Below are 72,089 nucleotides of genomic sequence, written 5' to 3' on the forward strand. Positions count from 1 at the left end.
TACATGAAAGAGAGAGGAAAAGAAATTTTTTTACAATAAGCATCCGATGAGATAGTGAATGCAAATGCCTTATGCAAGGAACAGATACTCTTAGAATAAAAAGAATATACTATGATATCTACTATTATTTCCTTGTTTGTTTGGATTATGGTTTCTGTTGCGGCCTGGCCAAGGCCATTCACGGGTCAACCTGACCTACTGATGACCCGACCCAAACGGTCGGGCACGTACAGTTCACTCAGCGACCCGGACACGCGTCCTTGACGGCTCTCCACTGTAGCTGTGGGAGGAAGCTTCGAGGAAGGTGGGCCTGTCCTTGATGGCCCCACCTCTAACACGGTATAAATGGGGAAGGACCTCCCCCTCCCCCAAGGTACGTACATACACCATTCTACCCCTTTCTCGCCTGCACACTCTACTGACTTGTGCGTCGGAGTGTCTTTGCAGGTGACACCCCCCTTCACATCGAGAGCTCGGGATGTCGGTCCACTAACTTTTCCTTCGCCACCTGACCTCAGGTTACACCCCACCGAATCAACCGAGAACCACTCCTGAACCATCTGGTACCTGAGATACTGAACATTGGCGCCGTCTGTGGGGACGCCTGAATGGAAATCGTGCCAGGTCCAGGGGACCACGGCCGCGCGGCGGGCCTCGAGGGGGCAGCCTCCGTTACCTCCCCCCGCGAGCGGTTAAGATCCCTCCACGACGAACCGAGCCACAATCAAGAGCCCGTGAAAGACGCCCCTTCAGGGGAACGGGTACCGACAGTGCTAGGATAATGCAAGAACTGTGCCATAGGGTGTAGAACCTAGAACGCCAATTAGCAGGTCAGGAGCATCACCAAGAGACTTCCGACCCCGACTACTCCCAGTCCCCCGAAAGTTGAGGGAGAACCTCCCACCGAAGTAGTCGCTCTCAACATACTCCCGTCTCGAGATTGGAATCGGGAAGTAGCCGGGAGGACCAGGAACGCCCTAGGAGACGAAACGACACAATCATTTACGCCCGAGGTAAACGGGCATGCATCATGAGGTGAGACCGCGAAAACGAAGAAGAGAGGCCAAGGGGAACATGACAACCCGTCATCATGGGCGCCACCCCATTCCATCGTTCCATCCTCGAGGTCCGGTTGCCAAAGTACTTTGACAAACCAACGGACATAAGGTACGACAGGACCCAAGACCCGCAGGAGAACCTCACGGCCTTTGAGGCCATAATGAACCTGAAGGGAGTGGGAGACGAAGTAAGGTACCGCGCCTTCCCGGTTACCCTAGCAGGCCCTGCAATATGGTGGTTCAATAGCCTCCCGCAGGGATCCGTGGCCGGCTTCTCAGATATCAGTCGTGCCTTCTTAGCACAGTTCACCACCAGAATTGCGAAAGCCAAACACCCGATCAATCTGCTCGGCGTCACTCAGAAAACCGGCGAAACGACCAGGAAGTACTTAGATCGTTTCAATGACGAATGTTTAGAAATCGAAGGGTTAACAGACTCGGTCGCTAGTCTCTGCCTGACGAACGAACTCCTTAATGAGGACTTCATAAAGCACCTCACCACAAGACTGGTCTAGACGATGCATGAGATCCAAACGGTAGCCTGTGAATACATAAATGACGAGGAAGTCAGCCGAGTTGTTGCTGCCAACAAATAGCAACCCTCCTACCCTCAACCCAGGCAGCACAACAATAGAGAAAGAGAGAAGGAACACGCCAGAGACGGCGGCCCAAGCAAGGCATCCAGGTCGTTTCCTCGTGTGGGAAAATTCACCAATTACACTCCCCTCACCCTCCCCATCATGGAGGTTTACCAACAGATAGCTGAGAAGGGAATCTTGTCAAAGCCCCGCCCGCTGAAGAACCGAACTGGTGGGAACAAGAGCCTTTACTGTGATTACCACAAGGGCTACGGACACAAAATGCAGGACTGTTTCGACCTGAAAGACGCACTAGAACAAGCAATCAGGGACGGGAAACTAGCTGAATTCTCCCATCTCATCAGAGAACCGAGGAGACGAGGTCACGACCACGATGGAGAAGACAAGACCCGAACGGCGAAGTGGCGACAAGAGCCAAGGGACGAGGACCACGGTCTTACCATGGTGAATGTAGTAACTGCGAGAAACACGGCCCCAAGATCGAGATCCGCACACAGAAAAGACGCCAAAGTCCTGGCGATCTCCTCCTCTCCTTCACAAAGCTCCAAAAGGGCCCCATCCATTTCTTTCGGCCAGGAAGACCGATGGTTCGACGAGATCTTGGAAACCCCCCCCCCCATGGTCATCATGGCCAGGGTGGGAACCGGCCTCGTCAAATGGATCCTTATAGACACAAGGGCAGACTCGAACATTATGTTTCGCAACGTCTTCGATGCATTAGGACTACGGGATGCCGACCTGACGACTCACCAGCACGGTCTCTTAGGGTTAGGCGATCACTTCATCAAGCCAGACGGGATAATCTCCCTGTCGGTCTCCATTGGAGGAGAACAGGGACGGAGATCGGTTATGGCCGAGTTCGTAGTTCTGCGAGACTTCACGGCCTATAACATCATATTAGGGAGAAAGACCATCAAAAATGTCGGAGCAATAATCAACACAAAGCTGCTAGTGATGAAGTTTGTCACAGACAACGGAACTGTGGGGTCCATAAAAGGAGAGTTGGAAACGGCGGTCACTTGCGATAATGCTAGCCTCTCCTTGAGGAAAAAGTCCAAAGAAGCATCGGGGGTGTTCCTCGCCGACCTGGATGCCCGGGTAGATGACAACCCCATACCAGAACCAGAGGGGGACCTAGAGAAGTTCAGGGTCGGGGACACGGAGGAAAAGTTCACATTCGTGAATAGAAATCTCCCGCACGAATTGAAAGAACCTTTGGTAGAAATGATCAGGGCCAATGGCGACTTGTTCGCCTGGACGCCAACCGATATGTTGAGCATAGACCCTCATCTCATGTCACACCACCTGGCCGTCAAGCCTGAAGCCCGACCAGTGGCTCAGAGGAGAAGGAAGATATCACAAGAAAGAGCAGAGGAGGTGGCCAAGCAAACGGCCAGCCTCCTAAAAGCAGGTTTTATTCGAGAACTAGACTACTCGACCTGGTTGTCGAATGTAGTTCTGGTAAAAAAGCACAATGGGAGATGGAGAATGTGTGTAGACTACTCTGATCTTAACAAAGTATGCCCCAAGGACTGCTACCCCCTTCCCAACATTGACGCGCTTGTTGATGCAGCGGTAGGATACCGGTATCTTAGCTTTATGGACGCCTACTCCGGCTACAATCAGATACCGATACACTGGCCTGACGAGGACAAGACAGCATTCATAACACCGAAAGGAATCTACTGCTACAAGATTATGCTCTTTGGCTTGAAAAATGCAGGGGCCACATATCAGAGACTGATGAACAAGATATTCAGCGATCTCATAGGCAAGACGTTGGAAGTCTATGTAGACGACATCCTCGCGAAGACCACCTGACCAGATGATCTCCTGGGCGACTTGAGGAATGTGTTCACGTCCCTCCAACAAAACGGCATGAGGCTCAACCCGCTCAAATGTGCCTTTGCCATGGAGGCCGGGAAATTCCTGGGATTCATGATCACTCAAAGGAAAGTAGAAGCCAATCCCAAAAAATGCCAAGCAATACTACAAATAAAGAGCCCAGGCTGTATCAAAGACGTCCAGAGGTTGGCAGGAAGACTCACCGCGCTATCCCGCTTCCTCGGAGCGTTGGCAGAAAAAGCCCTTCCCTTTTTCAACCTAATGAGGAAAGGAATAGCGTTCGAATGGACCCCTGCGTGTGAAGAAGCGTTCAAACACTTCAAAGAGATCCTGGCAGCACCCCCCGTACTCGGGAGGCCCAAAGGCGGGGAACCACTTTACCTATACCTGGCCATAACGGAAGGGGCGCTCGCGGCAGTCTTAGTGCGAGAAGAAGGAAAGGCCCAACAGCCAATCTACTTCGTGAGTAGAGCGCTACAAAGAGCAGAAACGAGGTATAGCAAACTGGAAAAACTAGCACTGGCGCTCTTGACCTCTTCCCGCAGACTAAAGCAATACTTCCAAGGCCACCAGATCGTTGTGAGAACAGACCAAGGAATCCGCCAGGTACTCCAAAAACCCGACCTAGCGGGAAGAATGATGACTTGGGCCATTGAACTCTCCCAATACGACCTGCGATATGAGCCCCGGCATGCAATCAAGGCACAAGCAATGGCCGACTTTCTGGTAGAAGTAACGGGGGACCCCACCGAGGAAACGGGCACGCGGTGGAGACTCTACGTGGACGGAGCCTCCAACCAAAAGTCCGGAGGAGCCGGGGTGATCTTGGAAAGTCCTACCGGGGTCGTGTACGAGCAATCGATCAAATTTGAGTTCCCGGTATCAAACAACCAAGCGGAATACGAGGCCCTCTTAGGGGGCTTGGCCTTAGCTCGAGAAGTCGGAGTAACAATGCTTGAGGTGTGCAGCGACTCGCAGGTCGTCACTTCGCAGGTAAACGGGAGCTACCAGGCCAAAGACTCGTTGCTACAAAAGTACCTAGAAAAGGTTAAAGAATTGAGCAGCCAGTTCGATGAGGTCACGATCCAACATGTCCCGAGGGAAAGAAACACATGAGCGGATCTCCTATCCAAGTTAGCAAGCACAAAACCAGGAGTAGGCAACCGATCTCTCATCCAAGGCATGCTAAAGGAACCGGCAGTTACCCTCCACCTGACAAAGGAAAACCCCTCCTGGTTGGACCCAATCATCGATTTCCTCGAAAGCGGCAGACTCCCTGACGACGAGAAAGTAGCCAAAGCGTTGAGAAGGGAGGCAGCCAAGTACACAACCATACAGGGACAACTTTTCAAAAAGGGACTCAGCCAGCCCCTATTGAAGTGCCTACATCCCGAGCAAACGGACTACGTGCTCAAGGAGGTCCATGAAGGATGCTGCGGCCACCATATCGGGGGCAAAGCCCTAGCAAGAAAGCTCATCCGAGCCGGATATTACTGGCCATCAATGATGGAAGACTCCAAGGAATTTGTGAAAAAATGCACCAAGTGTCAAGAGAATGCCAATTTTCACAGAGCACCAACTTCCGAACTAAGCCTACTCATGACCTCCCGACCCTTCGCCCAATGGGAGTCGACCTCCTTGGACCCTTCCCGGTTGGCCCAGGGCAAGTCAAATACCTCATAGTCACCATCAACTACTACACCAAGTGGATAGAGGCCGAGGCACTAGCCAGCATATCCTCAGCCAATTGTAGGAAGTTCATGTGGAGGCAGGTGATAACTCGGTTCGGCATCCCAGAAGTCATCGTCTCAGACAACGGGACGCAATTCACTGACAAGAAGTTCATAGAATTCCTCAATGGCCTGGGTATAAAGCAGAAGTTCTCTTCAGTAGAACATCCCCAAACAAACGGACAGGTCGAATTCGCAAATAAGGTAATCTTACAAGGCCTCAAAAAATGGTTGGGTGACAAGAAAGGTGCATGGGCCGACGAACTCGCTTCAGTCCTTTGGTCTTACCGTACAACCGAGCAGTCCACCACGAGAGAAACCCCCTTCTGCCTGACATATGGAGTAGATGCAATGATACCCGTGGAAATCGGCGAGCCGAGCCCGCGACTACTTCTGAAGGGGGTAGAAGAAGCAGTGGAGAAAGACCTGGTAGATGAGGCAAGGGAGATGGCCCATCTGATAGAAGTAGCACTAAAGCAAAGGATAGCCCTGCGTTATAACGCCAAAGTGCTTAAGAGGGAATTCGAAAAGGATGACCTGGTCCTGCGATGCAATGACATAGGGCTTACGACCCAAGGGGAAGGAAAGCTCGCGGAAAATTGGGAAGGACCCTACAGGGTCAAAGAGGTGCTCGGTAAAGGCGCATACAAGTTGGAGAAGCTCGACGGCAGGGAGATACCGAAAACTTAGAACGTAGGTAACCTGAGAAGATTTTATTCCTAGCTCGAGCACGCCGGCTAGGCGGTTCGGCGAGTTTAGTGATTCACTGTCGTTTAAACACTTAACAAATTTATGTTTACTTAACTGCTAATTAATGTTTACTTAACAAATTTGTTCTTCCATTTTTGCTCAACTACACACCCTACAACAAATACGCCCCTCGTAAATGAACAATAAGTGGGACGACAGCACGGCACCCCGGGACTGATCACCCCGGAAGCCAACCAAGTTAAAAAGCCATAATAAACGGCCACGATAATAATAAAGGCACAACGTGGCCCCGCCAAAAATACCAATATAACGGTAAACGAATAAATGAGCAACGGGCATAGGAAAACAACATGCTACTGAATAAACTGAAAAATGTATCCACAAACCGACCAAACGGCTAATAAAGTACGACAAAAAGTTTCAAGAGTTCTACAATAGAGCCACGAAAAACACAAGGTACAAGAGATCACTTCCTAGGCATATCGACAATCTTGCCATCCTTAATCGTCTTAAAAATGCCGATTGCCGATGTGTCGAAGTCTGAAGCAACGATCTTCACCTAAGCCTTAAGAGCCTCTTCGGTCATGAAGATTGCACTCTTTCCTTGCTCTCTAACCTCCTTATGCTTCTTCCTGAGTCCCTCAGCCTCGTCCTGAGCAGTCTTAGCAGCCGTAATGACCGTATCCCATTCTTTTTCCAAGGCGACCACTCGACTTTGCACGGCACTCAGCTGGCTTTCCAGAGTCATCTTCCGCTCAGTCAAACGAGATACAGAGGCATCAGCAATCTTCAACTTTTCTTCAGCGGACGCAGCCTTCTCCTCGGCAGTCTTAAGTTTCTCCTTTGCCTCGGTCAGCTGACCCTAAAGTGTTTCAACTTGAGCCTTGAGTTTATTGTTGGCCGTGGCGGCAGTTTAAAGCTTCCGACGTAGCGACGCCATACCCGACAACTCGAACTCCGCCTTTCGAGCTATGGCTGCACCACGAAGAAGGGTGCGATACATCCATCGCGCCTGCCCCGAAAGGTCGGTACCATGGAAGTGTTCCTCCGTGCCAGGAAGTAATTGGGAATCTATAAACGTCCCGGCATCGAAGTTCTTCTCCATCACGGTAAGGACCCCTTCAGAACTAGAATGCGACCTTTGCCTCTTGGGGGTAGGCATGATCCTCAAGTCGTCATCCCCAACCTGTTGAACGGAAGACGAGTGCCCGATGCCAGCCGCCTCCTCGAGAACAGGGGAAACACGCGCCGCATCGGCAGCCTTATCCGACTGAACGACGTCGCGAGGTGAGGGCGCTGCCTGATCCCCCTCATCCCCAGGAGGAACTACCGATTGCTCGTCGGCCTTTTCCCCATCACTTTCCTCTAAGAAAGTTTTTTACAAACTTTCAAGGCCGGTCACTTCAGCAGACATTCCCACTACAACAGAAACAAACTAGTTAGTCAATAATCAGCATGACAAACCAAAGAAACCACCACGCAAAAAAGGCACGACAAAAGTAACTCATGAATATAATCCCTGGCGACCTCCCGGCTACCCATAAGGAGGTGGAGGTTTATGTGGTTTCTCCAAAAAATGGCCCACAATACGTCGGCAATTTTTCGATCCACAGCCGACATCCCCTTGTAAGTCACCTTTATAAAAGCGTTAGACTCCGCCCCAAAACTCCAATACGTCAGGATGAGGCGTTCTCCTTCCAATGACAACCAAAAGGGGTGGCGACCCTTAACCGGCTGTACCTTAAAATATTTGTCTTTGAACCCGTGATAAGAGTCCTTGAACAAGCCAAATATTCTCCGTTCTTGGGCAGAACGGAAGGACATGAACCCTTTCCTCGCTTTCCCCTCCTTGGAAGGGTTCGTAAGGTTAAAAAAGAAAAGGAAGACGTCGACGGATACCGGCAGCTCCAAGTACTCGCATACCATCTCGAAACAGCAGATTGAAGCCCAACTGTTCGGATGCAGCTGCGATGGCGCCACGGAGATCCGACTAAGGAGCCCCATTTGGAAAGCAGAGAAGGGGATACGAACCCCCACTTGGGCAAACATGGCTTTGTAAAACCAAATCCAGTCGGCAACCCGAGGTGCATGGAAGTTAAGCTCATACAATCGCTCATGAGGGGCAGGAACAAAAACATTGTAGTTGGCCTCCTCGTCGGTACCCCCGCACAGGTACTCGGCCTGACGGAACTCTGTAAGCTCCTCCTCACCCATATGATTCGGGGAGTCCCTGAGGTCGGAGACCACCCAAGCATACGGGTCATAACCCCTGGCGGAGGTAGAAGCTCGAGAGACGACGCGAGGCATACCTACAGTGGGGGTACCACTCAATTAGTCTAAGAGGTCGGGAACTCGAAAAAACCCAGAAACTACACTTAACCTATTCTGCAACCCAAACTAAGCATGCCTAAAGCTAAACCCTTACAAAAACCTACCCTAAGATGGTAGCCCCCTAATACACCTACTCGACACTAAACAAGATCAAGCAAACAGCATGCATGTGACAAGAAGCAATGGCAAAAGCAAAACAAACGCAGAGCCAAAAACGAAAATACAAGCGTTTACCTGGGTTAGTTCTAAAGTATTAAGAAAGGAAGAAGAGAAGCAAATACACAGGATAGCAAGAACAGCCCTCTGGGAGATTTGAGAATGAAGAGAATGAAGATGATCGAACAATAGAAATAAGAACGAATACAGAACGGTTTTAAAACCGCTACTCAAAGAAGCGCGAAAAGACTAAGGGCAAATCAGTCTTTGCGCGCGGGATTTTTCAACCAATTATGAGCATTTAATGATCTGCGCGAGGAACGAGGCGACGGATGATCGTCCCAGCAACGAACGGGCACGCACACGAAAGGCACGTCCCCTCCACGGACGGCCGACTTGGCGACAACGCATGAGAAAAGATGTAACACGCCATCAATAGCACACGCGACTATTGCTGGCGTGTTGAGGGCACTGTTGCGGCCTGACCCAGGCCATTCGCGGGTCAATCCGACCCACTGATGACCCGACCCGAACGGTCGGGCACGTACAGCTCACTCAGCGACCCGGACACGCGTCCTTGACGGCTCTCCACTGCAGCTGTGGGAGGAAGCTTCGAGGAAGGTGGGCCTGTCCTTGATGGGCCCACCTCTGACACGGTATAAATGGGGAAGGACCTCCCCCTCCCCCAAGGTACATACATACACCATTCTACCCCTTTCTCGCCTGCACTCTACTGACTTGGGCGTCGGAGTGTCTTTGCAGGTGATACCCCCCTTCACATCGAGAGCTCGGGACGTCGGTCCACCAACTTTTCCTTCGCCACCTGACCTCAGGCTACACCCCACCAGATCAACCGAGAACCACTCCCGAACCGTTCGGTACCCGAGATACCGAACAGTTTCTCTATTATGATAACTGGAGTGAGGATTCCTCTCCTGTAAAGCATCACACCGAATTCGGTCAGAGTAATATATATCTGTATATTTTCAGTCCCTATTTTCTCTTCTTTTCTAGTTCTCTATCTAAACCTGACATTCTCATGAGATACTATATGTGTACATAAAAACAAATATTTACAAATAAGATTTAGAGTTTAGGGTTTAGGATTTTATGAGCATTCTAAAATTAAAATCATTTAAAATTAAATCCTTTATATATGCAACAATTTAAGGTTTAAACCAGAACATGATTAACTTGCACAAAGTAAAGTAACTTCAAGTAAAATGCTTTTTTGGATCATAAATTTAGAACTAGAAAATAGCTGAAAATCAGTAAACAAATCAGGAACTTGTGAATAACGGGTCTTCAATAAAAATCCAAACAAGCAAAGCATTGTAGAAATGCGAAGGTAAAACTTGCATGGATAAAAAGTTTAAAGAATTTTGCTATCGTGTAGATTCCAAATTCCATTTACAGGTATAGAGGACATGTGTCCACTGTCTAACAATGTACACTGCGACATATGTGGGATGTCAGAGTTTTGAAAAGTATGTGTATAGGAGAATAGAGTCTGAATCTCTATAGAGCATGCACAAGTTGGTTAGGATCATTAGTGGAATCAGTAGGTTTGTTTAATGTTTAGGATTAGTTTATTAAATAAGAAGTATTATGTTAATCTTTTAAAAAATATTAAAATATTTTATTATTGGTAACAATTAGTGTTTTTAGTATAATAATAATACACACTTGATGAAAAAAAACTGTGTTAACAAATTTTAAAATAATATAACTTGTCATATATTTTAATCCAAAAAAAGTTAAATTTATTGATAATAATAATAATAATAATAATAATAATAATAATAATAATAATAATAATAATAATAATAATGAGTATTAATGATGTAAGCAAAAATAAATAATCAATATAAAATTAGTTAAACTATTAAATTTGTATTTTTGTGTGTGGATATTATTGTAGGGTTTAGAGTTCGAAAAAGATTAGATATAAACTATACAGAATAAGATAATTTATTTTTCATTATCATTCAAAACGCTATCTAATTTCAAAAAGGTAAGTTTCCAAAGTCAAAACATAAAATTATTCTCTAACAGCAAATTCTTTTTAGACGAAAAATTTATAAAAATAATAGATAATTTTTTGTTAAATGTTAGAATAACATTTTTTTATAATAGATAATTGAACTAATTTTTAGTATTCATATAGTATACTAGTCTATTTAGAATGTTGATAACTTTACGTGCATAAGAAAACAAATATTACTAAATCAATTATTATAAATTTATATATATTAATCTTTCATATATTTTTTATATTATATATTATATATAAATAATTAATTTAGTGACATATTTTTTATATACATGTATTGATAATTTATTTTGGTTATTTATTTATTTAGTGTTGGTCTCTTATCTGATTGTCCTTTTCGATTAGTATAGACTATAGAGTCCAATATCCATTATCGACAATACACGCTTATTATATTGTTGCGGTGTGGATTTAAATATAGTCCCCTAATAACATTACGAAAATATATATTTTTTAAAATTATATTTCACTTTATTTTGATAGTATATATTATGTATGACACAAAAAATTTATAAAATTAAATTATTTTTATAAAAAAGTCATAAATTGACAAAAATTTCAAATAAAAAAATCATAAAATATCTATAAATAAAAAATTAAATAACAAGAATTTTAATTTATTATTTTTATATAAAAAAGTCTAATTTTTTATAAATAATTAATTTTTACATTCGTTATCAAAAATTTTTAAAAATTTAATGTATATATTTTTATATTTAATTAAGTGTTAAGTCTGTTACATAAATAGAAATAATTAATTTTTATACTTGCTATTTTAAAATAATATTTTTTTCTCTATGTATATAAAAATATAATTAGATATTGACATAAAAAAATTATACTGATAGTTATAAAATTAACTCAAAATTAATTTTTTTTAAACAATTGAATCTTGATTCTAACTTTTAATTATAATATTAGTATTCTCTCCAAATTATATGTAATAAATATTTAAAAGAAGAGAAATAAAAATATAGATTAGAAAGATAAGCGATGAAAATTTAAAACCAAATAAAAAACTAAAAAAATATGTATATGATAACAATGACAATAATAATAATATTAATTTTTTTATTTGAATTATATTATTTTGTTAATTTTATTTTTTTTAGAACAGAAATGTAGAAAAAATAAAAAATGAGAGAAAAGAGAGAGAAAGATAAAGATGAGGAATGAGAGTGAGAGTGAGAATTTGTTAATTTTGGAAGAAAAAATTTTATTTTAATTATTGTAATAAAAAAATATCGGATAACATATTTTGATTTGTCAAATTACTAATATAAAATATAAATTATATATAGAGTGAAAATGGTAGAGAGAAATAAAAATATTGAGAGATATAGATGAGAGAATTTAGGAAGGGAGTTTATTAATTTTGGAGAAAAATATTTTTTCTCAATTTTAATAAAAGAGTGTCATGTGACACATTTAATTATTAAATTAGATAGTAATATATGATACATAATATATTTATATTTCAATGTCAATTTTATTTTTAATGCAATTAAAGAATGTCATATTACATATTTTGATTATCAAATTAGTAATTAGTCATTGATATTGATAATGATATATAAAATAGATAGAGTGGTTGAAGAAACGAGAGAGATAGAGAAAGGAAGAGGGAGGAGAGGAGAACTCTTTAAGTTTTGAGAAAAAGATTTAATTTCAATTACAATAAAAGAATAACATGTGACACATTTTGGTTGTAAAATTAGAAATATATAATAGAATAATAAATAATAGATAATAGATTATATACTATATAATAAAGTGCATTATTTCCGTAAGTTTTACTTAAGATAACTATATCAAAAAGAAAAATGAAAAACAGGATTGTTCATTTCCCCAAAAGAACACAGTTAATTTGATTTTCGGCTAAAAAGAGCTTGCTATTAGAGAATAATTTTGTGTTTTGAGATTTACCTCTTCGGAATTAGATAGTATTTTAAATGATGATAAAAAATAAGAGGTAATGACCAAATCAGTACTTGAAAGATTCAAAAGCTGATATTTTGGTATTTCACTTTTGTTATTGACAAAATGATCTTTAAAAGATTTTAAAATTTGACAAGCGTACCCACGAGTTTATCGGAGCACATTTCCGACAAGCACAATGCTGAATGGCCACTGCATTTTGATGACTTGTCAAATCACCCCCAAAGTTCTCTCCCCAATGCACACTCCCTCCCGTTCCCTCTCCCTCCCTGTTGCAGCCCCGATCCCCAACACACACTTCTCCCCCATTGCAGTTCTCGCTGCATCACAAGTCCCTCCCCAACATACACTTTCCTTTCCTCCCTCAACACCACCATTCACAGCAACAACAACCTCTACCATTCTCTCTCTCCCCAACGCACACTACCCCTCCCTCCCTTAACCCCATCACTTGCAGTAACAATAGCCTTAATATCAACGGCAACAATAATCTCCACCACTCCTCCTTTCCCACGCACACTTTCCTCTCCCTCCCTCAACACCACCATTCACAGCAACAACAACCTCAACATCAAGAGAGTTGCCCCAAATCATGAATTGTCCCAAATTTTTAGGTTAAATTATCATTCAAAAAGGTTAATCACAATAAAACTCAGAGAAAATAAACAAATTCATATACAATAATCAAAATAAAATAAAATAAAATAAAATAAAATTTAATACAGACACCACCAAAGCAAAAATAGAAGAAGAACACCACACACAGAGAGGACACGACACGATGGAGTCAAGATGGAACTCAGACAGAGGAGGCATGGCAACGACTGGGGGCTAGCAGTAAGCACATATAAGTAGTGAAGGCGACAGCGGTGAAGGTGAAGGGGAGAGAGAGTTGAGAGTGTGAGACACTGTGTTGGGAAAGGGATTAGAATTCAAAGGGGTAAGGAAAGGAGATTAGGGTTCAGAAAGCGGGATTTCGGATTGAGGAGGGAAAAAGTGTATTGGAGATGGAGGATTAGGATTAGGGAGGGAGAGGGAAAGATTAGGGTTGGAGAGGGGGGAGAATGCATTCATGAAGGGGAAGGGAGGAGTGCGTTGGGAAGGGGAAAGGAGAAGGAGAAGAATTAGGGTAGGGAAGGGTATTTGCCATGTCATCAAAATGCAGTGGCCATGTCAGCACTGTGCTTGCCGGAAATGTGCTCTGATGAACTCGTGGGTACGCTTGTCAAATTTTAAAATCTTTTAAGGACCATTTTGTCAATAACAATAGTGAAGTACCAAAATGTCAGCGTTTGCATCTTTCGAGTACTGATTTGGTCATTATCTCTAAAAAATAAATTATCTTATCTGGCATAATTTATATCTAAGTTTTTTTTTTAGCTCTAAGTCTCGTACTAATATAAAAAAATTACAAATTTAATAGTTTAACTAATTTTATATTAATTATTTATTTTTGCTTACATCATTGACACTCATTATTATTATTATCAATAAATTTAACATTTTTTTTAAATTATTCATTATATCAGTTAGTTTAATTCATTAATTTATAATATACATGATAAAATAGATCATTTGTTATTTATACGTTTATTTTTCTAAAATTTAAATCTGAATAATTATATTTTCAGTTTTTATTATGAACAAAATATTATTAATAATGAATAATAATTAACCACTCATACTTTTAATCAAAGTGTTTGGATGCTTTTTATATTTATTAATATTAATTATTGGTTATTTTTTCATAAATAAATTATATTATAATTTTATGTTAGTTCATAATTGATTAATGATTAATGTTCATGAAGCTATGTTACTCTAAATTTTATATTTTATAAATATTTTACTAAAATATAATTTTTTTAACATAAAAATGTATTATTTTTAATAATATCATAATTTTATATTTTTAATTATTCTAAATGAATATTTTATCAAATACTAATTAAAGCCATTCTTCCATTTGCTTTTACTAATCTATTTTTTAACTATTATATAAAATTAAAATCGTATTAATAAATTTAATATTAAAGTTAATTTGGCTTTTTATTATTTAGAGTGCTTTTCAATCAATAATTTTATACTCTTTACCTTTTTTTTCAGTTTCATTTTGAATTTTTATTTTGTACTCAAAGGTAGTGAAATTCCATTGATACATAAATAAAGTTACAAAAGGGTCCATAGGGTAGAATAAGTAAAATAATGTGATACCCACATTGCAACATCCAAATGAAATAATTTAGGATCTAAAATGTTTATCTTTTTCTTTCTTGCCGTCTATTATATTATCTATTCTATCTATTCTATTATATAAAAATTGAATTTTTACCTTTAATGATAGAATCAACGTAGTATGCTTCTGTTTTATTTTATTTAACTCATTGTAGTCAATTCATTATGATGAATTAATTATATCGACTAATTGATTTGAATTGATCGATATTTAAGTATCACACAATTTAAAATTATATATATTAATTATTTGATTTAATTTTTATGATATATAAATTTAAGGAATAAATTAAAATAAGATAATTTATTACTTATTTAAATTGAATACAACAAATATAAATTAATTTAGTTAAAAATTTACTATTTTTTAATCTTCTATACATAAAAATGACAAAACAAAATTATAAAAATAATCTTTTTATCACTTTTGCTATTTTAATTTTATTTTCTTTGCTTTTTTATGTATAATTTTATTTTATATTAACTGTGTTTATTTAATAATAAAATATACTCATATTAATTCTATCATATAATAATATATTTTTCTCCTATATTAATCAAAGAATTTCAATAGTTATCAACTACATCTAATAGAATAACTGAGAAGTGAGAACTACGAGAAGTTAAACCCAAGTTCAAAATGCTGAAATAAAGAAAAGAAAACAGTGGATATATGATTAGAGAAAAATGTATAATAATGACAAAATATACTAAAAGTGAATTTTTTCTCTAACTAATAAAAGTGAGGTGTTAATTTCTCATGAATTCATTTTTTCTCTAAAATAAAATCACTATTTTCTTTTCTAAATTTATTTTAGAAAAATATATTTATTATAATTATATTACAATTAATATTTAACGAATAATGCATGATTATACTAATTTAGAAAAATATTTTTATTATAATTATATAAAATTAATATTTAATACATTATCAACTAATAAAAGTGAGGTGTCAATTCCTTATGAATTCATTTTTCCCTTCAAAATGAAAGTACTATTCTCTCTTAGCTTCTAAATTTATTTTAGAAAAATATCTTTATTATAATTATATTACAATTAGCATTTAATGAATAATGCATAATTATAATAATTTAGAAAAATAAAATAAAGTCTAGTAATTTATCTTCTGACTGCACACGTGTATAGAATAACTTTTAAGAAGGAGTCATGTATAGTAAATACGGTCGATGATTGTAAAACTGTATATTAACATTGATATAATATTATTTCAGGTATATGTTTTGCAGGCATCAAAGAAAAGTGTTGAGTTATTTTTTAGTATATTTAAATTATTTATTGTTTATTAGATAATTTTGTGCATTAGAATTCTCTAATAATTTATTATTTATTTTGAGCTAATTTTGATATGTTCTTACTTGACAGTAAAACAACATATAAAAATTTGTTGGTGGATCTAAGTATTATTAAGTTATTTATGGTCAAATTGAGTATATATGTTTGATTTATTGAAGAAAATAAATTACTAAAACTAATTAATAACTATTTTAGAATTAATATATTTAATACTAGCTTAAAAAAAACAAAAAGTACATAAGATGTTATATTTTTATCAATTAAATTATTATAATTTAAATTAATCTTAACAAAATAATTTAAAATTATAATTTCAATCTTATCATGTGTATGGCACGGGTTAATACACTTGTTGTTACCAATAATAAAATATTTTAATATTTTTTAAAAGATTAACATAATACTTTTTATTTAATAAACTAATCCTAAACATTAAACAAACCTACTAACTCCACTAATGATCCTAGCCAACCTCTGCATGCTCTATAGAGATTCAGACACTACTTTCTTACACACATATTTTTCGAAACTCGTGTCATACTGAGTACTGACATCCCACATGTGTTGCAATGTACATTGTTAGACAACTGACACATGTCTTCTATACCTGTAGATGGAATGTGGAAGCTACATGATAGCAAAATCCAAGTTTAAAACAAAGGTTTATAAAGGAAGGAAGCTTGAACATTCAAAGCACTTTCCCATAAAATAAATAATGTTACAGTATTAAAAAATAAAGCAAATAAAATACACAAAAAGAGAGAACTAAGCAACAAGTATAAGTTTAAAACTTTTGAAAGGTATTGAAAACAATGCTCAACTTGAATGTTGAAAAACAATAAAAAATTTTAGATTCAGAATATGATTGAAAAATAAATGAAGGAAAATATTCAGTATACAATAAACTAAATTGGTTTGAGTTGTTTTTTACAACAGGTAAAAGTATTAATCCAAGCAGCATCAACCAGTAAAAAAACGAAAAAAGGAAAAGAAAAAGAAAGCATGGGTTTTAAAAAAAGTGATTACTACATAAAAATTTCTATTCACAAAAATTCATGCCCCTAATTTGCATGCTATTTTGAGTCATTTTACCATGAAAAAGATGAAGTGCTGTCAGTAACTGAGCAGAAACAAAATAAGTCAAAAATTAAAATCTAAAAATTTCAGAATCAAAGGAACCCTAAGATTGAAAAGAAAAAAACTTAAAATTTCCCAGAAGAAATAGTACCCTTGAAAGAAAAGCCACGTTCAACAAACAAAGCCTTAGCAGAATAGATTATCAAACAAAAAAAAAGTTCAAACAAACTTTCAGATCGGAAAAGATCTTCAATTCAACTAACAGATCATAAAAAAATTTTTTTACCACACCTAAACGGAGAAAATTATAATTCCAATCTGGCAAATAAGAATAACACTCCATGCATATATTCGTCATGTAGTTCTTCTACCTAAGCAACCGAATAATAGTTTTTTTTAAATTATTGATTCGAAAGAAAGAATCACAAGTGGTTTAAAATTATGTTAACTTCAAAGATCATCATCATAAAAAGAACAAACTTGTTTTATCGAAATCCAGACAAAGCATCTCATCAGCAGCTAAGTGAGTCCACAATCGACAAATCCAAATACTATTCTATAAGAGAAATAAGATAATAATTCACAGTAAAAATATATCGAATCTTCTAGATAATGGTTGAAATCTTGAAATCAGAACCCATAGAAAACAACATGAAGATAAAGAAGATTAAAGCAAATATTCACAAAAGTGAGGAAGATTAGAACTAGCTACAAGGCAGGAATCGCGAACCAGAACCGAAACTGAAGTCATTGCAAAAGCAAGTTCAAAAAAAGTTACCAAATAATAACTCAAGGATGGATATAAAGAAGAGAAAAGAGGTGACAAGAAACGATAGATGACTCATGATGACAAGAACCAGAAGACAAGAATGACAAAAAGAGAAGGATGACATTCCTATAAGCCTCTGATAGTGCCACAATTTGTACAAATAGGCGCGCTTCTATTTATACAACTGTGATCCTATCATAGAACACTTGCTCCATATTACACAGATTAAACCTAAGCTCTGATACCACTCTGTCACAGCCCAAAATGAGCCAATGACTGGCGCTCAAGAAAAGAGTTCCCTAGCAAGCCTAACAGTTTCGAATATAAGATAAATAAAAATGTTACAAATAATTTTTGATAAATTTACACTTTCTAGAATGAATAATTACATAATTGAACAAAAATAAATAAATAAATAAATATAGATGGATCCTGCCTGTGACATATAGAGCAGATGACGTCTAAGAACTCAACAAGGAATAGAACCCATTGCAGATCATTACTCCTGAATAGAAAAGCTCACATAATCAAATACTTATTCCTGAAAAATATTTTTTAAAAAAGGGATAAGTTTTGCTACTCATTGACTAGACAATACATCTATAATTCACATGAGACCATCTAAACATTATTATGAAAATAATTTTAGTTAGAAAATAATAATTTATATGAATAAGTGAATCAATAAGGGAGCTCTCATATAGAAATCAAATTAAATAGTCCACACTTGGGCGGCTCCACCTCTAAGAGTAGCCTTTTTCTCTAGTGTTTCTGTACGGAATAACAGATCCAACGTGTGGCCTACATGTTAGGCTAGCAACGCCCCTGCTAGTTGAGGTCTGAGGCAGATGCATCTAGGTTAACGTCATAACTGCCGTTAACTACAGTTTTCTAATACGAGCCTCCCAAACCAATTCAAAACATATAGTTTCAAATACAATAAATGTTTAATCTCTCAAATATATAAGGTATCGAATCAAATCAATCAGATAATACTTTCTTATCAGAAATCTTTTCAAATCATATTTTCTCAATCATAAAAACATATTTCATAATTTCAAAGTGAGTGCCAACAAATACTTTAATATTTCAAAAGTAAATCCTCGAATAAAATCAATATTCTAAAATTATATAAAGCTTTATCAAACATATATATAGTCTCATGTAAAATTTCTAAAGTATGAATTTCATAAAAATAATTATTCAGCTATAATAAATCAATTATTCTAATCAAATCAAAGTTCTTCAATAATAGTTTTATAAATATAATTAAAAACTCATAATAGCATAAACCAAAAGCTTAACGGTTATAAATGTAAAGCGTACTCACAACTTGACCTCAAGGGACTGAAGAGACCAAACACGAAGTACCAAACTAAAGGGTACGAAAGAGCCCAAAATTTGGATGGTGGAAGCGGCAGCCCCAATAGGCAAGCAAAACAGCAAACAGGGGCACAGCAGAACAGAAGCGACGACAGCTAAAGGCAGAGCAACGACGACAACATCAACAACTGTGGTAAAACAGTAGCAAAAACGGAAACAAAACAAAACAACCACTAACCAGGTTAGAACGGTGGTGAAACTGAACTGACAGAAGTGTGAAACGCTTCCTACGATGTTTTCAAAGGGCAAGGATAATAGTGGAACCAGTGGAGGAAGAATGGAGGATAGAGCATGGCCGGATAGGACAGCAGCTTTCCGACGAGTTCTCCTCCGGCAGCGACGAGCTCCTTCAGTGATGACGGAAACCACCGCGACAGCCCCAACAGCGACGGCAGCGTCACTGCTCTCTCTATCTCTCTCTGCTCGATCTCTCTTTCCTCTGGTGTGCAACGGCGGCTTGGCGAGTTCGGCGGTGATGCGGCAGAGTGTGGTGGCGGCGAAGCAATAGCAAGGCGGCAACGGCTAGGCGACGGAGACTTGGCAAGCGCAGCGACGAGGCCCACCAGCGCCGCTGCATCTTCTCCCTTCTCTCTCTCTCGGATATCACTCTCTCAAATCTCCCTCTCTTCTTATGTCAACAGCGGCGGCGACGGTGACAGTAACGCCCACTGCGCCGTCTCCCTCTTTTCTTTTCCCTTCACCGGTCTCCCTTCTCCTCTGCTCTCCCCCCTTCCTTCTTCCCTTCTTCCTTTCTTTTTTTTTCATTCCCAGCTGCTGCTGTTAGGTGTGTGTTGCTGAAAAAGAAATGGGGCTAGGGTTTCTTTGAGGTAAAAGGATGATTGGATGTTAATTAGGGTTAGAGTTTAGTAGGGATGGCAATACCACCCGAACCCGCGAGTACCCACCCTGCCCCTACCCGCCCGGGGCGGGTTTTTAGCGGGGCGGGTTCTTGGGAGGGGTGGGATGGGGTCAGGTTTAGGTAATACCCGCCCCTACCCGCCCCGCTATATATATAATATATATTATTTTAATATATAATATGTATAATATATGTAAAATAATTAGTAAATGATTAATAATATTGTATCATATTTAAATTTTTACTTTAATTTATGTTATGTATGTGATAATGGTTATATAAATTTGAAATTTAATTTTATTTATTGGATTTTAATAATTATAGGGGCGGGGCGGGTACCTGCAGGGGCAGGTTAGGGTTCAGCGTTTTACTACCCGCGAGTAGAAGCGAGGCAGGTTCTATGCGGGTTGGTATATGGCGGGACGGGGTCGGGTAGAGCAAAAATCCGTCCCTACCCGCTCCGTTGCCACCCCTAAAGTTTAGTAAAAGAAATAAGAGTAGTGTAGGAATTTTGATAAAAGTAGAGGGTTGGATAGTAATAAAAGAATTCAAATGTAAAATATTTTTAAAACAAATCAGAACGTTACCCCCATCTAGTTTGTTTTCTGTTTCAAGCTTTCAGCTTCAAAATCAAACCGATGCAACTTGCATCTCTATTATTCTCTAGTGCCTTTAATTTCATGATGGGTTGACTACTTGACTCTAGCGTCTTGAAGCATTATTATTTCGAAAAAATAAGATGTATAAGCTGATTTTATTTAATTGAATCAATTTAAGTGATCAAAAGTTATGTAATAATATATCGAAGACTACAAATCCAACAGACTGGTCAGAAAATGCAACCAACCACTTCAGATTTTCTTTCGAAGAAAAAGATAGAATAGCTTCAAAATTAATATATGCGAGATTTCGTAGACTTTTCGCTAACAAGTAGCAGTAAGCTAGAGGATCCCAGTCTCCACGGGTCAAAGTCACATACATATTTATTTATTGAGCAATTGATAAAAATCAATGATGAAGAAAAAAGCTAATATAAAAAGTTTTCAATGTATATGTATTGTATATTTAATTAAAAAATATTAACGATAATCTTAACAACCTGTATGTTAACAAAACTTTAACTAAGAATGTTACTCATTTAAACTTTATGTTGACCTAATTGGATGGAATTAACACTATGCAAATCTTCCACAGTCCCACTTTAGGGTAATGTTTTTTTATTTTGAAGCAGGGGACAGGGGCCAACTTGCACGAAACTTAATATAAAGTAGCATTAGAGGAATATTGCCCATAAATACTAAATAGCCCAAGACTAATTAACGAAACGCAGAGAGGCACCTTTAAGCCACAATAATAATGGTTCTTCAATTTGGGTTTCATGTCATGTTAATAGTATCCGCTATACATACACTGGCATCTGCACAATACGAATACAAAAATAGTCGTACAGCGCAACCTGGCTGCAATTCCACATGTGGACGTGTTAGTATCCCTTTCCCATTTGGAATGAACGAACCCAAATGCTATGCAGACCAGTGGTTCCAAATAGAGTGCAGGAACCACACACCTTACCTGAAATCTATAGGAGTGGAGGTGTCGTCAATTGATGTATCAGAAGGCACGATTGTAATCAAGAATCCAATTCACCGTTGGAAATGCAAACACAACAACGCTACTACTACTCAGAAGCAAGTGGTTGACCTGAGAGGAAGCCCCTTCGTGTATTCCCAGGAAAACAACGTGTTTGTATCAGTTGGATGCAATGGAATCTCTTTCTTGGTTTCCAATGGGACGCAAGTTAGCAGCTGCGTTTCGATTTGCAACGGCGACAAGGACGACGTCGACAGGATCATTCATATCGGCAATTGCAACGGCGAATACTGCTGCGTGACCTCCTTGCCTTCGTATCTCTCGGAATTCAACGTGACAACGGAGAGTTTCGGGATCAACAATAGTAATCATCGTCATGCGAGTGCGAGTAGTGATGATGAGTGCAGCTATGCGGCGATTATGATAAAACAGTATAGTTCCGGTTACTATATCGGTTACAGTTGGGCTGAAGATCTGACTCTTTTGGAAACCGTTCCGGCGTTGTTAGAATGGGAGATTCGTAACTCATCAGTAAGGCTCCCTGGAACCTGCAAGAGCAGCAATGTTACACTTACATCATCTTCCAAGAACTCAGCTCGGAGATGTCACTGCGAACAAGGATTCATTGGCAATCCCTACATTCCAGGAGGCTGCACCCACTTCAACCCCAACGTCGGTATGATACTTCCTTTCTCAGCTATCATCAATATTTTGCTTCTAAAATAAATAAAACAATTTTTTAAAAATTACCTAATACATATATATTTTAAGAAGCAACTTATTTCTATGTTCTTTTAATTATTTATATGCTATTAATTTTCTTTTTAAGAAAAAGCATATTGTTCTGCAATAAAAAAGTTTCTTTTTGGGGGGTTGATGATTTTTTCAGGGCCTTTTTTTTTGTCAAATGTTTTTATTAAAAAACGAATATATATCCCATAACACAAACACCACACTCACACTAAATTTTTATTATTTTTGTTTTATAAAATTTAAATAACAAAAAATATTAAAAATAAAAATAAAAAATAAAGACACAAATCAAACTTACCCTAATTTTTTAGAAGGCTCGAGTACATGAAAATCTCTAAATTTCATTTTGTTCCATATTACTTTTTTTATAGTTCAAGTTTCGTTCAGTAGATGTATTTAATTTGCTTTACAGATAATAATCAGGATGGATACCACTACGGCAACCAAAAAAATAACAGCCGACCAAAATGGGCTATAGTAGGTACGTTTATTATAATTAATTACTTCATTAGAACTATTGTTGATTTAGCCTAAAAGAATATTATATTCCCTTAAAGTGCATAAAAAAATTAATATATTAACAAATCAGGCTTTAAAGTAGCGGTTAGTAGCAATTTTTTGGTTAATATTAGCATTCGCAGTAAGTTAAAAAATTCCTCTGTTCCTAAACAAACAATAATGTTTAAAATTTATTGAATTTTAAATAAATGTTCATTTGTAATTTTTGTTCTAGTAATAATTTTAGAAAAATATTAAGTGACTGACTTTTTTTTTCTTGTCTTGCATTTGAATGAATATTAGTGAACTTATCTTTTCTTACATTGAAAGTATTGGTTCCTAATATTTTGATTATTTTCCATAATTTTATTAAATGAAAGAGAAAATAAATAAGAAAAGAAAACAAGTATAAAAAATATAAAAATGTTTCCAAACATTTTACTTAACAATAAAAAAGTTATATTTATCTTTAAAAAAAATAAAAAATTAATTTTTAGTTATTTAACACTAGTCAATTTTAGAGTTTAGATTTATAATTTAAAATTTAGAGTTAAGAATTTATAATTTAGAATCTAAAATCTAAGATAAATAAAATAATTTTAAAAAAATTAACAAAAAATTAATTATCTAGCATTTTCATTAAAATTTAGTCAGCATTTAACTATTAAAAAAAGTGTGTAATTTCACACCATTAGATATAATCTCATACCATTAAAAATACTAATAATAATTAATTGATGACTACAAACTACAAAATATGCTGGCCTCCTAATACTACTAACTTCAAATTTAACCATTTAAATTTATTCTTTGGACTTTATTTATGAACCATTGGTGTCACTTGATATTCACAAACTTGCACTTACACATATATTAATTTTTCAAAAATACTATTGACACGTTAAAATCAGAAACTAAAATTAGCTATTATATATTTACGTATAAAACTATAAATATATATGTAGTTCAACTTATTTTTAATGTGTATTTTGTATTCTAATGTGTATTTTACTCTAATAACTTATTTTAATAATTGATTTTGGTGTACACATAACATAGTAATTAACTTTTTAATATATTATTAATATCTTATATATTAATGAAACAAATTTGTTAGGTGTTTTCTCGAGTGTTGGATCTATCATTTTACTCATCGGTTCATGGAGGGTATATAAAATTATAAAGAGAAGAATAGTAAAGAACCGCAAAGAAAAGAACTTTAAAAAGAATGGAGGTGTGCTGTTAGAACAAAGGATATCTTCTGGCGAAATTAATGTTGACAAAGTTAAACACTTTACCTTAAAGGAGTTAGAGAAGGCCACTGATAACTTCAACATGAACAGAGTCCTCGGTAAGGGAGGACAAGGCACCGTCTACAAAGGAATGCTTGTAGATGGAAACCTTGTTGCTGTCAAAAAGTTCAGGGTCCAAGGGAATGTGGAGGAATTTATCAACGAATTTGTCATCCTTTCACAAATTAACCATAGAAATGTGGTTAAGTTGTTAGGATGTTGTTTGGAGAAGGAAATTCCTTTGCTTGTTTATGAGTTCATTCCTAATGGCAATCTTTATGAATATTTGCATGGCCAAAATGAGGACTTGCCAATGACTTGGGATATGCGTTTGAGAATTGCATCTGAGATTGCAGGAGCTTTGTTTTACTTACATTCAGCTGCTTCTCAACCAATTTATCACAGAGACGTGAAGTCAACAAATATTTTGTTGGATGGAAAGTACAGAGCAAAAGTAGCTGACTTTGGAACTTCTAGAATGATCTCTATTGAAGATACTCATCTCACCACTGTAGTTCAAGGAACTTTTGGATATCTGGATCCTGAATACTTTCATACTAGTCAATTGACAGAAAAGAGTGATGTTTACAGTTTCGGAGTCGTTCTTCTTGAACTATTAACAGGACAAAAACCGTTATCCTCCTTAGGACCTAACGAAGCGAAAAGTTTGGCTTCCTATTTTGTTATTTCTGTTGAGGAAGATCGCTTGTTTGACATTATTGATGATAGGGTGACAAATGAAGGAGACAAAGAACACATCATTGCTGTTGCCAATCTTGCATATAGATGCTTAGAGCTCAATGGGAAAAGAAGGCCAACTATGAAAGAAGTCGCAAGAGAATTGGATGAGATCTGGAAATTGGAGAGGAAGTCTAATAATGCACAACAAAATCATCATGAAGAAATTGAGTATCCTGCAATTGAATATCACCATCCGTGGTTTGCAGATTCTGCTCCTGATATATGTCCAAGCAACATATCACTCACCTCAGAGTCAGATGTTATGCATATTCTTACCGAATAATCGGTAAATTTTCTTTAGCTGCTTGGTCATATTTATGTAAAATAAGTGATTATGGTTGGAGATATGAACTCCAAAACACTAATTGTATAATTGTGTAATTTTGGTGGAGGAACTCGGTCAGTCTTTTAATCTTCTTACTTAGGAACTTGTAAGCTTTGCATTAGATGAAAAAAAATTACAGTTGTATATTTATTTACTTATTCAGTTGTATGTGTTTCAAGTAAAATAAATTTCAGCATAATGCCTTTTGGCTGAATCAATCTGGAACTGGGATTGAGCTCATAGTTAGCAAAACCGGACCGGACCGGCCGGTTCGACCGGAAAACCGGTGAACTGAACTCTAAACTGGTATGGTCCGATGATCTGACCGGATAAGGTAGCGAACCGGTGCAAACCGGTCAAACCTGGAGTAAACCGATCAAAACCGGTCAAACTCAGTAAGACCGGTTCGACCGAACCGCTTGAGTTTCAAAATTTTTTTAAAATGTTGAAGTTGGGGTTCGAACCCCCCTCATCCAAAAAAAGCATAATACTCACTACCACTAGGCTATTAAGCTTGTTATCAACATTTATGCAAATTAATATATATATAAATATCTTTCAGTAAATAATTTACTTCTATTTAATTTATTTTAATTTTAGTTATAAACTCATTCATTTTTAAATTAATTATATTTTTATTTAACAATAATTATAAACTCACTTATTTTTTTATAATTATATAATATCTATTAATATTATTTTTTAATAAATACTTGTAGTATATAATAGTATAATAGATATAAACTAATTCATAAATTATGAAAATTCGAAAATAATAGTTATTTTAATATAAAAACAAAATAAAAATATTTATAATAGAGTAAAATTAACAAAATACTTATTGTTCTTGTTTTATATTATTTTAGAATAGCTAGATATTTTTAAAATGTTAGTGAAAATATGTATTTTAAATTTTAATTTTAAATTTATGACTATATTTTATTTTTTATTTACATAGGACCGGGTCAATCGGTTCAACCAGTGACCCACCGGTTGAATCAATGACCCAGTGACCCAGTAACCTGACCGGTTCGATCACCGGTTCGGTTCTGACACTATGATTGAGCTGTTAAATTAAAATAATATATTCTTCATTTATTTTATTAATAATTATAAACAATTGATGTTGGATTTGGTGTAACAGCCAAATTTTCTCAATAGCACCATTTATAGAAGTGGCCCACTCTCTGAAACTTGGACAATAAATTTAGAGGGCCCTGTATATAAATGAGATGATAATTCAAACTTCAAAGAGCGAGCGTGTTGATGAAATTAGCAACCCATAATCCAATAACAAATCATTCTCAAACCCATTCGCCGTAACACAACTTTTTGCAACATTGACCACTTCTCTAAAACCTCGAAGACCGGGTGTGGCACGTAACAAATTTAAAGATAAATTTTTGATTAATTAAGAACATCAAATATTTTTCAATCTTTTAAAACAAAAAAACATCTAAGTTTTTTCAAAAAACTTACTTATTTTTATATATTTTGTAATGTAAAAATTTATGTATAATTATCTTCATATGAAGTTGTTAGTTGAGAATCGTTAAATAAATTGATATATTTAATTAAATTATTATCTAACGATTTTCAATTAACAACTTCACATGAAGACAATTGAATGTGAGTATTCACCATGTTTTAAACAGAAAAATTTAAATAGTAAACTAGTTCTCCTCAAATCTGTACTTAATAGCTTGTCAATTTATTATTTGAGTTTGTATAAGATGCCAAAAGCGATTAAAAGAAACTAATTAATTTGCAGAGAAGATTTCTGTGTAATAAAAAGGATGAAAACAATGATATGCCTCTTGTAAAATGAAAAATGAAAAATGGTACATACTCCTCCGAAAAAGTGAGGTGGGTTGGGTATAGGCCATGCAATGATAAGGAATATAATGCTTTTGTTTAAGTGGTGATGACATTTTTTAAAAGAGAAATGTCCATTGTAGAAAAAGATTGTGTACGTTAATAATCTAAATTCTAAATGTTATCTATCATATTTTACCTACTAGAGAAGGTTCATGAAAAGACATATGTCAATTGCATATCAATGAGCAATGAGTAAGGGACAAGATGATTAGTGGTTTGTTTATGAAATTAGGGAATGGAAGGAGAAACCGCTTATGGGGGATATATGGTTACAATGTGGTTCTTTGAAAGATAGCTTTCTAAGACTCTTTTCGATTTCAAACAAAAAAAAATCCTTTATAGGGGATTGCGGACTAGTTAAACTAATAACTAGTAGAGAGGATAGAGTGGTGTGAAAATTTGAATAAAAAAAAGGGTATATTTTCTACTAACTCTTTTGCACAGATTTTACACGAAGAAACTCTTCTAAAAGACATAACAAGTTATAGTTACATTAGTGCCATTTGAAGAGGATTGTTTCTCCAAGAATTAAACTATTTGCATGGGTTGTTTTGGTGGACAGGATGAACACTAAAGAGAAATTGATGAGTAGCGTAGATTGAAAATTATTAGTAACAGTGATAATCTTTGTGTTTTGTGTAACAAAAATATTAAATGCATTCATCATTTATTCTTTGGTTATAAGTTTACCTGACAGGTTTGGTATGGATGGAGGACACTCTTTAAAAAAATATGGATTATTTTAAGAAATATCAGACAACACTTTGAGAATTTGACAAAAGAGTCTAATAAAAAAGAGAAATATAAGAAGTAGTTAATTGGGTAAAAAATAAAATAATTTTTAAGAACAAAGTGATAGGTGTTGACATCCTTATCAATAGAATCTTCTTAAATTATAAGGAATGATATATAGTGCTGACCCATTGGATGGTAATACCGAAAATGATAATGAATCAGAGTATTAGTCTTTTCTACTGTTTCTTAGTATAGTTTTTTTTATTCTTTTTGGCCGTTGTATCTGTGCTTATTGTTCTATCTTATTGTTTTGAACTTTTTTTGTTTAAAAAAAATTATTAAAATAAAATAAAATATACATTAAATACACATCTGTCTTAGAAAAAAAAGAGAAATATCATAATAATGTTATTACAAGTTGTATTTTATGTCATGATATTATTATTAATATTATTATATTTCGTACATAATTACATACTTCAATAAAATCTGCGGCAAATATAAACACCAGGACTAGACGACTGCGAATGGAAGGTAGCAAGGCGATGTAAAATATGAATGAAAAGAAAGGCGAAGTCTGGAGGGGGTGGTGACAGAGGAATTTGTCTTTGGAAGTCAGAGGAACTGTTTATCGAGATGTTGGGATTTGAAAAAAAAAAAAAGAGAGGTATTGAGTTGAGGTTGAAGATAAAAATAGAGATAATTTAAAAATTTTATAAAAAATTAAGAAAAAAATAGGGTTTAAATATTTTGTATAACGTTAGTTTTTTGGTTTAATGAATATTTTAATATTCATAAAGTTTATGGATATAAATAATTATTTTTTTAATATATATTTTTATAATTTTTTCTTATAGTTTGTTTATTAGTATTAGTAGTGATGATAAAGACAAAAAGAAAAATGATGAGTAGTGGTAAACTTTTTTCCAATTATTTTCATTTATTGTTGTAGTCTAACTAACTAGTATTCTATCTAAACAAGTGTATACTTGGTAGAAATTTCGCAGCTTTGGTATGCTAATATTATAGATTTTTGCTTTGTTTATTTTTCTTACATTATATTATACTTTCTTCGTGCTCAGATGTGTTGAGACTTTTACTCCTGCAATAAAGCACATAATTGGAAATATGAAATATCTAAGAGGATATTATTATAACAGTACAGTGTCTTGTACTATTGTCTTCATTTTTTAAGATAAGAAAAAAAACAGACAAACACCGTCTCGTATTCCATTCAACCCGTAATTAATTAAAACATTTAATTAATTTATATTTTAAATATATTTAATACATTAAAAATATAAAAAAATTAATTTTTATAATAATTTTTATAATATATTTAGGGAGATATTCCCATAAAGACGCTTAAAACGTCTTTTTGTAAAGACGTTTACGTATCGCATTATTATTTGTAGTATTAATGAACCGGTTATTTTTGAATTTTTTAACAAATTAGAATAAAATCGATTTTTTTATAACAATAACAATAAATCTATTTTTTTAGAAATTTAATTATATTTTTAATTTTTTAGGGATTTAAATGTTCGCAAAACAAAAAGTCAGGGATATATTTGTCTTTTTATCAAAAAATTTAAAGATATTCGATTTAGATTATATAATTCGATCAGATTAAATTGAGTCTAATAATTATAATGCCGACAATTGAATTTATTATTGTTACTATAATAAATCGATTTTGTTCTTATTTATTAAAAAATAAATTATTAATCAATTTAATAAAAATATCCAATAATAATATGACACATGTAAATCTTTTAATATTTTTAGTGTTTTTATTAGAGTAGTCTTCGTATATTTAATCTCTGTTTTGTCTGTTAAGGCACAAGTTAGCAAAGTCCTTAACTAAATGCGTTCTTATACGCAACTTCGATTTTAATTTGTTTCTCTATCATGTAATATGACATAAATGCTCAACCAGATGAAATTGAAATGCAAATCCGGTTTACATATGCAAATTTAAATTAGAAAGTTCAAAGTTAGTTATGCAATTGATACAACTAGTAGCAAGTTAGTTACAAGCTGAAAGTTAATTAGTTATTTATGCAATTTTTCTTGGAAGATAAGTAATTTTGATGTATATATAAGTAGCATAGCTTAACGTGTAAAGTTAGTGATTTACCACTATTCTTCAACTAAGAGAATCAACAAGAATGCTCTCAACTTTCTGGCTAGCAATGCAAGCAGCAACAATTAAGGTGGAGAGTGGACTCCAATCTCCACGGGTCAAAGTCTGCCTTGTCATGTTAAATACCCTCGATGTATATAGTCCAAGTCTCAAAGGCCAACAAACCAAGTAATAACTCACACAACGACCTTTAAGCCACAATAATGGTTCTAGAATTTGCCTTTCATGTCTTGTTAATACTGGGTTCTACACATATTCCGGCATCTGCACAGTACGAAGATACAAATACTAGTATAGCACATCCTAACTGCAATTCCACATGTGGAAATGTTGAAATCCCTTTTCCATTTGTAATGAATGAACCGTATTGCTATGCAGACCAGTGGTTCGAAATAGAATGCCGAAAGCATACACCTTACCTGAAATCTGTAGGGGTGGAGGTCTCATCAATTGATGTATCAGAAGGCACCATTGAAATCATGCATCCAATTCACCGTTGGAACTGCAAACTCCAACACAACGCCACGAATACTGAGCAAGAAGTGGTTAACCTGAGAGGAAGCCCCTTCGTGTATTCGCAGGAAAGCAACAAGTTTATGTCAGTTGGATGCAATAAAATCTCTTTCTTGGTGTCCAACGGCACGCAAGTTAACGGTTGCGTTTCAGTTTGCGACGACAACGAGGACGTCGTGGACGACACTGAGATCAGAAATTGCAACGGTCAATACTGCTGTGTGACCTCCTTGCCTTTGTATCTCTCGGAATTTAACGTCACTGTTAGTGTTGCAAGTGTGAGGAGTGTTGAAGTTAGTCCCACATCAAAGAAAGCATGGAAGAGTGAGGAGTTTATAAGATGAGAGACCCATTAACTTGACACCTTAAGGTTTTGAGTTGGATGTGGTGTCTTCTCATCTTATGTTCTCTCGCTTGATTCCTCCCCGAAGTCTCTCCGGTGATGACAGATCTTCGGGTTTTGAAGAAAGTTGGGGTGGTGCTTGAATGGGAGATTCATAACTCATCCATAACACTCCCTTGCTCAGGTTACTGTGTCAACACTAACATTACATCTGCAAAGAACAATCACTCAGGTCGGAGATGTTACTGCCGCGGATACTCCGATGGCAATCCCTACATTGAAGGAGGCTGCAGCCACGTCGACGGTATGCTTCCTTTTTCCCCGATAATCAATATTTTGCCAGTGATTAGAATTAGCAAGAGTAAACCATTAAAAAGGTATGGAAAAGTATAGGTACTCATGTTTAATTCACTAGGTGTTTTTCTATGACCCTCTTTCAAGCGTTTAATTTTTCTTGTAAATAAATTTACGGTGGCATGGAGATAGGTGGTTAAGAATGACTTATATTTGACCGTTTAATAGTCATATGATACTTATGGGATGGTCAATATATTTAATGAGTGTATGAAATTTTAGTCAAACTCAGAGAATTATTGTAGTGTGCCCGTGTGATTTACCTTGGGGCGTTTGAGAGATTTTTTTTTCTTTGGGTCAGGTGAATTTTTTTATTTTAAATTTTGAATTTAATTTTGATGTACGGTGTAAAGTGTTTTACACAGTTCTGTTATTACATTCATTTTTTGGATGATTATTTACACAGTTAATTTGATAGTTATTTTTACTAATATAATATTATGTGATTGGATGCACATGTAAAACGGTTTTACATTGACAGTATATAAAATTTTACACCGTCGTACAATTACATCTATTCTTTGAATGATCATTGTCGCCGTCAATAAAAACAATAATTACTTTTAATAATGTGGCACGTAATTAGATATACGTGTAAAATTGCTTGACACTTGCCGTACATATCAAAATTAAATTTTTTTTAGATAGTTGATGTTTTTATCAAAATAATGTGAAAACGTGTGTTATTAGTAACACTTGTACGAATCATTCAAATTTTACGAGTTAAAATTTTTTTTTATAATTTGTATAATTATTTTAATAATTTTTTTTAAAGATTTATATTTTAATTTATTAATTTTTATTGCTAATTATTTTATCTTTAGTCTAAAAAATTTTATACATTTATGACTTTTTTTTTAATAAAACCTACTATAAAATGAAGATTTTGCAAAAAAAAAAAAAATCATTTTGTATCGATTTAAGAAATTTAATTTTATTTAAATTAATATTAGTTAAAAACATTTATTTATAATTTATTAATTTGGATAATTTAATTATTTGTTATTTTAAATTTTTTAATTTACTTGTTGAGTCAATTTTATTCATAATTAACATTTTTATTATTAAACAACTTAGGACTCGTAGTCTTGATTTTTGTTTTTTTTTTAATTTATTTTAGCTGAAATTTATTGTTTCAAAAAATATTATGTCAATAGATACAATAAAATATTTTTATAAATATTTAAAAATAGACATATATACCATTACCATTTCAGTTGGTAACTGAAGACTTAGCGAAGTCACTGTGTCAACAGAGTCAATAGAGTTAGTCTTCTATCCATTTAGGCCATGTGTCATTCACAGGTTGGATCTTTCACTTTAGCCATCTTAATCATGAGTTCTCTTCATTCACCAGAAACGTCACCTAATTAAAAGGGTCCAACCAACTCCTATCAATTTTTATTGGACTGGACTCCAAAATTCATTTTATTAAAAGAACTACATCTCCAATTAACCATAGTAATTCAAATTAACTCCAATTATTTATACTAAACTTAGTTAACCCTAACTTTCACTGTTGCAATTGAGGCTCATCCCATAAACCCCAATGGCAACGCCTCCCAACCCTCTTTCTTCGTGTTTTCTTCTCCAGCATCAACTCCAGTCAGCGCCGTCCCCCATGCCATCCGCGAGCAACCGCAAGTCACCGTCGTCGGCATCAACCCCAGTCAGCGCCGCCTGCCGTTCTGTCTGCGAACAACCGCGAGACTCGGAAGGTCATCCAGTTGTGCGACTACTGCTGCAGGTCTCCGTCGCAGCTCCATTGAAGTTGCATCCCCCTCTCCACTGGACAACGCGACTGCACCTCCCGTGCTTTGCCTTCATGCACGCCATCTCGGATTACTCCGTGTCGCGCCGTGAAGTTGCCCGTAAATATACTGGGAGCAGGGACGGATCCAGAAATTTTATTATGGAGGGGCCAAATTTTATATAATTTTTTTTTATTTTATAAAAATAATTAGCATATAGTTATTAGAGTTTGTTTTTTAAAAGATTTATCAATATATATATACAATTATAATTTTTTCACAATTTTATTTTTAATATGATAATTACATAAAAAATATAACAATATCAATAGTGCATTATAAAATTATAAATACCAATAATTTATAACGTGTTTATTTAAAAATTATCACATATCTTATTAATTAAAATTATTTCTTTCAAAAATTTTAAAAAATTTAAAAATAAATTATAAATTATTAATTATTTGAAAAATACAGTACCCTTATAGAATACAAGATATAAGATATTTTTATAAAAATTTTTCTTTTAACAACGTAAATTTAAAAGAAAAATGAGTAATTTTTACAAGAAAATAATATCTAAAGTATATAATGTGATTGCCAAAATATAAATACGTAAGTCATTATTAATATAATAATATAAATGTTAAATATATTAATATAAAAAATAAATAATTTTTTAAAAATAAATATAGAGATTATTATATAAAAACTAATTTAAAAGGTACAAAAACTTGAGAGTATGGTATTAAATTAGTTAAGTAAAAAACATTAGTAAATTAAACAATTAAGACATAAATTCATCACATAATAAAAAATAATACATATAAAACTATTAAATTACATAATATTTTTTATTTTTTAAACATATATCTCATAAATAAATATAGGTTCTTAAAATTTTGGGGGGTCGAGGCCACTACTCGCCCCCTCTAGGTCCGTCCTGATTGGGAGTGTCTTTTTTAAATGTGTCTTGTGTGAGTCATGTCTTTTAATGGAGGTGTCTTTTTTGGATGTGTTTGTTGAATGTAACTTCTATGGAATTGTCTTCTAATATAGGTGTGTTTTGTTAATGAGTTTGTGTGTGAGTCATGTATTCTAATGAAGGTGTCTCCTGTTGGATGTCTCATAGATGTGTCTTTTAACGGATTGTGTCGGGATCTACTTCCAGTTGCGTCATGGCAGGTGTTTGGGACAGGTTGAGGTGGCATATACAGTCGAGCAGTCTGAATTTTGTTGTGGTTCGCGTCTGGGGAAGAATGTTTGGGTTTACGTTTGGGGGTGGAGGACTGCTCAATAGTTTCACCAAAATTATGGATAGTGAATATAAAATGATACAGGCGCGGTTATGAATCCTTTCACATTTAGAAGAAGGGTGCTCGGGTTTACGTTTAAAAGAAGGGAGAAGGGCTCGGTCAGGTAGTAATGATGGAGGCACGATTATGAATCTTGATTTTTAAATTTGGATTAATTATTGATTAATGAAATCTTAATTTAAAAAAATAAAATTAATATTTATTAATTGAAATTATTTAAAAAATTGACTGATTTAAATGGTCTATTTATATTTTTTTTTATGTATTTATATATATTTAATTATTTTAATATATATTTTGTATTCTAACCTATATTTTAGATTAATAATAAATTTTAGTAGTTATATTTTTTATTGATGTATTTAACTTCATCATTTACGTTTCAGATGGATACCACGAAGAAGATGGGTCAAAAAAAGTTATCATAGGTAGGTACTTATTAATATTAGAGCAATCATATATGATAAATAAAATTTATTATTTTTTTAATATTTGACCAACTTTAAATATTAATAATTTTAAAATTTTAACTGTATAAAAATAAGATATTAATTCAAAATATTAACTAATAATATTAATAAAAAAATACTAATCCTTACTATTTCTCCTAATATTATTGAAGATATTATAGAATCGAGATTCTCTAAAAATAAAAAAGTTGGTAATATAATAAAATAAATAATTAATAATTCTTAATTAAAATAATAAAATAATATTTTAAAAAATTATAAATTTAACTGTAATTAAATATTTATTTTATTATTTTATCAACTTTTTTTATTTTTAAAAATCTAAATTTCATATAATATATGCTACAACTACTTCTACTTTACAATTTATAAAAAGAATTGTTAATTTCAAAAATTAAACTCATAACTTTTTAGTTTTAGCGTGTAACATGTTAACAATCTTATCTTAACTAAGATCAAATTCTGCCCTTTGCTTAGTCTAAATATGGACGGTTGATTTTATTTGTTTTGGAAATAAAATTACCTTACCTTTGATTAAAAAAAAAATATAAAAAAATGAATTTGGGCCACATCAATAATTAATATACTAATAAGTTAGTCTTTAAAATTTAAAGGCTAACTTATTAGTATACTAATAAGTTAACATAGGCATTAGTGGTCACTGATATACTTTGTAACCAACAAATAGTTAACTCAAGAAAAAAAAAATCCACTAATTAAATATATATGTTCTAAGTAAATAACAATTTTTTATAATTTTGTAATTTTATTTGTATTATTTTTCTATAATAATTTTATTAGTTGAACGAGAGATGACCAAAAAAAAAAAAGAAGAGAAATTAAGTAAAAAAATTTAAAAATGTTTCCAAACTAACATGATCTTAGTTATATGTATAATTAAAATAAGACATATTATGTTGTAATAAAAAATACTCATATTTATTATTACAATCATGTTTTGTATAGTATCCACCAAATAATCATTGTATAAAAATATGCATTTGATATTTCTTAAAAAATTCTTATTTTCCACTATAAAAAAATTATTATTCTATTACAACAGGTTTAATTATTCTACTATGCTAAGTTTGATTATCTGTTGCTCGATTATTTAGTTGAAAAATTATATAAATGAGTATATATAAATTAAATATACATAATACATAATGATTAATTTTGTAACTATTTTTTTGTATATATAATATTTTTAATCATTAATATTAGATTTAACCATTTAAATATATTCTTTTGATTTTGTTTACCGCGGCTGTCACTTACCTATTCTTTTTATTCGCACCTGTACATATATTAATTTATAAATTAAATATACTACTAATAACCAAGGAATCCACAGGTAGTATCCATGTATATGTTCACTTGAGAAATGCTGGAGTCAGTATTTTTTATTAACATTATTTAATATTTTAGATTAATATTTGATTTTGTATTATTAAACTTTATAATTTAAAATTTAGTATTTAATATCTAAAATTAAAAAAAAAAACATTTTTGTTAGCTAAGTATTGAGTAAAAATTACTGGCGCATGCAACTTGTTTCTTTTTTTTCTTTTGTTGAGTCGGACAAAGTACGTAATATCTTATATACTAATGTGCCAAATTTGTTAGGTGTTTTCTCGAGTGTTGGATCTGTCATTTTACTACTCTGTGTTTCATGGCCGGTTTATGAAGTTGTAAGGAGAAGAATAGTAAAGAACCGCATGGGAAAAAACTACAGAAAGAACGGAGGTGTCCTGCTAGAATTAAAAAAGGATATCTTCGGGGAAGTTAATGTTGACAAAGTTAAACACTTTACCTTAATGGCAATCTTTATGAATATTTGCATGGCCAAAATGAGGACTTGCCAATGACTTGGGATATATGCGTTTGAGAATTGCATCTGAGATTGCAGGAGCTTTGTTTTACTTACATTCAGCTGCTTCTCAACCAATCTATCACAGAGACGTGAAGTCAACAAATATTTTGTTGGATGGAAAGTACAGAGCAAAAGTAGCTGACTTTGGAGCTTCTAGAATGATCTCTATCGAAGATACTCATATCACCACAGTAGTTCAAGGGACTTTCGGATATTTGGATCCTGAATACTTCCATACTAGCCAATTGACAGAAAAGAGTGATGTTTATAGTTTTGGAGTCGTTCTTCTTGAACTATTAACAGGACAAAAACCGTTATCCTTCTTAGGATCTAACGAAGCGAAAAGTTTGGCTTCCTATTTTGTTCTTTTCATGGAGAAAGATCGTATGTTTGACATAATCGATGATAGGGTGATAAAAGAAGGGGAGAAAGAGCACATAATTGCTGTTGCGAATCTTGCATATAGATGCTTAGAGCTCAATGGGAAAAGTAGGCCAACTATGAAAGAAGTCACAAGAGAATTGGATGAAATCTGGAAATTGGAGAGGAAGTCTAATAATGCACAACAAAATCATCATGAAGAAATTAAGCATCCCGCAATTGAATATCACCATCCATGGTTTGCAGATTCTGCTCCTGATATATGTCCAAGCAACATAACACACACCTCAGAGTCAGAGGTTATGCATATTCTTACCCAGTAATTGGTAAATTTTCTTAAGTTGCTGTTCATATTTATGTAACATAAGTTATTAGTTGGAGATATGAACTCAAGATAATTGTATTTCTGTGTATTTGATGGAAGAACCAACTCGGTCTTTTTGTAAATACGCTTAAGTGGGGCATTATTGAACGTATTAATGAATCGGTTATTTTTTAATTTCTTAATAACTTAGAATAAAACTGATTTTCTTTTATAACAATAACAATAAACCCAATTTTTTTAGGGATCTAATTGTATTTTTAAATTTTTAGGAATTTAAATGTCCACAAAATAAAAAGTTAGAGATAAATTTATCTTTTTATAAAAAAATTTAAAGATATTCGGTTTAGATTATTTAATTCGATTGGATTAAACCGAGTCTAATAATTAAAATACAGATATTTGTGTTTATTATTGTTGCTATAATATATCGATTTTATTCTGATTTATTAAAAAATAAATTATTAATCGATTTAATAAAGATGTCCAATAATAACATGACATGTATAAACATCTTTAAAAAAAAAATTTTAGTGTTTTTATTAAACTGGCTCCTAAAAAAAATTACAGTTGTATATTTATTCAGTTGTATTTGTATCTCTTTCATGTAAAATAAATTTCCGCATAATGCCTTTTGGCTGTATCAACCTGGAATTAAGTTGTTAAATAATATATTCTTCATTATAGTTGTTTTATAATTAATTAGCCATATTGACACAGGATTTGGTGTAATAGTCGATTTTTTTTTTTTTTTGGTAAAATATTTTTTATTGTTCACCGTAATTTTCAAATATATAAAAGTGGACCATATATGGATAAGATTAATAGCCAAATTTTCTCAATAGCACCATATATAGAAGTGGACCACTCAACATACTCGGCCCACTCTGAAACTTAGACACAATCAATAAATTTAGAGATTGTCAAAAAAAAAAAATTTGGAGGGCCCTATTATATATAAGTGAATATTTTTATAATAACATTTTCATATAAAAATAGCATTTTAAACTATTAGATGAATTGATATAATTAACTAAGTATATTTAATTAACTATATAAAAATTTATAATGATATTTAAATTTTTATATAAAAATGTCATCATCTAAGTATTCCTTTGTATATAAATGGAATGATAATTCAAACTTTGAAGGTTGAAGTGAGCGAGCGTGTTGAAAATAATAACCAATAATAATCCAACAACAAATCATTTCCAAACCCATTCGCCGTAACACAACTTTTTGCAACATTGACCAGTTTTCTAAAACCTCAAAGACCGGGTGTTGCACGAAACAAATATAAGAAAAATCGACGAAGATAAGATAGAAACTAAATGCACCTCTGCCTCAGAAAGCGAAAGAGAAGGAGAAATAAGTAAATAACACAATAATGTTGTTGCAAGTTGCATTTCATATCATGATATTAATATGTTTCATACATACTCCTGCGGAATCTGCAGCGCCAATCACAATTTCACCACACTGTAATTCAACGTGCGGATCCGTATCGACCCCTTACCCGTTTGGAATGAATGATCCCACATGCCATGCAGGGAAGGGTTTCGAAATACAATGCAACATAACTAACTGGAACGGCAACCTCAAAGCCTCAAAAAGAGCACGAGTCATAAGTGTAGCTTTGCGGTGATTGCGGAAGAAGCAGCTTGGATCTGCCTCATAACTACAAAATTCTATTACTTTAAAATTACTTTTTAACTAATTTCTCCAAACATATTATAATTTTTCAAATGAGAATACACCAATAAACCATTATTAAAACGATACATACTCAATGTCTGAATCATTCTCATTTATCATTTTTATTTTACTTTTCTTCATTCTCAAGTCCTTATTACAAAAGAAGAAAGGGTTAGGGAGTTTGAATTTCCATGCAAGAAACTTCGCCGCAATAGAGACGCAAAGTGAGAGAGTAATGAGACAGGCGTTGAAAAACTAAGGATTCCTAACAAATTTGTATCACAACTTCTTTCTATACGCGACAGGCATGCAAATTAAATACCATAGACTATAGTCTATATGTCTCGTAACGAAGTGACATAAATATCCACCAAACTATAGGAAAACGAAATGCGCATTCTCCCTCATCATCAAGAAGATCTGAGGAATATCACTCCAGGACGCATTCTTTTGCTACAACACATGCAATGTTTCTTCAACTTGCGTTTGATATCATACTAACATTTCTATGCTTCGTACATACTCTGGAATCTGCACAAATCACAATCTCACCGAAGTGTGATTCCATGTGTGGAGAAGTTGAGATCCCTTACCCGTTTGGAATGAATGATCCCGCGTGCTATGCGGGTAAGTGGTTTGAAATAGAATGCTTGACCAAATCCATGAACAACGTTCCCACTCTCACCCCTCACCTGAAAGCCACAAACCTGGAAGTGAGTTCCATCGATGCGTTGCGCAGCACGGTTACTATATGGAGCTCGACCTTCACTTTGAACTGCCATCGCGATTTCGTCATTTCTGAGCCAGACATACACCTGAGAGGGAGCCCCTTTGTGTACTCCCAAGAAAGAAACAAATTCGTGGCCATGGGCTGCAACCTTGTTACATATCTACTCTCAAACGCCGTCCAAGTTGGCGCGTGCGCATCGATTTGCGACAGCAACGACGATATTTTCTTCCACAGCATATCCGGCAATTATTGCAGTGGTAAATATTGCTGTGAGTCTTCGTTGCCTTTGTACCTCTCAGAATTCAACGTTACTTCTGAAAGGCTCGCAGGAAAGAATAGGAGCCAATCGGACTGCAGTTATGCGATGATTATAGAAGAAGCTGTTTGGGAGAAGGTGAGTGCTGAGCTGGCAGACTTAACCAATTTAAAATTCACCGCGGTGCTTGCGTGGGAGATTGTGGACTCAAGTTTGGAACTGCCTGATAACTGCCAAAACAGTTATATCACATCTTCGGAACGGAGTCACTCAGGTCGCACATGTAATTGCTACGACGGTTTCGTTGGCAATCCTTGCATTCCGGGAGGCTGTATTGAAGTTATTAAAGGGATATCTTCAAATTGTTAGTTAACTAAACTTTTTAATATAACCTAATTACATTATCAACAATTTTATAGTTAAATTGTTACATAATTAATATTTTTATATCTTTTATTTAAATCAATACTTTTCAATTCTCAATTTTCCACCAAAATATTATTATCTCCTAATATTCCAGATTATTCACTGCATATTATTAATAAAAATAAAAAACTATTTAGCATCTATATTTTCTAACATTTAACTTTATCATCGTTATTTGGTTTAGGTGAAAGTGAAACTATTCATCACCGCGGATCGGTATACTTAAGTTTAGGTACGTATGAACTCCTGTAAATCCATACTACACTTGTCATTTAATTTTTTTAACACTGTTGAATTTTTCTTTTATTTGGTGTAATTTTTCTTGCAAAATTTACTGTTAAATTATATTTTTATGTTTTACAGACCATATCTACAAATAAGTTTCATATTAATTAATTTTTTTACATACATACTATTTATATACTTATTTTTTGACCAATTTTACTATGATGAAGGTGGTTTTGTCCGGAGAGAATGAAAAAAAAAAGTATATAACCTATCTTAAAATTTTAATAAAAATAAAATAATATTTTTTAAATAAATATCTAACTATTTATAAAAAAAATCTTTATTTTTTCATTATTTTCTCTCTCCACTGTACCGTGCACCTTACTCTCTCTCTCTCACACACACTTTATTTTAAATTTGTCTCTCTTTAATTTTTTTCTCACCCTTTCTTATGATAAATTTGGTATTGTAGTAAGTTGTAACTTCAGTTTTCATAAAGATGTTAATGTCTTGAACTTTCCAAAATTGTTCTTAAAAAATTATAATATTTTATTTGTAAAAATAAGGTGAAAGTTTTTTTAAAAGCAAAAGATACAAAAATGTTATTTGCTAAAAATATTTTAAAAAAAATAAAATGATTATAATAAATATAAATATATTTGTGTAATTTTTATATTTTCTATTTCAAAAATACTATACATATGAATACCAAAAATCATCTACTATATATAAATATATATGTTGTTTAATTATTTATTTTTAATGTATATTTTGAGATAGATATATACAACGATTATTTATAAAATAAAAAAGAGTCATGCTAGGGACTTTTTGGATCTAGAGCTCTAATAGACTAATACTATGTCATGATACTACTCATCCCAAAAGCTTCAGCTGATGGGAAAAGATAACACTAATAATTATATCTCTAATACTCCCTAAACCTCCATTGTACACATTGTATAAATATTTCATTAGCTCTTCATATTTTCTCAATAAAAAATATACTTGTATTTTTTTTTTCATATTTCTGGTGTACATTTTTTAATAGTATGAAAGATAAATTTTTATTTTTTTATTAATTACTTTTAATAATAAAGATAGAAAATGTCCGTTAGTATACATAACATTACTCCATTTGTAATAGACAATTTAAAGTAAAAGTAATGTTAAAAAGATAAAAAAAAATAACTAAAATTTGTCTTATTTAATATTTATTAATTATTATATCAATTAATAAATATTAAATAAAACAAATTTTGTGTTAATTTTAACTAAATTTTTTTGGTGAATTCTACCCAACCCCCTCTAAAATAACATGTAAGTTATCCTTCATGATGTGTCACATTTTAATTGGTCATTACTTAACTATAGTTGGGTTATTTTGTAATTTATTATTTGAGATGAGTAATTGTATAATTTCTTAAAATATTAAAATTTTATCCCATTAATTGAAGCACGTTCTCACGCAATCTCTTTCTACAGTGCATCATTTCTTAACGGGTCGTTGAATTCCTATGGCTCTTCTTCCCAGTATAGCCAACGCGGACTTCATTGCTATCTCTTGTCCTCTCACTCAATCCCCCCCCCTTTTTTTTTTTTTTTTTTGCCATGAATCACTCTTTACCAACATCAACATCATTAATGGTTAGTTCGGTTATTAAATTTTTTCATTAAAAAAATATATATTTATTTAATTACAAGATGGAATATATATTCATATTTAAAATATAATATAATAAAATAAATCTATTTAAAATACTTAAAAGTATAATTAAAATCATGAATATATAAATATAATAATAAAATTTGTACTCTAAACAAGTAAACATATTTTTTATCATACATAAATTATTTAAAAAATAAATATATTATTAAAATTAATAATACAAATTTAAAATAATAAAATCCAATTTTTTACTGTATTTGTTATAATATTTTTATTCTTTTAATTTACAATTTATTAGTACTTTATTATTTAATTAATGATTAAACAAATTATTTTTATAAAAAATTATGTTTTGTATTATCTTATAGAAGAGACCAATATATTAGTTTAAAAAATAAAGTAAAAATAAAATTTTAAATAAAAAATATTTAATATTAAAATTTTTAAATATAAAAATAATTTGTATAAATATTTAAAAGATAAATATAAAATATATGCATAAAATAAATATAACAGATAAAATAGAAGTACTTATGAGAAATAAATAATTATTTTTGTCTCCTTTATTTATTTTAAACATGTATTTTATATTTATATCCTGAATATCTATATAATTTGCTTTTATATTTAAAAATTTTAATATTAACTATTTTTTATTTAAAATATTATTTTTACATTAATTTTTAAATTGGTATATTGGTCTCTTCTTTAAGATTATACAAAAAATATTTCTCATGAAAATAATTTATTTAATCATTAATTAAATAATAAAATATTAATAAATTAAAAATTAAAAGAATAAAAATACTATAAAAATTACTTGTAAGAAAGTTGAATTTTATCATTTTAAATTTGTGTTATTAATTTTAACAATTTATATTTTTTTTAAATAATTTATGTATGATAAAAGATATGTTTACTTGTTTAGAGTACACATTTTATTATTATATTTGTATATTCCTGATTTTAATTATACTTTTAAGTACTCTTAATAGATTTATTTTATTATATTATATTATATTTTACATATGAATATATATTCCATATATTATTTTTAATGAAAAAAATTTAATAACCAAACTAACCATTAATTATATTGGTAAGGAATGATCCATGGTAAAAAAAAAAAAGAGATTGAGTGAGAGGACATGAGATAGCAATGAAGTCGGTGCTGACTATATTCGAAGTCGGTGCTGACTATACTGGGAAGAACGAAGAAGTTACAAGCCATGGAAATTCAACGACTCGTTAAGAAATGATGCACTGTAGAAAGAGATTGCGTGAGAACGTGCTTCAATTAATGGGATAGAATTTTAATATTTTAAGAAATTATACAATTACCCATCTCAAATAATAAATTACAAAATAATCCAACTATAGTTAAGTAATGACCAATTAAAATGTGACACATCATGAAGGGTAACTTACATGTTATTTTAGAAGGGGTTGGGTAGAATTCACCAATTTTTTTAGTTAGCAAATATTACCGTTAAAAGTAACATCTCTTTCTATTTTTGATGTGCCAAATGTGTAGCAACAATTTTGGCAAGCGTCGTAGGATCCATCATATTACTCCTTCGTTCGTGGTGGTTGCATAAAGTTGTAAGAAAAAGAGTAGCAAAGAAACGCAAAGAAAAAAACTTCAAACAAAATGGAGGATTGTTGCTACAACAGAGATTGTCCACGGGTGAAGTTAGTGTTGAAAAAGTTAAACACTTGAGCCTGAAGGATTTGGAGAAAGCCACAGACAGCTTTAATGTTAACAGAGTACTTGGAAAAGGAGGCCAAGGTACTGTCTACAAGGGCATGCTTGTTGATGGCCAAATTGTAGCAGTTAAAAAGTTCAAAGTTGAGGGAAATGTTGAAGAATTCATCAACGAATTCGTCATTCTTTCACAAATTAACCATAGAAATGTGGTTAAGTTGTTAGGGTGTTGTTTGGAGACAGAAATTCCTCTGCTTGTTTATGAATTCATTCCTAATGGTAATCTTTTCCAATATTTGCATGACCAAAATGAAGACTTACCAATGACATGGGAAATGCGTTTGAGAATTGCCACTGAAGTTGCAGAAGCTATATTTTACTTACACTCTGCTGCTTCTCAACCCATTTATCATAGAGATGTGAAATCAACAAATATTTTGTTGGATGGAAAGTACAGAGCAAAAGTAGCTGATTTTGGAGCATCTAAAATGATTTCTCTTGAAGATACTCACCTCACAACCGCAGTTCAAGGAACCTTTGGCTATTTAGATCCCGAATACTTTCATACAAGTCAATTAACAGAGAAAAGTGATGTGTATAGTTTCGGAGTAGTTCTTGTCGAGCTTCTAACCGGACAAAAACCAATATCATCATCGAGAACGGAAGAAGCCAAAAATTTGTCTCATTATTTTGTTTGTTCTATGGAGGAAAATCGTGTATTTGATATCATTGACGAAAGGGTGACAAAAGAGGGGGAAAAGGAGCATATAATTGCAGTTGCTAATCTTGCATATAGGTGCTTGGAGTTAAATGGGAAAAAAAGACCTAGTATGAAAGAAGTGGCAAGTGAACTATATAGGATCTTGAAATTGGAAATGAAGCCTAGCACACAACAAAACATTGAAGAAACAGAGTTTGCTGGAATTGAAGAATATCAATCTTGGGCTGCATCTTCTGTTTCTGATATAGGTTCAAATTCAACTCTAAGCAACACAATACCCACTTCAAAGTAAGAGATAATAATGCCTATTTTCTTCAAATAATTGGTTTGTTTTCTCAATTTGTTTTGTTGTATCTAAATTTAAATAGTTCTAGGGTGGAGACATGCATATATACTCCAATAGCCTTCTAACTTTTTGAGTGTCAGAAAAATCATTAATATTTGTATACAAAACCATGGCACATAACTATAATAAAGAGGAACAAGATTTGTTGAGTAACTTAACACAAAATAAGTTATCTATAATATATATTAGTTAAGGACTCGCTCAATATAGAATGCGCTTTTTTTTTATTGCATTTCATTGACTTGACCCAAATTTAAGCAAAGAAATGAATACTTTCATGTGGTAATTTAAAAATAGGGAAAAACACAGATAGGTTCTGACTTTTTAAACTTTTGACAAATACATCCTTGACAAAATTTAAATACAAAAAAGTCACCGACTTTAACAAACGGAGGACAATTTAGTCCTTCCGTCTATTTGCCTCTCATACACCAAACGGAACTGGCTGACGTGGCTGAAACGGTGTCCAGGTGTCCGTTACAGTGCCACGTTGGAAGGGAAATAAAGTTCGAAGGACAAATAAGTCCTTGACGTCATTTTACAAATAAAGTTCGAAGGACAAATAGGTCCTTGAGAATTTTTTTTTTCAAAATTAATAAACTCCTTTCCTAAATTCTCTTTTCTACCTCTCTCCATTTTTATATTTCTCTCTACTATTTTTACTCTATATATAATTATATTTTATATTAGTAATTTGACAAATCAAAATATGTCATTCGCTATTTTTTTACAATTAAAATATTTTAAATGTAAAAGTATACACATTAAATTATTTTAAATTTTAGATAACGAATGTTAAAATTAATTATTAATAAAAAATTAGACTTTTTTCATATAAAAATAATAACTAAAAATCTTATTATTTAATTTTTTATCTGCAGATATCTTGGTCTTCTTAGTCAGAAACTTTTGTCAACTTACGACTTTTTTGTAAAAGTAGTTTGATTTTATAAATCTTTTGCTAACTTAATACATGAATGATGCACAAATGAACTAATGCTAACTTGATGCATAAATGAACTGATGCTAACTAATGCCACTGGTACGATGAAAACTAAACTAATGCAATTTAACAAATTCTAATATAATACACAAATGCACTAAAACTGAACTAATGCAATTTAAGAAAAAAAGTAGAAATAGAACAAGCCCAAATTCTGTAATTTTAATACAAATAATTTAAATTGCAGAATACAACAAGTTAATTAGATTTTAAAATACAAGCAGTTCATTCAATCTATAACATAAATATTTTTTTTTACATTATAATATAGATCTAATTTGAATATTATTTGATTAGAGTCTATTAATGTTGTAAATGTAAATATTAAGAAAACTTTGCGCAGAGTTCCATTACCATTAATGGGTGGCTCCGCGATTTCTTATGGGCGCAAGCCTCCCATGTAATTCAGTCTTATGATTTTTTTCAGTTAAGATAGTGAATGAAATTACAACTATTTCAACTATTTAATCAATTACTTCTTGAAAATGCTAAAAGTATTATTCAATTTTTTTATATGATACCGGGATTGATATTAAGAATATCAGCCCAGGTGTTAATTACACGACCTTGACTATATTCTACAGATCGGTTGAAATTGAAACCATTTAAATTGAAAGCCATAGTGCTAATCTATTTTTGGATAGACGCCCATATAAAATAAATAATCAATTCGACCTATAAGAAATAATTTTTTTTTATAAAAAAACCAACTTTTAGCCTACATAAACTAAATTCCCATAATAAAAGCATAATAGAAGTATAATGAAAAAAAAATTCTCAAGGACCTATTTGTCCTTCAAACTTTATTTGTAAAATGACGTCAAGGACTTATTTGTCCTTCGAACTTTATTCCCCTTCCAGCGTGGCATCGTAACAGACACCTCAACACCGTTTCAGCCACGTCAGCCAGTTCTGTTTGGTGTATAAGAGGCAAATAGACGGAAGGACTAAATTGTCCTCCATTTGTTAAAGTCAGGGATTTTTTTGTATTTAAATTTTGTCAAAAATGTATTTGTCAAAAGTTTAAAAAGTCAGGAACCTATTTATCTTTTTCCCTTCAAAATATGACTTTGTTATACATTGACTAGTAGTAGCAGCATCATTGTGATAATAGTGTTGCGTGTCATTACCCAGTTCATTTATTTTTTTATACTCTAGCTAGCTATTCTATCTAAATATAAGTCTATTCGTAGTAGAAATTTCGCAGCTAGCCACCAGCACGAATTGAAGCTAAATTTTGCGCATAATTTTATGTATTAATTGAATTATTATTAATATTTGCAAATCTTCATTGTCAAGGGACCAACTTCCACGCAACTGCGATCCTCCCACTGCGTGGCTACTGTATATTTACCTAGCCGCTAATGGTTCTTGAATTTGCGTTTCATGTCATGTTAATACCGTGCTCTGTTAGCATTTGCACAATACCAAAATGCTTTCATAGCACAATTTGACGCAATTCTACATGTGGAGATGTTGAAATGAAATCTTTAATGTTTTGTTATTATAATTTGTTTCTTCTAAAAATAAATTTTTCTCTTGACCCAAAAAAAAAAAGGAAAAAGAAAAAGACCTAAATAGAAAATTCCTTGTTTGTATGATAAAAAGTTTGGGAAAATTATTCTCAACGACCGTTAAGAAGATTTAATTATTAAAAAAGATCTTTAATACCAAAATTAGTAAGAAGGACCAAATCTTTTTATAATATTTAAGTTTAAGAAGACGAACCAAATCTTTTTATAATAAGGAGATAAATCTTTTTATAAAAAACCCTCTTGTCATGAAGGGTGCCCTTAAAGCTTAGTCCACCCTACTGAAGAAGCAAATTCACCTTCCACTCCTCCATGATTTTATAGTCCTCTTTGGTGTAGCGTGGATAATGAAGAGGCATTTGAAACTCTGATCAAATAGTAGGATACTCTTGTTGGGTCAATCCTTCTTAGCAGTTTTGTCAATAGAGTAGTACCCCAAAACATGGCAAGCTGAGTGAACAAGCCATCTAAGAGCCATTTAAACAATGTAATCTTAGAGGCAGTAGTGCTCCAATTTTTGTTTCAGGTGAATCTTGCACATATTAAGCATGTTTATATACAGGTGCACTCTGTACAACAATAGCGTATACATGAAATAATTTCGGATAAAATTAATAAAAAAATATTAAGATATTTAAATATTTATTCATACTCTTGTTAATAATTGAATGATAGACATTTATTATTTGATTATTTTTTATTAATTAATTATTTATTTTTATTTATTTTTTTGTTTTTGTGATCTTTAGCTAACAGAAAAAAAAAAGATAAAAGATCATAAAAGTAAAAAATAAATAAATAATAAAAATTACTAAATTTTAGAAAAAATAAAAATTGTTAATATAAAAAATTATAAAAAATAAATAAATAAATGGTTAAGAATTAATATTTTAATAGTTAAATTTTTCTAACGATCTTTTAGAGTAATTTTTTTAAATTAATTAACTAATTAATCTCAAGTAAATATTCATATATATCTATATAGGCATATAGCATTGAAAATCAAATAGCATATATTAAAGATTATAAAAAATAATTAAAGATATAATTATCTCTTTATAAAAAAATTTGATTCTTTTTCTTAAATATTATAAAAAGATTTAGTCCTTCTTACTAATTTTGGTATTAAAAGTCATTTTTAATAATTAAATCTTCTTAACGGTCCTGTAGAATATTTCCCAAAAAATTTTGAAAATTACATAAAACAAATAAATAAACTATTTATCATATACACTATACAGCTAATCTGGGGTATATAAAATGAATATAATAATTAGAGTAAAGTATCGTTTTTGTCTCCAACGTTTGGGGTAAGTCTCAAAGTTGTCCCTAACATTTCAAAATTGACTCAATGTTGTCCTACCATTAGGGATCCGTTAACAGAATTGACGGCGAGACAAAATTGAGACGATTTTGAAACGTTAGGGGGGACTTAAATAGGACGAAAACGATACATAAAAATAAATTTTAATTTAATTTTATCTTTCAATAATATTAATTTTTTACTGTACATAGTATTCAATTATTTTTTAATTACATCTAAATAAATTACACTTAATCACATTACTTTTATTTTAAATAAATTAATTTTTTTATAATTTTAAAGAATTTTGATACATTAGAGACAAAAAGTATAATTTATATTTTATTGTATATATATTATTTTTCTCTTTTCTACAAATTTATATACTAGTCATTTTACAAACATTTCATGATAACTAAAAATGTTTAAGAGTAAAATTATAAAAAAAATTAATTTATTTAAAATGAAAGTAATATGATCAAGTGTAATTTACTTAGATGTAATTAAAAAATAATTGAATACTATGTATAGTTAAAAATTAATATTATTGAAGGATAAAATTAAAATTTATTTCTATGTATCATTTTTGTCCCCAGTACATTTTTGTCCTATTTAAGTCCCTAACGTTTTAAAATCGACTCAATTTTGTCCCGCTGTCAACTATGTTAACGGATTCCTAACGGCAGAATAACATTAAGTCAATTTTGAAATGTTAGGGACTTAAATAGGACGATTGAAACGTTAGGGATAATTTTAGGACTTACCCCAAACGTTAAGGACAAAAACGATACTTTACTCTAATAATTAACTTGTTATTTATCTTGGGTGGGTCATGGGTGGCCACTATATCTTAACAATAAAACTACTGTCACCTTTTTATGAATTATATATAATAGTGATGAGTATTTTAGAAAAGAAAATATATATTAAATTTCTTTTATATTCACATTATTATTATTGTTATTATTATAAAATAGACTAAATTTAACTCCAATAATTCAAAAACTAATTCAAGAGATAAAAAGTATTTCAAACTGATAAATTGTATAAAAATTATATTCTTAAACAATGGGTGACTGTAATAATAATAATAATTATGTGGACGTACAATTTTTTTCTACATGGAGAAAAATAGAAGAGCTTCAAAATTAATATGCGAGTCTCTTGGTAGATTTTTGGCTAGCAATGCAAGCAGCAGTAAGGTGCAGAGTGGACTCCAATCTCCACGGGTCAAAGTCACCCAAGTCTTCCTCCATTGCTAAAATTTGCATCCGTATTAAAAAAAAAAACGGATATTATTTGAAATTAGTGGATGTAGATTAACAGGTAATATATGTATAATAAAAAAAAAATTAGGCTAACTTCCACGAAACTCCTCCGGCTACTGCTTGGGTTAAAGAAAGAAAAATTGCTACGCATGCATATATATATATATATATATATATATAATATATGATTTTTTTTAATGTGTTTTTTATTTTATATAAATAGTTAAGTCATAAGTGTTGATGTATACATAGAATAATTATAGTTATAATATTAAATAGCCTCCATAAATAGTCCAAGATGAATGAAATTCAGCAACTGACAACCCACCTTTAAGCTACAATAACAATGGTTCTTGAACTTTTTTATGTCATGTTAATCCTGTGTTGTATACATAATCTGGCATTTGCACAGGACGAAAATACTCGTATAGCACCATTTGGCTGCAATTCCACATGTGGAAATGTTGAAATCCCTTTCCCATTTGGTATGAACGAACCCAATTATTGCTATGCAGACCACTGGTTCCAAATAGAGTGTAGGCACGATACACCTTACCTGAAATCTATAGGGCTGGAGGTCTCATCAATTGATGTATCAGAAGGCACGATTGAAATCATGCATCCAATTCACCGTTGGAACTGCAAACCCCAACACAACGCTACGAATACTGAGCAAGAAGTGGTTGACCTGAGAGGAAGCCCCTTCGTGTATTCGCAGGAAAACAACATGTTTGTGTCAGCTGGCTGCAATGAAATCTCTTTCTTGGTGTCCAACGGCACGCAAGTTAGCGGCTGCGTGTCAATTTGCGACGACAAGAAGGACGTTGAGGAGAACATTGAAATCCAAAATTGCAACGGCAAATACTGCTGTGTGACCTCCTTGCCTTTGTATCTCTCGGAATTTAACGTCACAACGGAGAGTTTCGGGAGTAACAACAACAATCGTGCTAGTGATGATGATGAGTGCAGTAGCTATGCGTTGATTGTGCATTACTTTCGTGTTCCTGACTACATGCGCTATGATAGCAGCTACGCCTATTACCGTTGGAATTCGATGACAGATCTTCGGAGTTTGAAGAAAGTTGCGGTGGTGCTTGAATGGGAGATTCATAACTCATCCATAACACTCCCTCGCTCAGGTCACTGCGTCAACACTAACATTACATCTGCAAAGAACAATCACTCAGGTCGGAGATGTTACTGCCTCGAAGACTCTTACGGCAATCCCTACATTGAAGGAGGCTGCAGCTACGCCAACGGTATTCTTTCTTTAATTTCTCACGCACTCACGTCTTCAAAGACGATAACGATTCTCGATTATTATTTTCTTTGAAGATATTTTCACGTGAGTAGCTATCTCAGTATTTTACTAGTGATTAGAATATAGGCAAGAGGAAATCATCAAAATTGTAAAAAAATTTGGATCAGAAGAAAAAAATCAAAGTTTTCTGTGATTCTCCTTTATCAAGCGTCCATAAGTCTAATTTTCGCTTAGTAAATAAACTTAACATCATAATTTACGTTTCAGATTATGGTGACAACGGCGAAGGAAACAAAAACCGGTCAAAATGGGCTATAATAGGTACGCATTGAAGATATTCATATAATATAGTAGGTACCTACTATAAACACTGAAGATAAACAATATATTATCAAGTCAGTGTTTATATATATATATATGAATGATATACAAAATACTATTTATACATAAAAAATTTAGATTTAATTTTTTTGTTAATTTTTAATTAGATCTTTATTTTTTTTCTTTTTGATTGAGTCCCTGTATCATATCAGATTTCGTAATTAAGTTTTTCAGTGACAAAAATATTAGAATTAACAGAATATTTTCTTAATTAAAACGAATATACCTAACATTTGACTAAATGTTCTATATAGTTTAACAAAATATTCTATTAATTTTAATATTTTTGTCATAGTAAAAACTTAGTTACAAAATCTGATATAATATAGAGATCTAATTAAAAAAATATATATAAAAATCTAATTAAAAATTTAGTAAAATTATAAGAACCCACAGAATAATTAAACAAAAAATTTATCACCAAATTTATCTTGATAGATCTATATTTATTTAATTTATTTTTAATATATATTTTATATAATTAATTAATTAATAACTAATTTTTAATATGCGCATAAAATAATTGTACTACGTCATATATAAAAAGGGTCAAAATTGGCTGCATTATATTAATATAAAAAGGGTCAAAATTGGCTGGATCAATAACTAATAGTCTAATATACTAAAAGAGGAGTGTTAGGAGCCAGTAATTTTGTTAAATTCTGACCAGTACTTAACCATCAAAGGAAAATTGAATGATCCTATACCATTAGATACAATTTCAAACCATTAAAAATATCATTGATGACTAATTGATGATTAAAAACCACAAAATCTACTGCCCTACATTTTCTCTTTCTGTTAATATAGCCATTAGTGGTCATTGTCCTTTGTAACCAAACATATAGTTAACTCAAGAAGGAAAAAAAAAATCAAATAATTAAATATGCATGCTTTTACCTCTTTTTTGTGATGGAGGAAAAGTCCAAAAGAGATTATTGATTATATATTGATTGTATTCTAGGTTTTTTTTAAAAGAATATACTATATCTTTGGCTCTAAATAAATAACAATTTTTTTTTTAGTTGAAGAAGCGAGGATTAAAAAAAAAAAGAGAATATGTTTGTAAAAAAAAAAAGAGAATATGTTTGTACAAAAAATAATTTAAAAATGTTTCCAAACTAACATTTTCTCAGTTTGTACGTATAACTAAAATTAGAAATTTTATGTTGTGATAAAAGATAGTCATATTGTTACCATTAATATAAGATTTAATCATTTAAATATAGAATAATACAACACATTTAATTTTTTTATTAAATAAATTTAATTAAATTAGTCTAATATCAACAAAAATCACTTATAGATAGTATTACTCCTAGGGATGGCAAAATTCCCCGAGACGCGGGGATTCCTGCGGGGACTGTCCCGAATGGGGATCCGATTGTGGAAAATTTTTCCCGCGGGGATAGGGATGAGGGACAAAATTCCCCCGAAGCAAGTGCGGGGACCCGAGCGGGGATCCCCGCCCCGTCCCCGCTATTCCCCGAATTTTATGAATTCCTTGAATTATCCTTAATAGTTTATTTCTCATATATGTTTTTTAGTCATTTCTCACACACATATATATAGAAACCCAAAACTCCTAATCTTTATTTACATAACCTCTCTTCAATTCAGAGATCCCTAAGGTTGTCCATACTCCATCCAACCTCTCTGCAGCCACCCCCTCGTCACCCTTCTCACCGCATCGTCACACCTCACCATGCCGTTACCCTTACCGCGTCGTAATTTCTATTTGCGGCGTTCCTTTTCGTAACTCTGCCGTCGTGTCCATTCTCCTCTTTGTTGTCGCGTCTTCCACCTCGTCCACTGCTTTTTTCTTTGGCTTGTCGTTACGTCTTCTCATTGCGTTATTTCGAAAGAAGTCACCATCGTGTTATTTAGACTTTTTGTATAAAATCTTGCAGTTTTTGTATAAGATAGATACTTGTAGCTCTATTCATATGGAAATTAATAATTAGTTAGAACTATTATGTAGATAGGGAATGGGGTCCCCGCTGGGAATGGGGCTCCGTGGGGAATGGGGATGGGGAGCAATTTTCCCCCACAGCGGGAAATGGGGCGGGGATGAGGAGTAAATCTGAGGGCGGAGATGGGGAGCAGGGAGGCATCCCCCGCCCCTGCCCTGCCCCATTGACATCCCTAATTACTCCAAATTTTATTATTTAATTTAGTTGAACTTGATTCATAAAAAGCCATTGATGTGTAATTTTAGTATTTTACTGTTAAATATATTCTTTTCATTTTGTTAACCGCTGCTATGCTCTCACTTAACTTGACCTGTTCTTTTTATTCACCCGGAACTTGCACTTATAGTAGTAATCAAGGAATCCACAGGTTGTATCCATGTATATGTTGACAAAATAATGATATTGGTGCATGTAAGACAAAGTAACATCTCATAGAATAATGTGCCAAATTTGATAGGTGTTTTCTCGAGTGTTGGATCTATCATTTTTCTCCTTGGCTCATGGCGGGTTTATAAAGTTGTAAGGAGAAGAATAGTACAGAACCGCATAGAAAAAAACTTCAAAAAGAATGGAGGTTTGCTGCTAGAAAAAAGGATGTCTTCTGGCGAAGTTAATGTTGACAAAGTTAAACACTTTACCTTAAAGGAGTTAGAGAAGGCCACTGATAACTTCAACATGAACAGAGTTCTCGGTAAGGGAGGACAAGGCACCGTCTACAAAGGAATGCTTGTAGATGGAAAAATTGTTGCAGTCAAAAAATTTAGAGTCCACGGAAATGTTGAAGAATTCATTAACGAATTCGTCATTCTTTCACAAATTAACCATAGAAATGTGGTTAAGTTGTTAGGATGTTGTTTGGAGAAAGAAATTCCTTTGCTTGTTTATGAGTTCATTCCTAATGGCAATCTTTATGAATATTTGCATGGCCAAAATGAGGACTTGCCAATGACATGGGATATGCGTTTGAGAATTGCATCTGAGATTGCAGGAGCTTTGTTTTACTTACACTCTGCTGCTTCTCAACCAATTTATCACAGAGATGTGAAGTCAACAAATATTTTGTTGGATGGAAAGTACAGAGCAAAAGTAGCTGACTTTGGAGCTTCAAGAATGATCTCCATCGAAGATACTCACCTCACCACAGTAGTTCAAGGGACTTTTGGATATCTGGATCCTGAATACTTTCATACTAGTCAATTGACAGAAAAGAGTGATGTTTACAGTTTTGGAGTAGTTCTTCTTGAACTTTTGACAGGACAAAAGCCATTATCCTCCTTAAGACCCAACGAAGCAAAAAGTTTGGCTTCGTATTTCGTTCTTTCTGTTGAGGAAGATCGCTTGTTTGACATTATTGATGATAGGGTGACAAAAGAAGGAGACAAAGAACACATAATTGCTGTTGCGAATCTTGCATATAGATGCTTAGAGCTCAATGGGAAAAGAAGGCCAACTATGAAAGAAGTCACAAGAGAATTGGATGAGATCTGGAAATTGGAGAGGAAGTTTAATAATGCACAGCAACATCGTCATGAAGAAATTGAGCATCCTGCAATTGAATATCACCATGCTTGGGTTGCAAATTCTGCTCCTGATATAAGTCCAAGCAACGTAACACTCACCTCAGAGTCAGAAGCTATGCATATTCTTACCGAATAATTTGTAAGTTTTAATATTTCTTATGATTTTAGGTCATATATATGTAACATAAGACATAATGATTGGATTGGAGATATGAACTCCAAAAGACTAATTGTAGTCATATCTGATTGGAGATATGGAACCTTTGCTTTAGATGAAAAAATGTAGTCATATCCGATTCAAGTAAAATAAATTTCATCTTAATACTTGTTGGCTGAATCAATCTGAAATTGAGTTGTTAACACGTATATACACCTTCCGGCGGCAGCATAGTCACAAAGGGGTGTGTGTATAAGCCTTTCAAAAAGGCAATATCAAATTATTAAAGCCTTTCACTGATTGCACTCTTGTCTCTACTTTTTCTTTTAAAAAAGAAATAATAAAAAAATGAGTTTAATTAGTAAATTATTGTTTTCAGCCAATATATATTAACCATTTTTAAAAAAAAATAATATTAAAAAATATATTATAAAAACATAAAAAATATATATTATTATCTTAACTTTAACATACTTCATAATCATTGTAGCCACGAAATCACATGCATGTTAAAATTCACCTTATAAATATCCTCCAATCCATAGTCCAAAACTAATGAAACTCATCATACCAACCTTTAAGCCACAACAATGGATCTTCAATTCGCGTTTGATCATCATGTCATGTTAATAACATGCACTATTCTACATACACTGGCATTTGCACAATACGAAATTGCTCCGATAGCACAAGCTGGTTGATATCTCTTTTCCATTTGGAATGAAGGAAATCAAATGCTATGCAGACCAGTGGTTCCAAATAGAATGCAGGCAAATCTATAGGGATGGAGTCGTCCGTAAGGCTTCCTAGCAACTGTAAGGGGCAGCAATGTTACATCATATTCCAAGAACTCATCCGGTCGGAGATGTTACTGCCACGACTACTCCTCTGGCAATCCCTACATTCCACAAGGCTGCAGGCTCAATGACGGTATGATAGTTCCTTTCTCAGCTAAGACTAAGAGCAAATTATTGTATTTTACATTAACTGTTGACTATTGGATTTATTTTAAAATCATTTTACCAAATGAAGAATTATAAAAGCCATCAGAATTTATTGGTTTTGACCATCAATTAATCATTAATATTTAAAAATATAAGATAAAATACATTAGATTACTAGATTAAAAAAATTAAACTAAAAAAATTGAATTAATAATTAAAAATCTGTTAGGTGTTTTCTCGAGTGTTGGATCAATAATTTTACTTCTCGGTTCATGGCGGGTATATAAAGTTGTAAAGAAAAGAATAGTAAAGAACCGCAAAGAAAAGAACTTCAAAAGGAATGGAGGTTTGTTGTTAGAACAAAGGATATCTTCCGGCGAAGTTAATGTTGACAAAGTTAAACACTTTACCTTAAAGGAGTTAGAGAAGGCCACTGATAACTTCAGCATGACCAGAGTACTTGGAAAGGGAGGACAAGGTACAGTCTATAAGGGTATGCTAGTAGCTGGAAAAATTGTTGCAGTCAAAAAGTTTAGGGTCCAAGGGAAGGTTGAAGAATTCACAATTGAATTTGTCATTCTTTCACAAATTAACCATAGAAACGTAGTCCGGAGGACGTAACAAGCTATAGCTTTACCAAGACTATCTGGAAAGGTTTAGTCCCTCCAAGGGTTGAGCTATTTATATGGTTTGCTTTAGTAGGCAGAGTGAATACTAAAGAAAGACTGTGTTGACTTGGAATTGTTAACCAGGGTGATAATGTGTGTGTTTTATGTAATAAGGATGTTGAAAATGTCTGCCACTTGTTTCTTGATTGTCAATTTACTTGGCAGGTGTGGTGCACTTGATTATCCGATTTTGGCATAAAATGGTCTGTTCCGCGTAGGCGCGTACTTTAAAGAAACACTTTGAAAGCTGGACAGGTGTCACAACTAGGAAGGAGGAAAGCAAGAAGTAGTTCATAAGCTTCTTTGCGGTTATTTGGAACGTCTAGTTGGAAAGGAATCGGAAATTGTTTCAGAATATAGGAAAATGTGCTGGTGACGTTATCAACATGACTATACTTAATTATAAGGAGTGGAGGTGCGAGGATCCCTTTTGTTGTTGATGGCAATGCCGGAGATGACATGGGGATGCGTATTTGTTGAGCTTTCTAGGTGGTAACAATAGGTATTATTTTATTGTTGTCTATAGTTTGTTTTTGCTTGTTTATGTACCAAATGCTCCACGTTTGTGTTGAGCTCTTCTTGTTTCAGAAAAAAACCATAGAAACGTAGTCAAGTTGTTAGGATGTTGTTTGGAGAAAGAAATTCCTTTGCTTGTTTATGAGTTCATTCCCAATGGCAATCTTTATGAATATTTGCATGACCAAAATGAGGACTTGCAATGACATGGGATATGCGTTTGAGAATTGCATCTGAGATTGCAGGAGATTTGTTTTACTTACATTCAGCTGCTTCTCAACCAATTTATCACAGAGATGTAAAGTCAACAAATATTTTGTTGGATGGGAAGTATAGAGCAAGAATAGCAGATTTTGGAGCTTCTAGAATGATCTCTATCGAAGATACTCATCTCACCACTGTAGTTCAAGGAACTTTTGGATATTTAGATCCTGAATATTTCCATACTAGCCAATTGACAGAAAATAGTGATGTTACAGTTTTGGAGTAGTTCTTCTTGAACTTTTGACAGGACAAAAGCCGTTATCCTACTCAAGATCTGACGAAGAGAAAAGTCTGGCTTCATATTTTGTTCTTTCCATGGAAGAAGATTGCTTGTTTGAAATCATCGATGATAGGGTGACAAAAGAAGCAGAGAAAGAACATATCATTGCAGTTGCGAATCTTGCATACAGATGCCTTGAGCTAAATGGGAAAAGAAGGCCAACTATGAAAGAAGTCACAAGAGAAATGGATGAGATCTGGAAATTGGAGAGGAAGTCTAATAATGCACTACAAAATCATCATGAAGAAATTGAGCATCCTGCAATTGAATATCACCATCCTTGGGTTGCAGATTCTGCTTCTGATATAGGTCCAAGCAACCTAACACTCACATCAGAGCCAGAGGTTATGGATATTCTTACCAAATAATTGGTATGTTTTCTTAATATTTTCGGTCATATATATGTAGAACAAGTCATAATGGTATTTTTGTGTAACTTTGGTCACTGATCATGATAGGTTTATATATATGTACTGTCAGTCATAGGCTCAGTCTTTTAATCTTCTTTCTTTGGTTGCTTTTTGGCTGAATCAACCTGAAATTGAGTTGTTAACATATATATACACCTTCCGGCAGCAGCAAAGTCACACGATATGTATATATTAAATAATTAAACATAGTGACAAATTAATTGTCTTCTTGTTAGATCAGATAAAATTGAATTTTACCTATACTAGAGTCTAGAGGTACTTGCATAAGTGATTACGACATTTTTTATTGATCAATCTTAACTTCTTTGGGGTTTTCTTCTTGTCCCTAGTTAGTGCTATAGGACAAAACAATCCACCCCATTAAACGAGTGATTAATGCAAGCTATTGGTTAATATAAATTTTAATATGTGCTTCTTCTCAAAGACATAATCACTTCTTTACCTTCCTCATCAAGGATCAAATTAAACCATTAATGAATACAATGGTTATGCTGCGATTTGTATTTCGTATTATCATTTTGATAACATGGATCATCATCATCATGCATCCACTATTTGCATGTGGAAAATTGGATTTGTAAGTTTTGCACAACCCAATCATGGCACAACCTGAATGCGATTCAATGTGTGGAGATGTTGAGATCCCTTACCCATTTGGAATGAATGATCTGAAATGCTATGCAGATGAATGGTTCCAAATAGAATGCAAGAGTGACCATAAACCTTACCTCAAGCTTATAAACCTTGAAGTGAAAGCCATTGATGTTAACATAAGCACGGTTGAGGTTAAGAATCCAATTTTCCATAGGAAGTGTCGCCTTGGAGGCAAAGATTCTTCTCCTTCTCATCCCAAAGTAACCATCACGGAGCCTGCAAGTATTTTGCCGTGTAAGGAATATAAGAGAATGTGATTGGTTGATGTGTTAGTTAATCTGTTAAGCACCCATGTGAGAGTTTGTTACGAGGTTAAAAAGTTATTTATTTGGTTAGCCTAGTCAGCAGCCGATATATAATTTGTGAGGAAGCAAATTATCAATTTATCAATTCACTCTTTTCCCTCAAACATTTTCTTCCTCGTCTTTTTCTTCTTCTCATGTTGAAGCAATCTTAAATGGCTTACCTAAGGAATACACTTAGTTTATTAAATCATTACTCTAAACTTGTATCCATTGGAGAACTTGAAGCCTTACTCATGGCACATGAAGAACTACTCAAAAAGTGCAAGAAACATGATAATTTTATTCAAGCTCATGTATCAAACATCTCATTAGTCATTACCACATTCATGGTGGTATCCGTGGTGGAAGTAGCTTTTATTGTGGCAGAGGAGGAGCCAGATTTGCTCAAGGAGGTAGAATGGTGCATCCTCAGATTTGCTCGTGTTGGTATGACTCTGGTTATGAAGCACACACTCTAAAAACAACCTCAGTTTCTCACCACCTTAGGGATAATCTCTCATATTCCAATGCCTTGACGCAGAATGAAGCTGATTTTGCCATGCCTTCAGTGCTTAGAGATCGGAATTGGTATCCAAATTCAGGAGCTACTCATCATATGTTTTCTGATGCGTTGAACTTTATAGACAAATCAAATAGGCGTTGAGCTTTCAGATGCCTATACTTTCCTTATATTAGGCCTCACAATGCTCATAAAATTGATGATAGGTCTGAATTGTGTGCTTTTCTTGGATATGGAATTCAGTACAAAAGGTGATAGATGTCTAACTGCAGCTTGGAAAACAATCATTAGCAGACATGTGTTCTTCGACAAGACCAAGAGTCTACTCCAAACTAGCTTTCCTTCCTCAAAAAAAATGTCTCAATCATGAATGAGCTGCCTCAGTTGCCTATCCTTCAAGTTCTTGTTCAAACCGTGATGCTTCAACGATGGCTGAGTCTGAGCAGCAATATGCTATCATGCATCTCTGTCAACCCTACTCACCCAATGATAACGCGATCAAATAATGAAATTTTAAAACCAAAACTGTTTCAAGCTCAGCTAACAACTAGTCTTGAACTAAAGAGTTATAAAGAAGCACTTACAATACCTCACTGGAAACAAGCCAAGAAATTGAGCATCCTACAATTTAATATCACCATCCTTAGGTTGCAGATTCTATTTCTGATATATGTCAAAGCAACATAACACACACCTCGGAGTCAGAGGTTATGCATATTCTTATCCAATAATTGGTAAGTTTTCTTAGGTTTTTGGGTCATATATATGTAATTTTGGTCACTTCTCATTACACGGTTGGAGTTATGAACTCCAAAAGACAAATTTTATATTTTATGTAATTTTGGTCACACTGCTCATTATAGGTTTGTATGTACTGTCAATCATAGGCAGAGTCCTTTAATCTTCTTACTTTGGAATATGGAACCTTTGCTTTAGATGAATGAAAATTTACAGCTGAATCTGATCCAAGTAAAATAAATTTCCGCATAATGTTTTTTGGCTGCATCAACCTGGAATTGAGTTAACATATATATACACCTTCAGGCGGCAGCATAGTCACAAAGGTATCTATATATTAAATAATTAAACATAGTGACAAGTTAATTGTCTTCATGTTAGATCAGATAAAATTGAATTCTACCTATACTTGAGGTACTTGCATAGATGATTACGACATTTCTTTATTAATCACTCTTAACTTCTTTGGGGTTTTCTTCTCGTCCCTAGTTACTGCTATGGAATAAAAGAAGCCGCCTCAGTAAACGAGTGATTAATGCAAGCTGTATTAGGCTTATATAAATTATAATATGTGCTTCTTCTCAAAGATATAATCACTCCTCTACCTTCCTCAACAAGGATCAAATTAAACCATTAATGACTACAATGGTTATGCTTCGATTTCTATTTCATATAATCATCATCATGCATCTATTATTGGCAAGTGGAAAATTGGATTTGCAATTTTTGCATGACCCAATCATGGCACAACCTGGGTGTGATTTAACGTGTGGAGATGTTGAGATCCCTTACCCATTTGGAATGAAGGATCCAAAATGCTATGCAGAGGAGTGGTTCCAAATAGAATGCAAGAGTAACCACACACCATACCTCAAGCTTATAAACCTTGAAGTGACAGCCATTGACGTTAACATTAGCACCGTTGAAGTCAAGAATCCAGTTTTCCATAGGAAGTGTCACGATGGAGGCAGAGATTCTTCTCTCTCTCGTCCCAAACCAACCATAGAAGATCCTGCAGGTATTTCTTTGAGAGGTAGCCCCTTTGTGTATTCCAACAAGCGCAACACATTCGTAGCTTTCGGTTGCAACATTCTTGGATTCTTGCACTCTAACCGTTCAGTAGTCGCCGGCTGCGTGTCAGTTTGCGGTCCAAAAGAGTTCACAAGACTCAAGAAATTGGTTGCCAGTGGAAAAAAGGTTAATCTTGGTTGCCATGGAAAGTTCTGTTGTGTTGCTTCAATACCAAGTCATCTATCAGAGTACGAGGTGACAATGGAAGATATAAGAAATGGAAGCATTGCTCCTGGGTGCGACGACTATGCGCTGATAGCAAAAAAATGGAGAGAGGAATTAACATGGATGGTGAATCAGAAAGAGAGTGAACTCAAGAAGAATGTGAGTCACTATGCACATGCTGTGCTGGAGTTTGAGATTCTGAATTGGATCAACATTGAAGCAACTAATGCAGAATGTCTTAAGACTAATGTGACGTCCTCAAAAATGGAGCACTCAGGTTGGAGATGCAAATGCAGAGTAGGATTCCATGGGAACCCATACATTGCTGGTGGCTGTGTAGGTCAGTACCTTTTTGCTGCAGACATCTAATTTTATCATAAAACTATATGTATGAACTATTCTGATTCGAATTAGATCATAGTATGTAGCTAGAAATGTTTTACAGAAGTATATTTACACTGACAATGTCATAATTCATAGAAACGAAGTTTGAGCACCTCATAAAAGTAATCCAAATTGTTTACCATTGAACCAATCCTAATTATGACTTTGATAGTTTGATATTAATATATTATCCATTTAACCATCTAGTGAATTTGAAGCAATTTAACCTTATATTAATTTCTTCTTTTATCACATCTATCTATTATTTATCAGAGAAAAGTATAACTAAATTTTTGATAAAAATTTTTAGTCCTCGACACTTTTCAATAGACAACTTATTTGTAATTAAATTTTGTGTGAGACTTAATTATCGTTACGATATAAAAAAAAAATTAGGACCCAATGTATTTTTTTCTCTTTCTTATTTTCTCTTTATTACTTAATTGAAATGAATGAATGAGATCTTTTAATAGAATATAAAAATATTTACCCATATGCATAAATTTCTGAATATTTTCACTCAATTTTTATGTGAAACGAAACATATCTATATTAGTCATACTAAGTGTATAAAAAAACAGTCACTAAATTAATTATCCATATATAATATATATTAAAATATAAAATACACAATAAAAATGAGTTAAAGAACATATAAATTGATACATAAATACATAATGACTGATTTTTTATGTGCACATAACATTTTTTACCTATATTGAAGAAATTTCTAGTGTGAGTAAGTCTAATAACTCAAATAAACACGCTTACCAAATGTGAATCCTATCTTACATATAAAATAGTAGATCAACTTTTAATATAGGTATGTATGTCTAGGCTTATATGGTTAAGACTTGTTCGAAGGAGAATTTATCTTGAACTGAAAATCCTTTTCATTGTGTACTATCTTTTGAGTTTACTGTAATGTTATGTCTTGAAAATACAAAAGGCTTTAATACCATCATTCAATGAGATGTTAGTGTATATTTAACTTGGGGTAAAGATAGTTGAACCAAACACTTTTGTTGATATAACAATATACGAGATTAGATATATACAAAAACTTTATATTAATATAGTCCATACAAACTAAATATTATTTACTTATTTATTATTATTATAATTTCAATCTTTTTTCCATTTTCACGTTTCAGTTATTCGAGACCGTTGGTACCATTCCGAAGGAACTCCCACAAAAGAGCTTATGGTTGGTAAGTATGCATAAGCTCTCACTTGTAGTAAAAACTCATATGCAGTTATTTTCATATAAAGTTAATATTTAAAAGCCATTAGATAATTTAACAAATTTGACTAAATTATTATCTAACAATTTTTAATTATCAATTTCACCAGAAAACAATTGCATGTGAGTCTTCACCCCCTCTTGTTTATTTTCAACTCACATGAAATCACATGTTTTGATTTATAGCTTGCCTAAATCACATTGTTCATCTAGTAAGTTAAAAGAAACATGTGTATTTGTTTTCAACTCTCACTTGTTTTGATTTATAGCTTGCCTAAAGTTAGAAAAATTAAATAACTCCATGCAAGGTGGGTGCATGATTACATTATTTTGAATTGGAAAAAGTAATCTCTTATTTATTTATTGTTGTGTGACAAATGTATAGGACTTTTGTCAAGCCTCGGATCCATTATTTTATTGCTGGGTCTAAGGTGGCTCTATGAAGTTGAAAGGAAAAGAATAGCGAAAAAAAGCAGAGAAAGTTTCTTCAAAAAGAATGGTGGTGTGTTGTTAGAAAAGGTATTGTCTTCTAGTGAAGGTAGTTTTGATAAATTTAAACTTTTCAGCTTAAAGGAATTAGAGAAGGCCACAAACCACTTTAATGTGAACCGGATACTTGGAAATGGAGGTGAAGGTACTGTTTACAAGGGCATGCTACTAGATGGTAAAATTGTGGCTGTCAAGAAGTTTAAGGTCCAAGGAAAGATAGAACAATTCATCAATGAATTTGCTATTCTTTCGCAAATTGACCACAGAAATGTGGTTAAACTGTTGGGGTGTTGTTTGGAAACAGAGATTCCTCTGCTTGTTTATGAATTCATTCCCAATGGGACCCTTTTCCAATATTTGCATGACCAAGATGCATATCTACCAATGACATGGGAAATGCGTTTAAAGATTGCCATTGAAGTTGCAGGAGCTCTATTCTATTTACATTCAGCGGCTTCTAAGCCCATTTATCATAGAGATATTAAATCGACCAATATATTATTGGATGAAAAGTACAATGCAAAGGTGGCTGATTTTGGAACATCCAAAATGATTGCTATTGAAGACACACACCTCACCACATTAGTTAAAGGAACTTTCGGATACTTGGATCCTGAATATTTTCACACTAGTCAATTTACAGACAAGAGTGATGTTTATAGTTTCGGAGTAGTTCTTGTTGAACTTTTAACAGGGCAAAAGCCGGTTTCCTTTGTTGCCCCGGATGAGGCGCAAAATTTAGCATCATACTTTATTTTGTGCATGGAGGAAAAACGTGTGTTTGACATCATTGACAAAAGAATCATGTGGGAAGGAAGGAGAAAGCATATCAATGCAGTTGCCAAGCTTGCCAAAAGATGTTTAGACCTGAAAGGTATTAAGCGGCCTAGTATGAAGGAAGTCTCAATGCAATTATATGGTATCTGGGAGTTGCAAAGGAATTCTAGAGCATAAAAGCCCATGAAGAGACTTAGCTCACTGATGGTGATTACTGACCAATCCTACATATAGGTTAAATTCTTGACCAATTCTTGCTAAGGAATTCTGGGAGTTGAATGTCATAAAATGATTGGCACATTTTTGCAATTTGTTTTGTCACAAGAACATGAGGTGGAATGTATATACAAGGATGGGAATAACAAACTAAAACTGTTAGTTAATACCCTCCATCAATTCAAAATAACTCTTCCTATCAAACTTCTTAGATCAATCTACACAAGATGCAATTGTATCAAAATATATTAGTTCAACTATGTAGATATTGTTAGTCAGATATAATGATTTCCTAATGCCCTTCTCCCTCTCATGATGGGAGGGACATGTTTTTTTACACCCCATCTTAGACAGCAAAAACACTGAAATTGAGCAAAGAAAACTTCAGGCTTAATATATTTCAATAACTTGGCAGAAAAATTGAGAAAATGAAGGTTGGAGATGATACGTGGAGATAAAGATGTTCTTCCTTAGAAACTAATCTCTTGCTAATCGCAGTGTACAATAATAGGTATAAACCATAAGAAATACATCCCCAATCTGCAAACACCGGTTTAAAACAATCATCACAACTGGTGATGTTCTTCTCTTACAGGATGTTATATCTTGTTGAATCATATTATTTTCTGGGGCTTTAGTGTTGAACCCATGAGACAGTACATAACCATGTTTATGTTGAAAATTTTAATTTGACCAAAAAGAATAATTTAATTTATAAATGATTACGTCCAGGGTACTTACATAAATATTAGCTCATGAAATGCCTTGACCCGTCTATGTGAGTGCAAGTACTTGTATTGAGAATCTACTTGATATTGTGTGTAGGAACACTCAGATAAAATTTGGTATTCTTGAAATCATCCAAAAGTGGGTTGTATCCGTCTTTGGTTCTCGTTTTTGTCGGCAAACCGAACTCTTCCATAAAAGCTGATGTATCCAGCTGCATCAGACAAAACTATTGCATAAACTTGCAAATTCATTGAAATGAAGCATATCAGGTATAGTCTTATAAGATAAATAGAAGCGAAATATACCAAAAGAAATTCCAATAAAATAATTGAAAAGGATTTTCAGATTTGAGATTAAACAACAGTTTAATTTTAATACATTGTTAGTCTAAAATGGTTCTATATTAGTAACCAATCAAGTACTATCGATTGCAAGATTTCTAAAATAGAAGGTAGTTGAGTAAAACAATTTTACTAACTTGACAATATTATTGGATATCTATGTAAAACTTTTTTTTTTCTTTTCGATAGTGCATTTAACTTTTACACTATGCAAAGATGCCTCATTTAGAACTTCTACATTGAACAGGCCATCCAATTTAACTAGTAAGTTATATCAGTAAGCATGCCAAGCAAAGAAAAATAATTATATAAAGAAACATTACCTATCTATACATGTATATGTAATTACTGGTACATGGGAAACAATTTTTAGATATGATATTTTTTGAGATTATTGGTATATTTAATCTATATAACCAACACCACCTAAGGAGACAAGGTATTGCAGTAATAATGTTAACAGAACTAACCGTAATTGTTCTCCTTTTCTTTCCTTTTTTGGATGTATGATCACCCTTAAGTTTCAGCCAACCAGAACAGTAATGATCAATCCGTTCCAAAAGCCAAAAGTCTGTAGGGAAAAAGATATCCGCATCACCCTGCAATAAAAGAAAAACACAAGGAAATGCTGACTTTGAATATAAAACTGCGGAGTTCGGAAAAAAAAAAAAAATCATGACAGGTTCATGAGTCATATTAACATACACATATTAACATTGACAAATAGTTGACTCTTTCTATTTAGGAACTACAAACAATGCTCAAGTTCATAGTTTTCAATAAAGGAAACAAAATGACCAGGAAATAGTACCAAGTAACGAACAACAATTCAAATAATGCCAATTACTTCAATCAGGAGGATGCCAATTACTTCAAATAATGTAGGAAGTTGATTTTACTACTACGCAGCTATTTATGCTCCCAATACAACAGGTTCTTTGCAATGTTATACTTCTTCCTCTAAACCACTGAATATCGAGGGACAGCTTATTTAATTTAATCATATGAGTTAGTGACTTAGATGATTGCTAATCACTTGTAACTTCATTTTCAGGATGTGCTTGAAAATGAAGAAACTAGATTGAAAGATGAGGCTGATGGGAAACCAAACCTTTGCGTCCATATAGTTCTCATAATCTGAGCTGCTTCCATCTTTCTGCAATTCAATAAAAAAGTAAGTGTGTTAGAGTGTCAACACACATTGGATTCAGGACACATAGGGTTAGTCTGTAAGTTGGGATTCTGGAGGAAAAGTGAGGGGAAGGGAAGGGGTGTAGCGTTAAATTTTGGATCTTTTCAATACAACCTTTCCTTCCCCTTTGAAATCCCAAACCCCTAGAGAGAGGATGAGAAAGTATTTTATAACTTCAAAATTCAAATCATCATTCCTTACAAATTCTCAAAAAAAAAAAATGATAAGAGTTCATAATACACATCACTTAAAAACAATGTGTTTGCAAATCAATCCATTTTTATTTTTATTTAGATGTCAAGCACTAAAGTTGAAAGGAGATGGATAATGACTACATTTTAAGTACAACTTCATGAAAACTTCACTCAAAGTTTGAGACAAAAAAGCAGGTAGCTGTTTTATTGTTCAGTAAAGATAACAGAAATATACTTTAGTTGAAACCAAAGGAGCTCTTTCGCCAGGAACTTTCACATCTGGGAGATAGCTGAAATCAGAAGCAATCAAGGACATCTTTGGTAGCACCTCATGCAGAACCTCAAGTAATTTCTGCCAAGAAAAACATGTAAATGCAAAAAATTTATTTGTACATAAAACTTGAGGAAGATTAAGAGACTCTCTTACCAAACATCCAGTTGGCAGCCAACATCTACGAGGTTTCGGGTAAACTTTAGACCAAATACCTTTCAGTGTAGGTACTGCAGCGCTCCGAGTTGTTTTAGGCTCATCCATGTCCATGATCTCAACACAGCGTGTGATAAGTGGATCTTGCAAAGGCTTGTATAACTCACCGAGTGTTTCTCTATTGAAAAAAGAAAGGTGACTGGTGATGTAAAATCCATACATAGGTTTGTTAAGGTGCATCTTTCACAATTGAAATTTAACATTTCTTGAATTAAAGCATCTATCTGGTTTGGTAGTTACAAGTTAATGAAGAATTAGAATACGTGATATGATGCACATAGCAACAGCACGATCAAGATCAACATGCACCCTTACCGACCATGTTGCCTCTCAACCCAGACTTCCATCCATGGGGAAACTTGATTCTCTGAATAGACAAGATCGTGTGGAAGATTATCAAGTACCTACAAAGTAAGTTGATAAAGTGATTTGCTGGTAAAAAAAAATTATTAGAATCATAATACGACATAGTTTTGACTAGAGCAGTTCGTCATCTTCTAGGTGAAGCCAACTGGTAACTGGTGATACATTACACAGGATGGCAGTGGAACAGTTTGAAGGATATTAACACTATTTAACAACAATAAGTCCATTACATGTTAGGTTGTTTACTGTAGCCACTTTCTTCACTTGAGTTAACTAGATCCACATCAAAGGGAAGTTTAAATTCTTTTCTACAGCTAGTAAAAATGAGCTGCAGTAAACAAATGCAACTCAAGTATAGAACACACCTCAAGCATTATAACCCAACACGGTTGTCTCTCCACATCCCCTGTAAAGAAGGAATAATTATAATAGAATTATTGCGTCAATTTATTTCTTAGTTTTTTTGGGTCATATATTCCATAAATTTTGAAAAAAAAAAAAAACATATAGAATACCCCACAACATCTCAAAAATAGGAGCATTGAAATTCAAAAAATTCATCTCAATCAAGGGAGAAGTACTATAGCAGCCTACCCCATCCCCTCCGATCAGCAGCATCACGACATTCTACCCTGAACTTTGGAATATGGCTGCGCACTTCACCAACAGTCTCTCTTTGCACTTCAGCAAGTGAAGGACTAATCTCAACTGAGCTGTAGTTAAAAATAATACATCAATTGCAATGTGCATAACGTGGCTCCAAATACAGTAGATAACCGGAATAATTAACAAGATATTCTCACTAGACTAACAGTAGCACAATTTTTAGAAACATAGCATGAGGTGTAGCTAAATCTATAATCAACTACATAACAGATAACACATATTGCAGGAGAAACAGCAAGGCAATATTTACACAGCAAATCATTTGTTTCAATCCTGTTATGTACTGGTTCCAATCATATGACAAGACTGCAGAGGAACTTTGGATTTCCATATGCACTCATCAAGAAAGAACATGACTAGAAGAGTGGGCCAGAAACTGAAAGAATAAAATACAAGAAAAATAGGGACAGAATACAAGGTCCATACACTGTTGTTGTGAGAACTCACTGAGAATAGACTAACAGTAGCACAATTTTTAGAAACATAGCATGAGTTGTAGCTAAATCTATAATCAAGTACATAACAGATAACACATATTGCAGGAGAAACAGCAAGGCAATATGTACACAGCAAATCATTTGTAGCAATCCTTTTATGTACTGGTTCCAATCATATGACAAGACTGCAGAGGAACTTTGGATTTCCATATGCACTCATCAAGAAAGAACATGACTAGAAGAGTGGGCCAGAAACTGAAAGAATAAAATACAAGAAAAATAGGGACAGAATACAAGGTCCATACACTCTTGTTGTGAGAACTCACTGAGAATAGACTAGAATCAAATTATACCAAAAGGAAATGTTGCTTGGCGGTTTCTTACTTTCTCTAACATTCATGTCTCAGTGAAAATCAAAGTCCAAAATTAAAGAATTACCCTAATGGAAGTTGCTTGGGGAACACTTAAGCAACATAGAGAGATGTATTACTCAGACAATTAGATGTACAGAAAATAGTATAACAGAAGCATAGCCCAGTATCTTAAGAAAAGGTAAGAACAGGTTCTAACTTATAATTTGGTTTTAGCATAAAATACATATTAACTGTCGAGGCACGTACGTGTAAGTCATACTGTTATAAACTTTTGGAGGAGCATTCAACATTATGTAATCCAATATACCCTTGGCACAAGTTCCTGATCCACCACCAATTTCATATATCTGATTGCAAATTAGAGGATAGTATTAACTACTAATTGAAGTAATAAAAAGTAGCAAACCATGTGTAAAGGACATATATTAGCAATGCTTACTAATGTTTTGTCCAAATTAAGTGTGTTTAGTAATGAAAAGAATGAAAAACAAATTTTACCAAGAAACAGGCATGAAGCATAGTTATAGATAACTAAAACATTAGCTAATAACATCATGGTGCAAGGCTCTCACAGCCTAGCTGCTGGAACAATAGAATATGGTGCTTTCATGGGTTCTAAACAGTAGACATGCAACCAAACAAGGAAATTCAGGAAATTTATACAGTGTTAGGTATGTTTGTGGTGAGGCACTTAAATGTGGGGATTGAAGTACAACAAGCAGATATCTTTACAAAATCACTCAACAACAACAACAACAAAGCCTTGTCCCACTAGGTGGGGTCGGCTTTACAAAATCACTCAAGAAGTGTAATTGTTTAAATTCATGGGAACCGAACTTCAATACATGATACGAGAAATAAGGCTGCTCTCTCCTACATTGGGGAAAATGTCTGTGGTTTGCAGGCATAAATCTTGAACGGTGAAATTTCTGCACAAACCTAGAGCCACTCAAAACATTCTTTATCATCTTTTTCTTTTCATTTTCCTTTTTGATCTGATAAATATTTCATTCATGCCAGAAGATAAAAAATAAATAGAAAAAATAAATTAAAAAAAAAAAACAAATAACTCCTATCAAGATGCACTTTACAGTAATATCCTAATATTAATATCAGAAAAACATTTTTTTCCAAAAAATTCAGATGGCAATGGTCACAAGTAAAATGTGCTTACTTTTAGAGGGACAGAGAAGTTTGCAGTTCGCATGATGGCTTCAGCAATTGCATGGGCATACCAAGGCTACACAAAAGGCAAATTGCATAAATGATTAGAGACACAAAACACTAGTTAAGGTTTCACAGAAGGTCCAAGTGCAGCAAATTTAATTCTAAAATAACTACAAGGACAGCTCTTAGAAGTTGAATAGTATGAAAACTCAAAAAACAAATTTGTGATTCAATAAATGGTTTGGACAAATAAACAACAGTTTCCACCTTATGAAACTGGGAGCTATTAAATTAAAACCATATAAGCATCTGTAACATTTGTTATATATATTGTTGACTGAAAAAATATACAGTCCAGTGTACCTTGAAGATCTCCACAGGCGTAAACCAAGAGATATCGTTCTGCTTGTAAATATTATCCAAGTATCTCATATAAGCTTTTCTGCCTGAAATCCGCTACCATTGTAATGCATTAGTATTTAGCACAAAACTAATTACCAGAAATTATCCAAATTCCAGAAGCTGAATATTCACAATTAATTCAAGATTATGAAGGAACAAGATTAGGACCTTCAAGTTGATTGAACTTGATGCTGCTGTGAAGGACTCCAACGGAGCGGGGCCGTTGGGAGAAGTAACCATGTAAGGGATGGTACAAAGCAGAGTGAACGAAATCCCGAACCTGCAGAAATTGAAGAAAATGAAAAGCATAAGCATAGGGAATAGGGATGATGAAGAGGATGGAAATCGGTTATTGTTACCAGAATTGGTTTGTCGGCGACAATGTGAGTGGAGAAGAGAGCATGGAGAGGCGGAGTCCACACTTGATTCTGGAATCGCCCAACGGAAATGGGAGGAAGCCGAAGCCTGCGAATCACTATAAACATGGTTTTGGGAAACGATGCTACCACAAAAGCATCTTCTTTTATTCTTAAACCCCCTTCAAGGTTTAGTGCTTTTCATTCTTTTTCCTTTT

At 33.4% G+C, this 72,089-nt stretch overlaps 4 protein-coding genes and 3 pseudogenes across 7 annotated transcripts in view; 6 read left to right on the forward strand and 1 right to left on the reverse strand.

The window, feature by feature from the left end:
- Positions 1–21,367: 21,367 nt before the first annotated feature.
- On the forward strand, positions 21,368–25,372 carry LOC107636104 (wall-associated receptor kinase-like 22). The gene is made up of 3 exons (XM_016339637.3): positions 21,368–22,327; positions 22,817–22,885; positions 24,020–25,372. Exons 1-3 carry the CDS (start codon positions 21,418–21,420, stop codon positions 25,216–25,218), a joined length of 2,178 nt encoding a protein of 725 aa, XP_016195123.2. The 5' UTR covers positions 21,368–21,417; the 3' UTR covers positions 25,219–25,372.
- A 4,818-nt stretch (positions 25,373–30,190) lies between these two features.
- Positions 30,191–37,361, forward strand: LOC107636103 (uncharacterized; annotated as a pseudogene).
- Positions 37,362–39,257: 1,896 nt separating this feature from the next.
- On the forward strand, positions 39,258–45,283 carry LOC107638963 (wall-associated receptor kinase-like 22). The gene is made up of 3 exons (XM_016342361.3): positions 39,258–40,387; positions 40,634–40,681; positions 43,881–45,283. The coding sequence occupies exons 1-3, from the start codon at positions 39,505–39,507 to the stop codon at positions 45,062–45,064; spliced, it is 2,115 nt and encodes a 704-aa protein (XP_016197847.1). The 5' UTR covers positions 39,258–39,504; the 3' UTR covers positions 45,065–45,283.
- A 5,167-nt stretch (positions 45,284–50,450) lies between these two features.
- LOC107638962 (putative wall-associated receptor kinase-like 16) lies at positions 50,451–58,671 on the forward strand. 2 transcript variants are annotated; one of them, XR_002360656.2, is made up of 5 exons: positions 50,451–51,483; positions 51,753–51,806; positions 54,297–55,498; positions 56,243–56,446; positions 57,294–58,671. XR_002360656.2 is itself a non-coding variant. In XM_016342360.3 (3 exons), exons 1-3 carry the CDS (start codon positions 50,571–50,573, stop codon positions 55,493–55,495), a joined length of 2,166 nt encoding a protein of 721 aa, XP_016197846.1. In that variant the 5' UTR covers positions 50,451–50,570; the 3' UTR covers positions 55,496–55,699. The 2 variants fall into 2 exon arrangements, 1 of the variants encoding a protein (XP_016197846.1); XM_016342360.3 differs by lacking the exons at positions 56,243–56,446; positions 57,294–58,671 and having other exon boundaries at positions 54,297–55,699.
- LOC107636101 (wall-associated receptor kinase-like 1) lies at positions 56,345–58,671 on the forward strand (annotated as a pseudogene).
- Positions 58,672–61,469: 2,798 nt separating this feature from the next.
- On the forward strand, positions 61,470–65,121 carry LOC107636100 (wall-associated receptor kinase-like 10 pseudogene; annotated as a pseudogene).
- Positions 61,880–72,089, reverse strand: part of LOC107638961 (NADH dehydrogenase ubiquinone complex I, assembly factor-like protein (DUF185)) — a 10,256-nt gene continuing 46 nt past the window's right edge. Inside the window, exons 1-14 of one of the 3 annotated variants that reach the window (XR_015880840.1) lie at positions 71,875–72,089; positions 71,684–71,795; positions 71,477–71,559; positions 71,121–71,186; positions 70,193–70,293; positions 69,064–69,182; positions 68,835–68,875; positions 68,419–68,507; positions 68,044–68,221; positions 67,852–67,968; positions 67,342–67,386; positions 66,701–66,829; positions 65,902–66,100; positions 61,880–62,138 (exon numbers count right to left, since the gene is read on the reverse strand). The exon at positions 71,875–72,089 is cut by the window's right edge and continues 46 nt beyond it. Coding sequence is in view for 1 of the 3 variants with exons in the window: in XM_088483891.1 (XP_088340017.1) it covers positions 65,966–66,100; positions 66,701–66,829; positions 67,342–67,386; positions 67,852–67,968; positions 68,044–68,221; positions 68,419–68,507; positions 68,835–68,875; positions 69,064–69,182; positions 70,193–70,293; positions 71,121–71,186; positions 71,477–71,559; positions 71,684–71,795; positions 71,875–72,000 (1,341 nt within the window). In the remaining 2 variants the exon portion in view is untranslated. Of the gene's footprint in view, positions 62,139–65,609; positions 66,101–66,700; positions 66,830–67,341; positions 67,387–67,851; positions 67,969–68,043; positions 68,222–68,418; positions 68,508–68,834; positions 68,876–69,063; positions 69,183–70,192; positions 70,294–71,120; positions 71,187–71,476; positions 71,560–71,683; positions 71,796–71,874 lie in introns of those variants that run through there. The other 2 variants (XR_015880841.1, XM_088483891.1) reach the window with 2 other exon arrangements.

The sequence above is a fragment of the Arachis ipaensis genome, chromosome B4 (assembly GCF_059453495.1).
Source record: "Arachis ipaensis isolate K30076 ecotype BB chromosome B4, ASM5945349v1, whole genome shotgun sequence".
Lineage (NCBI taxonomy): Eukaryota > Viridiplantae > Streptophyta > Magnoliopsida > Fabales > Fabaceae > Arachis > Arachis ipaensis.

What these genes read in the sequence shown, in the direction of transcription:
- LOC107636104 (XM_016339637.3), top strand. Translation starts at nt 21,418, where the DNA reads ATGGTTCTTCAATTTGGGTTTCATGTCATGTTAATAGTATCCGCTATA. An exon ending in CCACTTCAACCCCAACGTCG is followed by an intron (nt 22,328 to 22,816) that starts GTATGATACTTC and finishes TTTGCTTTACAG; the next exon opens with ATAATAATCAGGATGGATAC. An exon ending in ACCAAAATGGGCTATAGTAG is followed by an intron (nt 22,886 to 24,019) that starts GTACGTTTATTA and finishes CAAATTTGTTAG; the next exon opens with GTGTTTTCTCGAGTGTTGGA.
- LOC107638963 (XM_016342361.3), top strand. Translation starts at nt 39,505, where the DNA reads ATGTTTCTTCAACTTGCGTTTGATATCATACTAACATTTCTATGCTTC. An exon ending in TAAAGGGATATCTTCAAATT is followed by an intron (nt 40,388 to 40,633) that starts GTTAGTTAACTA and finishes TATTTGGTTTAG; the next exon opens with GTGAAAGTGAAACTATTCAT. An exon ending in ATCGGTATACTTAAGTTTAG is followed by an intron (nt 40,682 to 43,880) that starts GTACGTATGAAC and finishes CCAAATGTGTAG; the next exon opens with CAACAATTTTGGCAAGCGTC.
- LOC107638962 (XM_016342360.3), top strand. Translation starts at nt 50,571, where the DNA reads ATGGTTCTTGAACTTTTTTATGTCATGTTAATCCTGTGTTGTATACAT. An exon ending in AGGCTGCAGCTACGCCAACG is followed by an intron (nt 51,484 to 51,752) that starts GTATTCTTTCTT and finishes TTTACGTTTCAG; the next exon opens with ATTATGGTGACAACGGCGAA. An exon ending in GTCAAAATGGGCTATAATAG is followed by an intron (nt 51,807 to 54,296) that starts GTACGCATTGAA and finishes CAAATTTGATAG; the next exon opens with GTGTTTTCTCGAGTGTTGGA.